The 71,764-nt window shown below is 42.4% G+C and overlaps 4 protein-coding genes across 9 annotated transcripts in view; 3 read left to right on the forward strand and 1 right to left on the reverse strand.

Moving 5' to 3' along the window:
- The window catches only part of trappc10 (trafficking protein particle complex subunit 10), a 55,020-nt gene extending 54,945 nt beyond the window's left edge, over positions 1-75 (forward strand). For all 3 annotated transcript variants that reach the window (XM_061691456.1, XM_061691458.1, XM_061691459.1), the window contains one exon: positions 1-75. This exon is cut by the window's left edge and continues 548 nt beyond it. The gene's annotated coding sequence lies outside the window, so the exon portion shown is untranslated.
- A 12,242-nt stretch (positions 76-12,317) lies between these two features.
- On the reverse strand, positions 12,318-19,443 carry ankrd50l (ankyrin repeat domain 50-like). Of its 4 annotated transcripts, none has more exons than XM_061692457.1 (6): positions 19,339-19,443; positions 18,317-18,425; positions 17,831-17,906; positions 17,252-17,719; positions 16,302-16,522; positions 12,318-16,179 (listed from the first exon to the last, which is right to left on the reverse strand). In XM_061692457.1, the coding sequence occupies exons 4-6, from the start codon at positions 17,650-17,652 to the stop codon at positions 12,842-12,844; spliced, it is 3,960 nt and encodes a 1,319-aa protein (XP_061548441.1). In that variant the 5' UTR covers positions 17,653-17,719; positions 17,831-17,906; positions 18,317-18,425; positions 19,339-19,443; the 3' UTR covers positions 12,318-12,841. The 4 variants fall into 4 exon arrangements, with proteins under 4 accessions (XP_061548441.1, XP_061548443.1, XP_061548444.1 ...); XM_061692459.1 differs by having other exon boundaries at positions 18,244-18,425; XM_061692460.1 differs by lacking the exon at positions 18,317-18,425.
- A 1,581-nt stretch (positions 19,444-21,024) lies between these two features.
- cwc22 (CWC22 spliceosome associated protein homolog) lies at positions 21,025-49,732 on the forward strand. Its single transcript, XM_061692277.1, has 20 exons — positions 21,025-21,444; positions 21,675-21,719; positions 21,975-22,186; positions 22,367-22,596; positions 24,115-24,345; positions 24,414-24,542; positions 26,102-26,270; positions 27,003-27,056; positions 27,144-27,279; positions 29,955-30,161; positions 35,381-35,443; positions 36,273-36,368; positions 36,453-36,534; positions 38,991-39,051; positions 39,135-39,212; positions 43,251-43,403; positions 45,887-46,014; positions 46,222-46,323; positions 46,660-46,838; positions 49,241-49,732. Exons 2-20 carry the CDS (start codon positions 21,677-21,679, stop codon positions 49,648-49,650), a joined length of 2,763 nt encoding a protein of 920 aa, XP_061548261.1. The 5' UTR covers positions 21,025-21,444; positions 21,675-21,676; the 3' UTR covers positions 49,651-49,732.
- Positions 49,733-55,867: 6,135 nt separating this feature from the next.
- LOC133411080 (zinc finger protein 385B-like) overlaps positions 55,868-71,764 on the forward strand; it is a 19,183-nt gene continuing 3,286 nt past the window's right edge. The window contains exons 1-3 of the mRNA XM_061692945.1: positions 55,868-56,057; positions 65,339-65,479; positions 66,236-66,319. Of these exons, the coding sequence (XP_061548929.1) occupies positions 65,341-65,479; positions 66,236-66,319 (223 nt within the window). The 5' untranslated portion in view covers positions 55,868-56,057; positions 65,339-65,340. The remainder of the gene's footprint in view (positions 56,058-65,338; positions 65,480-66,235; positions 66,320-71,764) is intronic.

Consider the following 71,764-nt stretch of genomic DNA (forward strand, 5'->3'; position numbering starts at 1 on the left):
ATTGTAAATGTTAAAAAAAAAAACCTATTTGATTAACACTCATTATTATTATTAATAAAATTCTCAATTACTTGACAGGTGTGATTCATCAATTGACCTGTGCGTGCATAATGAATAAGAATGAATTATACACATTTTGTTCACTTATTTTCCTTATTATTCCTTATTATCCATCCATCCATTTTCTGTACCGCTTCTCCTCACTAGGGTCGCGGGCGTGCTGGAGCCTATCCCAGCCATCTTCGGGCGAGAGGCGGGGTACACCCTGAACCGGTCGCCAGCCAATCGCATTAAATGAATTAAATAATCCAATTAAAATATAAAAAGATACAATTATTTTACTCTTCCATTTTATTTATTTTTTTGAAACCTCATCTCCTTGTCCCTGGCTGTGGTTTTAAAACTTAACTTCCAGCACAAAACTTGTCCCCCGAAGTAACAACAACTTGACTGGAGCTCTCAGTGAATTGATAACAGAAGAAAACAAACCAAACCACTTGGAGCCGCCCCCCTCCCTCACTATCCTCTCAATGGCACCGGGAGGTGGCGCCACTTGAATCAAGTGCCCCCACAAGCAGCCGAGTCAAGTTCTCACGAAGAACAACGTCTGTGGAGTATTATTCCTGATCCTCCCTGTCCGGTCCAGGTTGCCATGGATACGCTTCCCCAGGAGCAGCTCACGTTCCGGCCCTCTGGAGGATGTTCTAGAGGTCGGAGCGCATCCAGGCCGGCGAGGCCGGACCGTGCACGGTGTCGGCAACATCAGATACGTGCAAGACCAAGGTAGTCCTACTGGTCCCATCCATCAAGTACATGGAACCAGTGGTGGCTGTTTAATAGAGGGTGCTACGATGCCGCGTTCTAGAGATTTTAATTATGTTTTTGCACAATTTTGAAACCAAGGTTGAACTTTAATCATTCCAAAAGATATGTTTGGCCCAAACACAACACTCCTCATCACCAAAAGAACAAACACCAATCCTACGGTGAAGCATGGTGGTGGCAGCATTGTGAACAGCTGCTGGAACTCGGGCCTTAGACAACATGGAGGGAATTATGAGCATTTCCAAATCGCAGTCAGTGTGAACAAAAAAAAACATTCAAGCTTATGCAAGAAAGCAAAAAAAGAAAAAGTTAGGGAATGCATACCAGAACATCTGAAATTTATTAGGGGTTCTTCAGAGGCATTTTAAATGGTGGCGGGTGAGTGCTGACAGCCATTTAACATGAGGTTGAATGTGATTGGTTATTGCTGAACACAGCCACGTCCCAGTTACAAGAGGGTGTGCACACTTGCATCACGACTTTATCTCATATTTTTTACTTCCTGAAACTGGTACCCAAAAGGAAGCTCTTGGTATCAAAAAGGTTGCTGGCCCTTGTGGGGAAAAAAGGACTTCCATAAATCTCTTGGACATAAAACATCTCACTCAACAAATCTGTTTACATGTTGTGGTCAATAAAACATGAAACAAATAATGGTTTGTGTGCTTTTACTTTCGATAGGCGGTGTTTGTCTAAATCAGGGGTCACCTACATGGTAGCCCCCAAGGACAATATGAGTAGCCCGCACGCCTGTTCTAAAGAGTAGCTCATCAGTGATGGGACATTGTGATTTCCTAGGAATGTTATAGAAGTAGACATTTTCAAATGTAAACACTTGCATATTGATATTTATCTGGCGCCTATTTCAGCTGACTTTGGGCAAGCGGGTGGGTACCCCCTGAACTGGTTACCAACTAATCGCAGATTTAGCTTTCCTACATTGTTGAAATTCTTTGTGAGAAATAATTAACATGTTCAGTGTTCATACACAAAAGTCAAAGGTTTGGAAACACTTTCAAGTGATATAGAATGAGAAACTGTGGCCAAACCTTTGACTGGTAGTGGGGGGAATACAATTAGTTAAAGGTAATGGATGCAAATGTGTTATGTCACAGGTGTTTCTCAAAATGGTAGCCCTCACATTAATTAGCGCCCAAGAAGTAGTGCTCATTTTCAAAAATGTTTGTCGTAAATGTGAGTTGGATGAAGATCAGATGACATTTTATGAGCAATTAATGCAGAAATCCTGCTCATTCCAAGGGGTTTACATACTTTTTCTTGCAAGTGTTACATTAGGTTTTGGAGGTGCTGTGCCGTATGTTATTGCAGCAGCCGCTTGAGCGGCTCCTAGCAACCAGAGGAGGAGGAGCCAGGAGGAGTGAAGGGCAGCCGTGGAGGTACAGACAGCTGACTTCAGGTAAGAGTTTTAACCCCTTTTTTTTTTTTTTTTTTTTCTCCACGCCTTTATCGATTTTATTTTATTTTATTTATTTTTGATGTAGTTGCGACACACTTAAAATGGACAACTGGAGCCTCTTCATCCATAATGAAGCAATAATGTACCAGTCTCAATAATGCGCCATCAACACATAACATCTTGGATTCAAAGAGATCACGTTTGTTGCATCCATTTAGATGTTTTTTTTTTTTCTCCCAAGATTGGTTAATTAAAATGTATGTATTCATTTATCTCATTTATTGTTCAATTGATTTATTATAAATGAAAAATACATTACAACAATAAATCATTTTACGTATATGTTTAACATTGTATTTTGTATAAAATATTTGGTTCATTGATTTATTGTAAATAATAGAATACAAATATTACTGTGTAGTTTTACATATACATTACTCCCAAATCATTTTTTAATATTGGTTCATTGATTCATTAGAATTTTCTATTGTCGTTGCAGAGGTGTAAATGAAATAAATACAATAATTTTACATTTATACATTTGACATTTTATTAAATAGATGGTTAGTTGATTGTAACTAAAACAAAAGACATTACTACAATATAAATTTTTACGTACACAATATAGGTAACTTCATTTTTTGGTTCGTAAAAAAAAATAGTAAGATTAACAATTCTACATATACAGTACTGTATATTTAACGTATTTCAAAATTGGTTGATTTATTGTAAAAAATGAAAAGGTGTAAAATAAAAAAAATTTTATTGAATCTGTGATTCCAACCAGTGTGAAATTATCCAATTACACTTACTTGGTCCGAAAACTATTTATTGAAAAATAATACTATATAATCTTTGTACATATATCAATACAAGCGACATATAGTGACAGGCTGAACAATAAAATGCTATTATATTAAATAAGTGCTTGATTCATGATATGAATACAATTATAATTATAATACTATTTATTGAAAAATAATACTATGTAATCTTTGTACATATATCAATACAAGCGACATATAGTGACAGGCTGAACAATGAAATGCTATTATATTAAATAAGTGCTTGATTCATTATATTAATACAATTAAAATTAAAAGTGTTATTTTATTATTAAAACAAGATAACATTTTACGTACACTTGTTTTTTTTTTTTTTTTAATATAAACTTCCTCTATAAATGACCTTTCCCATCTGTCTCTTTTAAAAGAAAAAAAATAAATGTGGCCCTTGAGCTTGAGTGCAATAGTTTTCCCAGTCCTTGATTAGTTTTTGAAAAAAAAAAAAAAAAAAGCAGCCTCACTCGTGGGCATCTCTGAGGTTGTGAAAAAGTTTAATGGACAAATTGAGAAGGGTATTGATTATTATTATTATTATTATTATTATTATTATTTTCTAAGCTCCAGCGTAAAGCCCCCAGGGCCACTTGGATTGCCGCCCATTGAGAGGGGCCTTGAATTGGACACATTTACTGAGCTTGAACCCTTCAAAGTCTGTTTCTTTTTTTTCAAATTTAATTTTCTTTTTTATTATTATTTTGCATAATGCGCTCGCCTCCAATAACGTTGCGCTCAGAGTGGAGGAATGGGCTTTTCAAAGTCCATTTAGCCGCCCACACTCTGCCTGCAGCTTTTTGAAATGCAGATACGCAAACTGGATACGCGATGTTGGTATCACTTTGCAGTCTGGTCGCTCAGCAACCGCGCTGCTAACCAACAAGTCCATCGAGCAATGAATAATTGAAAATATTCCACATGATGACATCTGAAAATAAGGAGCAGACATGGAGAATTGTTCCGTTTCAGAAGTGGTTCAGATTGAGATACAGTTTTCTTCCAGACTGCAAGTCACTTTAACATTTCCCATATAATTTGCCATTTAATAAATGTTTTATATTCTGAATAGATGTTTTATGTTATCTTATTTTTATTGCACTGATTGATGACTTTGTACCAAAAAATAAAATGAATAATAATAAGTATTATTATTATTATTATTATTATTCTTCACATGGTTCCGATATGTATGATGAGAGCTATGTTTTTGACATTTCTGTATTCTAAAGGTGTGGATACAGGTGAAAAAATGGTACGCCCTGGTATCTTACGTCTGTGGCGTGTTAAGATTCAGACGGACAAACGAGTCAACCCAAATTTTATTTGTGTGTGTTCAACTTCCTGTCCGTCATCTTTGTCGTTTCTAGTTTCTGTTTCTCAACATGAGTTCAAGTCCCTTGCCGAACGACCCGGCCCACAGATCCGCCCACATCCCCCTGTCGACGGGCTGGGCGACACAGGCACATCGTGACCTGGTTCAGGCCGAGGCAGAGCTACGTCGTCTGCAGGAACGGCATGCCACCGAGACGGACTCGGTGCAGCAGGGGCTGGAGCGCGCCATGCTGGGAGTTCGCCGGGAAGAGCGCCGCTTGCTAGAGCGAGTAGAGCAGGACCATCGAGACACACAACAGCACCTAGAGCAGGTCCACAAGGAAAATGTGGCAGCGGCCCGAGTCAGCCAGGCCCTGCTGGACCAAAGGCTTGGGAATCTGGTCCTACTTCAGCATAGAATCCAGGAAGCGGCTAAGCAGACACTGGTGGACCAAAGTGTCTCGAACCAGACTCTGTTGCTCAAGGAGGTTGCAGAGTTCCTCCAACCCTGGGAAGTCTCAGTTTCCCTGAAGAAAGTCACATTCAAGCCTAGCTCCCAACCCAACGCTGTCACCTTCGGAGACATCCGAGCGCAGGGTCAGAGTTTTTCTCTGCATACTGGAGGTTGTGGCCCACGCGGGCAGGTGTGTGCTCTCCATTCTCAGGAAATTCCATGTAGAGAAACAAGTCACCAAGTTACTGAAGAAGACAGAAGCCCACTGGAACAAGGCTGGACGACCACGCCAGGCACGGTTGTTGAAAAAATGAGCCTCTCTTCTTCGCATGATCCCAAATCAGAAGAGGAATCAATGACTTCCCTGTCAAAGTCCAAAAAATCCACACTGAAGTCTCACCAGGACCAGAAGATAGATTCTGTATCGTGTCTGGAGAAGGTTCCAACGATCCTCAGCCCTGATTGGAGAGAAGATGAATGGTCAATGGGCAGCAGGAACCAGAGGAAACCACCCATGGCATCCTCGTCTTCCTCATTTGACTGTAGTCGAGAAATCCAGAGAGGAGCTGCAGGAAAAGGAACTCAAGGATGTAGTCTTCTGAGGCCTGGAAAAAGATCACTGTCGTCTCCTGGACGGAGCCGGAACGAGCTCTCGGCCAGTCACAGCTGCCTGGACCTCACCTCCCTGTCCTCTTCCCGAGGACATCCTAACTCGAGGCTGAGCCAGTCCTCCGATGAACACTCTCTCGGGACGGTCTGCGATTCAGGCCGAGCCCCGTCACCAGCGGACAGCTTGGACTCTAGCTACACATTCGTCTTGAGTCGTTCTCAGGATTACAGCGTCAACAGAAACTCTTTGAGCAACGACTGCCGCCTGTCCAAGTCTGCGGTGGACTTGCCTTACATGACACGCCCGCTGATCGGCCCTGGTACCAAAGAATACATAGGAGCATGGTCACAGAATTGCGGAAACTTTGTGAGACCAGCTTCGCCCCCTCCCAGCAGGGGTCTTGGGGTTTCTGTCAGGAGGCAGCTGGTGTCATATCAAGATCCAAATCAGCCGGCTCAGCCTCTCGTGGCCAGATCTGTGTCCATGTCCATCTTGGATGTCTCCTCGCACGAGCCCAAGAGAGGCCGAGGAGGGCGAGGAGGTCCACTGGGCCTGGTGGAGGTTCAAGAAGAAGGAGAGCCAAGAGAGAGTCGTCTGATCCGGCAGTTCGGGAAGCAGGGCTCGGGTCGGACGGACTTCACCTTGCCAAGTGGTCTACACTGTACGCCACAGGGTCAAGTCTTCATCGTAGACTGTGGGAACGCTCGTGTTCAGGTATGTGGGCTTGTACCAAGGTTATACATTGTTGGTGGGGGATAAGGACGATGAGTAGAAAGTAATTGACGGCCCCTTAAAAAGCTTTTCTGTACTGTAATTGTCTATAGATGCCACAGGTGGACTTTTATCTACTCGAAGTTCCTTAACTTGCTTCAAGGGTTCCTTGGTACCAAGATGTCACCAGTACAGTGGTACCTTGAGATACGAGTGACCCGAGAAACGAACCGTCATTTGGCTGTATATTTGCTTTGACTTGCAAGCACAAACTTGTGATACGAGCACTTTATGATGGCTGTCAACTCAAATGAACTCATTTCGCAGCACTTTAACAACTCGTGAACATGGCATAAAAATAAAGATCAGTTTCAAGCTGTTTAATGCCACTCCCAGTTGAAGTTCACGGTCAAATGAAACATAAAACAAGGAGAATTACACATTGTGTATGTACAACAACCGCATAACTTTGCTTGAAGGTCTGCGAACTTAAGGCTAACAAACAACGACCAAATGAATGAAAAACTGCCATTGACATTTAACGTTGACAGTCGCAGTTTTTAGAACTACTGTGGCCGAGACAGACAAATACTTATTTCAGCCGCTGTGTGTGTGTGTGTGTGTGTGTGTGTATGCATATACACGCACACACACACACACACTGTGGCTGAAACAAGTATTTAACACGTCACCATTTTCACCTCACTAAATATATTTCCAAAGTTGCTATTGAAATGAACATGTCAACAGATGTTGGGAACAACCCAAGTAATCCAGACATACAAAGAATGTCAAACAAATAAGCTCAGAAATTGTGTGTAATAATGTAAAATCACACAGGGAAAAGTATTGCACACATGAAGAATGGGAGGTGCAAAAAGGCATTATTGAAGGAAGGATGAATGGGCAAATGTACCGAGACATTCTTGACAAAAATCTGCTGCCATCTACGAGGATGATGAAAATGAAACGAGGGTGGACATTTCAGCAGGCTAATAATTCAAAACATACTGCCAAGGAAACTCTCAAGTGGTTTCAAAGAAAAAAAATATAGCTGCTTGAATGGCCTAGCCAATCACCTGACTAGAGTTCAATCGAAAATCTATGGAAAGAACTGAAACCCAAGGTCCATAAAAGAAGCCCATGGAACCTTCAAGATTTGAAGACTGCTTTTGTGGAGGAATGGGCCTAAATCACACCAGAGCAATGCATGCGACTAGTTTCTCCATACAGGAGGTGTCTTGAAGCTGTCATTGCAAAAAAAGGCAAAGTTTACAAAGTATTAAATAAATACCAGTTGGCGTGTTCAATACTTTTTCCCTGTGTCATTTCACATTCTTACACGGAAGTTCAAGTTTCATTTGTTCTACTTTTTTGGTATGGATGGATTACTTGGGTTGTTCCCAAGTACTTTGTTCTACTTTCTTTGTAGTGTGTGTGTGTACGTACATATATGGACACAGAAATAATTAAACTTGTATCTCAAGGGACCACTGTATTATATCAGTAAATAACGGAGGATAAGTTCCTAAAAAAAAAAAAAAAAACACGCTTAGGCTAATTTGCGAAAGCCAAAGTGTAAATACTGTATGTGGGGGTTTTACCGTAGTTTTAGTTATGTAAAAAGACAATGCTGTTTGAGTTGGTTATCGTTATTTAAACTCTCGTTTTTATTTTTATGTTGTTAACGAAAATCTTTTATAAATTTTAGTTTGCATTATTTTGTTGTTGTTGTTGTTTGTTAACTATAATAACCTTGACTTGTACCATTCAAGGCTGTTTGACTTTTGAGATTTTTTTTGTGATATCGTTTTAATCCAAACTAATGGTAAACTCTCGGCCCAGGTCACAGACCCTCAGGGCAACGTTCTCCAGCAGGTCACCTCACCAAATTCAGACGGTTTTGCCAGGCGATGTAGGAATTTCTTCGACATCGCGGTCAACACCAAAGGCCTGGTGGCACTTAGTTGCGCGGCAGAGCGCGCCCTACTGGTCTTCAACCGACACGGACGACTCCTCCAGACCTTCGGAGGGTCCACTTCAGGGCCGACGAAAGACGAACTGGAGGCTCCCAGGGGCGTGACAGTGACACGACTGGACGAGTTCTTGGTGGCAGATATCCGCAGGGGTACCCTCGCTGCTCTGAAACTGGATCATAAGACCGGGTCCCGCTTGGAGCGTACTGTGGTGACCGGATTCCACCGCCCTTACTTGGTGGCGGCTTGCGTGAGCTCGGGAATGGTCGCCGTATCAGAGCGAGGGACAGAAACCGGTCGGGTGCCCTGCATCAAAGTCTTGGAGCCCGGGTGGAACACAGTACGGGTTCTGGGGGTGTGCTCAGCCATGGGACCCATCCTGGTCTGCCCGTGGGGCCTCTGTATCGATGCAGAGGGCGACGTGTTGGTGGCCGACTGGGGGGACGCCCACAGGATCCTGATGTTCCCATCGCAAGGAGCAGGCCGGTCGTTGGTGAGTCGAGGTTTAAGGAGTCCGCGTGGGATCGGCCTATTGCCAAGGGGCCACCTGGTGGTGTCTGATAGCATGAACCACTGCGTTAAGATCTACCAGTACAAGTCCAAACATGTTTAACTGTGCAGCCGTTTACTCAAGACAATGATTCAACAGTAAAAAAAAAAAAAAAATTACAGTAAATTTCCCTGCAAACCTAAGATGGGGATTTTTGGGGAATAAATATAGACATTTTATTTATATTTATAAACATTTTGTTTATATTTATGCTTGAAACTACAACCCCAATTCCAATGAAGTTGGGACGTTGTGTTAAACATAAATAAAAACGGAACAGAATGATTTGCAAATAATGTTCAGCCTATATTTAATTGAATGCACTACAAAGACAAGATATTTATTGTTCAAACTGATAAACTTTGTTTTTAGCAAATAATCATTAACTTAGAATTTTATGACTGCAACACGTTCCAAAAAAGCTGGGACAGGTGGCAATAAAGACTGAGAAAGTTGAGGAATGCTCATCAAACACCTGTTTGGAACATCTCACAGGTGAACAGGCTAATTGGGAACAGGTGGGTGCCATGATTGGGTGTAAAAGGCGCTTACTTGAATTGCTCAGTCATTCACAAGCAAAGATGGGGCGAAGTTCACCTCTTTGTGAACAAGTGCCTGGGAAAAAAGTCGGAACAGTTTAAGAACAATGTTCCTCAATGTACAATTGCAAGAAACATATGCTGCCATCCAAGCAACATCTTTTTCATGGACGCCGCTGCTTATTTCAGCAAGACAATGCCAAACCACATTCTGCACGTGTTACAACAGCGTGGCTTCGTAGTAAAAGAGTGCGGGTACTAGACTGGCCTGCCTGCAGTCCAGACCTGTCTCCCATTGAAAATGTGTGGCGCATTATGAAGCGTAAAATACGACAACGGAGACCCTGGACTGTTGAACAGCTGAAGCTGTACATCAAGCAAGAATGGGAAAGAATTCCACCGACAAAGCTTCAACAATTAGTGTCCTCAGTTCCCAAACGTTTATTGAATGTTGTTAAAAAAAAAAAAAGGTGATGTAATCCAGTGGTAAACATGACCCTGTCCCAGCTTTTTGGAAACCTTCTAAGTAATGATTATTTGCTAAAAACAATCAAGTTTATCAGTTTGAACATTAAATATCTTGTCTTTGTAGTGTATTCAATTAAATATAGGTTGAACGTGATTTGCAAATCATTGTATTCTGTTTTTATTTATGTTTAACACAACGTCCCAACTTAATTGGAATTGGGGTTGAACAATCAATTCGTAGTTCATTCCCATAATTCCAATTAAAAGTTATCAATTTGGAATACAGTATATCAAAAATACCCCATGCATGGGCATTTACTGGAAGCAATACAGAAATTGACTGGAAATTTTCCACCCCTGTTCAATCCCAGTCTTGATGAAATACTTGTTACACTTGTGCTTGAATATGATTGCTTTCAATGAACTCCCCCTCAATTCCCAGTTTTTCCCCATGGGATGTTTCCAATTTGGAACAGCTCTAGAATTTACTTTCACATGGGGCGGCACGGTGGGCAACTGGTTAGCACATCTGCCTCAAAGTTCTGAGGACCGGGATTCAAATCCCGGTCCCGCCTGTGTGGAGTTTGCATGTTCTCCCCGTGCCTGCGTGGGTTTTCTCCGGGCACTCCGGTTTCCACCCTCATCCCAAAAACATGCATGGTAGGTTTAATGAAGATTCTAAATTGCCCGTAGGTGTGAATGGGTGTTTGTTTCCATGTGCCCTGCGATTGGCTGGCGTCCAGTTCAGGGTGTGCGCCGCCTCTCGCCCGAAGATTGCTGGGATAGCCTCCAGCGCGCCCGCGACCCTAGTGAGGATAAGCGGGATAGAAAGTGGATGGATGGACTTTCACATGGAAATTTCCCCGGGAACTTTCTGCAAATCTCCCACCCGTTTGCAGCCTAAATCAGACCACCAAAGACCATCTTGGAGCCAAAGTCTGGTATTCTGCTCCTTGTGTGTTTGTGCGCTATCAAAAATAGTGTCAACTAAATTTGCCTCGTGGGACCATTTACTGTATGTTTAATAGAATTATTAATATCAATTAGAATTTAAATGTTTTGCATTTAAACGGAACAAAAACCAAACGTGTTTGTCATGTTTTCTTCAAGTTCACGTGGTTTACTTTTGAAATTGGTTCATTTTCACAAATGGTTCAAGTGTGGTCCACGTTCCCGTATTGTCCTAGTTCAGATGTACTTTGGTTTCAGAATAGGTTCAAGTTCAGATGTTGTCCACGCAGTTGACATTCACATGCAGTTTAAATTCATTCGTAGCTGTAGTTTAGATGTGGTTTCGATTTTTTGTTTGAGAGCTGCAACTGATTTGATTTTCTTTCACAAACTCGTTGAACTTCATGAGCGTTCCCCATAATCGCGTTTGGTTTCTATGTGAGCAGACCATGGGTTGAATCCTACTTCCTGTTTCCTGTTTCCTGTGTATGGCGTGCAAGCGTCAACATTTCTTCTTGCTTGTTGTCCGGCACTGTTCAGGATTCATCTTCATCACAGGTTTCCTCTGCAGATGTTTCCTTTCTTCTTTTCATTCACCAGCTCACTGTGGTTAGAGATTTTTTCCCCCTTTTTACATTCAATAGCCTTCACCATCTTATGTCCATCTTTAGTTTGTACAATATACTATTCATCATCCTCTTCTTTTTTTATTTTTTTATTTATTTTTTTACTCGTCTGAGTTTCAGGTCTCTTTTCACTTACTGCATATGTAAAATAATTTATTTTTCTAATATTTTTTATTTGCAGTAAAGAAATTGTATTTACCATATTTAAATATTTCATTCTCATTTGTAATAGTATTGTTCATGTTATCATTATTTAAATAATTTTATAAAATAAATAGAACGTGTATGTGTAGTATTTACGATAACTCAATGAACCAACTATACACATATGTATACAATTTTTATCAATAATTAAGATAGATCCATTGTCCATTTTACAAATAATTTTAATAAATTACCACAATTTATATGCATCTATTATTGTTGTCAATCACTTTTGTATTTGTTTCTTAGTTTATTTTGATGATAACATTCATTATTCATAATAATGAAACATTTAATAAAATAAATGTTAAAATATAAAATAGTTACTGCTAAAATAATCAGTTCAATTATTTGAGATAAATTAGTTTAAAAACAGTAATAAATTCATAAAAAAGGGGAGCACGGTTAGCACATCTGCCTCCCAGCTCCCAAATCAAGGGTCCAAATCTCCGATCTGGCCTTCCTGTGTGAAGTTTGCATGTTTGCCGGAGTACCCGGACAAAACCCATGGAAGCACGGGCCCCCGTGCTTCCGTGTACTTTCCTCAGGTACTCCAGCATCCTGCTACAAACTACATTCGGTTCCAATCATTTTAGTAAAAAAATAAATGGCTAAATAAATGCAACAAATATGACAGGACTATGCCCCTGTTCTAGAATATTATTTTAGACTCAACCTACAAGCTTCGCTACAAATAAATCTTAAAATTGAAACACGTTTTGTCTTTTAGTGGTCCTTCAAAGTTGTGAGAAGAAACGACAAACGTTGAAATGAAATGTAAAAAAAAAAAAAAAAAAAAAAAAAGACATCAAGTCTTATGAATTTTTTTTTTTTTAATGAACACGTCCTTGGACCCAAATGTCATTATTATATTAATAAATAAGGCCCTATTTGTGTGCGTGTGTGTAAGCCCTGCTCACAAGCTACAAACTCCAACAAGTATCACAAAAGAATCTAAGTGTTCAAGTAATTGTTGTTTTCTTAAGGTAGATTAACTTTTCTGACACCAGTGTTCATTTGCAGACCAAAAGTGTTACTGTTAGCATGAGCACGGGACCCTCAAACTGCAGCTTGAAGGCCTTCAAGTTGAGCTGTGGGTCCAAGATTTGCATGGAGATGGCCTTCAAGGCACGAGAGGGCGCCACAGGGCTAAAGTGAGCAGCAGTGTCATGCTTGAACGCAGGGTCCCAAGTTTCCCTGTGTTTTGGGGGGGCTGTATCCTTGGCGGTGAGCTTTGGGGAGTCTTGGGACCTGTCGTCGGACCATCCCACCATGGCGTAGTCCAGAGTCCTCTGTCGAAGTTGTCTATTCATTTTGTCCCGATAGTCCAGTCCATGTGACGAGGCATTGGGGGAGGCGGTCACAGGGGGGTCTCTCTCTTGTAAAAAAAAGTGCTGGTGGGACCCTCAAACTGCAGCTTGATGGCCTGTTTCAGGTTGAGCTGGGGGTCTGAGGTTTTCATGGAGACTTCCAAGGCACCCGAGGGCGGTCCAGCATTGTGCTTGGGTGGAGGGTCCCAAGCTTCTCTGTAGTGGGGGCCCTGTATACTAGACGTGGGGCCTTGGGCGGTTTTAGTAGTCCTGAGTTCCACGTCTACTCTCTCCAAGTTCTTCAGGTTCATTTTGTCCTGATAGTCCATTCCACGAGACAAGGTTTTTGGAGGCAACTCACAGTTGTGGACAACAGCGGTGACAGTGCAAAGGGTCGGTGAGGGGCTGCCTTTTGGGGGATGGTGACAGTTGCTTCCCAATCCCCCGGGTGGTGGGGGCAGGGTTGAAGGGCGGCTCCGGCTTCGGGGTAACGAGTGCTGCTGGATCTGCTGGATGAAGCTGAGGTTGTCCGCCGGGACAGTCTGCAGGGTGGCCAGGGAGTGCCCGGTGGATGACGTCTGGGAGCTGTTGGTGGAGTGAAAAGGCTCCGAGGTGGATCCTGCAGAAGACGGTGAGGATGAGGAGATCACAGTTTCAGCTCCGTAAATATTCAAGGACATCTTGTTGGTGGGAGAAACCGTGCTCCCTCTGGGCACCAGACCCTGGTACGACTTGGCCCCATAGCTCTCCAGGAGCTGGACCACCCTGGCATGCCCGTGCCTCCCCGCCACTTTCATGGGATTCCGGCCATATTTGTCCACATGGTCAGGGTTGGCGCCAGCCTCCAGGAGCATGGAGACCACGTCAGCATGTCCCTGCTGGGAGGCAATGCTCAGAGCCGTCGCCCCCTGGTGGCAAGTGAGGTCTATATTGACGGCGCTCACTGACAGGAGACGGCGCCCCACAGTGCCGTTCCCCGTCCAGGCCACAGAATGCAAGGGCGGTCTTCCTTCTGTGTCCTTAGCATTGGGGTTGGCCCCGTGCTTCAAGAGCAAGTCCACCACGTCCACATCTCCCTGCCAGGAGGCCACATGCAAGGCAGTCCGGCCCTCGGAATCTTGCGATTCAAGAGGCGCCCCCCCTTTCTCTATGAGGAGCTTCGCCATGTGGATCCGCCCCTCCAACACCAGGAGATAGAGTAACGGTCGCCCCTCTGCATCATGGACGTCTGTGTCGGCCCCTCGTCGCATCAGGAGCTCAGCCAGCTCGCCGTGCCCTTCCAGAAGGGCAGCGCTCAAGGCCGAGTGTCCGTCATAGGCCCTGTGGTCAATGGGTGAGCGGCGGTCCAGCAATAATCGGGCGGCGCCAACGTGTCCTTCCTGGGCTGCCAGAATCAGTGCCGTACGACCTTCAACATCCATCTCGCCGACCCGCGCTGTACTACCTCTCTCTGTTAACGCAGCGCAGACCGCCCGGTGGCCTTCGCAGGCCGCGGCATGCAAAGGGGTCCAGCCCAGGTCATCCTTGTGGTTCTCATCCAGACCCCGTTCTAGGAGTGCGCGTACCACCTCGGCGCTCCCCCGCGCAGCTGCCAGGGTGAGCGCCGTCCTGCCTTCGTCGTCGATGGCGTCCACGGCAGCCCCCCAGAAGAGAAGCCGCGACACGGCCTTCATATGGCCCATGGCGGCGGCGGCCAGAAGGGGGGTCACCGCTGCCGCAGCGGGCTCGTCCCACACAGGGCCTGCAGTCTCGTCTACATCGGCGCCAGCATCCAGCAGAAGCTCAACCATGTCGTCATGGCCCTCATAGGCCGCAAGGAGCAGCGGGGTCATTCCGTCATGGTCTCTATGTCTTGGATCAGCACCTCGGTCTAGTAAAAGACAGACGACCTCGCCATAACCTTGCTGTCCAGCTGCTGTGGGGACACAGAGGGCCGCGACCGACAGAGCCGTGCGCCCATCCCCATCAGCCAAGTCCACTTGGGCCATGTGGTCCAGCAGCACTTCTACCACCTCGTGGTGTCCCATGTAGGCGGCAGCAATCAGGGGAGTGCGGCCTTTGCAGTCAGCCTTGTCCACTTGAGCCCTGTAGTCCAGCAGAATGAGGACCGTCTCCTCGTGACCCCCCCAGGCCGCGGCCCTGAGGGCAGTGCGGCCCTCCGCATCACACCCGTCCACGTTTGCCCCCGCGTCCAGCAGGAGCCTAACTGCCTCGCTGCGCCCCCCCCAGGCCGCAGACCGTAGCGCAGTCCATCCATCGTTGTCGACATGCTCCAGCATCCTGGCGGCAGTCCGCATGTCCTGGGTCCGTACCCAGTCCAGCAGAACCTTCAGCACATCTAAGTGACCCTGTCTGCAGGCTAAAGTGAGCGGGGTTTGACCCTGGTGGTCACTGAGGAGCGGCTCAGATCCACGAGTCAGGAGCAGCCGGACCAGGTTTACGGACCCCTCAAGGGCTGCGCTGACAAGCAAGGTCGGCGCGTCTGTGGAACTCAACCGGTTCACAGATGCACAGACTTTAAAGAGTTCATTGTTCGCCACTCCACCTGTACACTGCACTCCAAGACTTGGGTCAACAGAAACAAGTCCGCTCATCTTGAAGAGCTCAAATACTTTCTGGTGGGTCGAGACAGGCGCGTGGGTTACCATTGTGGCCAGGGAGCTGCTGCCGGTCCATGTCCCGGCGGGTACGTCAGCCCAGATCATCCACAGGGCCAGAATCCAAGGCTGGTCCTGATGGTGATCGGAGCAGACTAAATGCGTCCCCAGCTGGACGACCTCCTCCGAGTTCAGCAAGGGCCCCCTTAATGTCAGAGCCATGGCCAGCATGCTGTGCCCCTCCGCCTGGCTGCACAAGTACTTCTGAGTACAGTACTTCACGTCTGTTAGCCACTCGGCAAAGCTGCCGTGGAAAAGCTGTTTGCTACCCCCGGGACCGTCCACCAGGAGGGGCGCCAGGGTCCGCAGCTTGTTCTGGAACTCCTGGATGCTGAGTAGTTTGTCGTGGGTCCAGAGTGCCGTGAACAGATCCTGAGGCGTGAGGGGGGCCGGGGCCACCAAGATGACGTTAAGGAGAGGCTTGACGTAGCTGAAGAGTCTCCGAGGGAAGAGTCTTTGGCACAACCATAGGTAGAGACCGTTCAGGGTCCCCGGAATGTCCCGGATCTCGCGGAGACCCACGAGGGAGGTGGCCACGCCGTCCAGGACTCGCTCCAAGAACAGGAAGCAGCCACCGCTCTTGATGTGGAGCAGATTCAACATGTCTGCCGTGTCCGGGGTGATCTGACGCCGAAGCGCCACATCCCGGTCCAAACGCTTCAGGATGTACTGCTGCACGTCGTGGACCGGGTCCGGCCGACGCAGGTCGTCCAGGCAGAGTTTACGAAAACCTGACACACGAAAAATAAAGTGTAAGGGAACATCCTTTTCACTGTCGAGAGCAGGCGGTGGACAAAGTATGCCCTGGGGGCTACATACGGGGACGTGCTCTTGAGAACAACAGCAAAACTACCTGAGAACATCTTGGTCACGCTCTTGTTGTGGCGCCGGACCGAGCAGACTAGGAGGATCCAGGTGGGCAGCAGATTCTGGTGGGCCGCCAGTAGCTCTGCAATGGACTGGCTCTTTCTGGTAGCCCCTGGGGTCCCCTGGTAGCCCACATCTAGAGAGTCCACCAGCAATATCATGGTCTGAGGGGGTGCGGGCAGGTCCAGCAGGGGCTCCAGGACAAATCTGTCAGCACAACACCACGCCAAGTAGGTAAGCAAAAAAGTACACAAGAAATTTTTGGGGGTCGGTGAAAAGCACACCACAGATGCGTATTGGGATAAATTATTCATCTTATTCAGATAACATGACAATGCTTTTTCCCTTATTCATGATTTCGCATCGAGTAGTGGGACAGGTCTTCTTGATACTTTTATTCAATTGTCCCAATACTTTTGTCCATATTTATTTATTTCAAAGTGTGGCTGCACAAAGCATGCTAAGTACGCTAGGCTAAAGTTCCTTTGAAAGTGCACAATCAGCACACACACACACACACACACATATCGTTTCTGGTGGTGACTCAACCTGTTGGAACTTCTGTAATATCTTGCTTCGCCCACACACGCACACACCTTACGCGTGTCTTTAAGGTGTCCTTTTTTTTTTTTTTTTTTTTTTTTTTTTTTGCTCATATTAAAAGTGATTATGGACAAAGGGGACGTGTCCTCTTGATATGGTGATGAATTTATCCTAATACGTTTGTCCACATATCAAAGTGATGAGTTGAAGGTTCTGGGACCTTCCAAAAGTAAAACCCCCACAGAAGGGTCTTCATTTCACCCCAGAACTAAAATTAGACTATAGTTCCTCCAAAAGTTCCTAGTAGTCCCAGTTCCAAAAGTTGAGAACATAATTGACCTCCAGAACCTAAATGCTATTGACCACAGTTATAACATGAGAATGCATACAAACCTCTGAAAGGCGAGGTGCGGGTCTGTCTGGCAGCAGATCAGATCCGGGGGCGGGCGGCGGCATAGGTTGGTGGCGTACTCGGGAGGCAGCAGCGACGACGCCCTCAGCTGCTCTGCCAGGGCCAGGACGAAGCGCCATGCCAGGCCGCTAGCAGGCTCCTCCTGCCGGCAGAAGTGCCAGGCCAGGCACCGTAACGCCAACCCGCACGCCTGCCCGGCCTCGGAGTCGGGCCACACTACCTCGGTGCACAGGGCCGTCTTACCGGCGCCCGCGCCACCCGTCACCAGGACCCCTGCGGGATGCCCCGCCGTGCGGCGGGCATCCAGGCAGCGCCGGAGTTTGTCCAGCGCCCATTCCCGGCAGAAGAAGCGCCGACCGCGCAGAAGACTGGGGCTGCTCATAACGCCATCACACCTCTGAACACTTCCTGTTGGCTTCCTGCTCTCTTCCTGTCAGCTGATCCACAACCTGAGAGAGAGAGAGAGAGGGAGTAAAGTCATGACAGGAAGTGGCTACAGCTGTGTGACTCAGCGTCGAGCTGCACCTTTAAATGACACATACACAAACACAAACACACACCTCCCCGCACTGGTTTTTCAAGTTTCCTTTCGGCCGCCGGTTCCGCCTTCAACACGTGTCGCCGCATGTTTGAGTGCTGAACAAAGCAGAGACACACATGCCAAATACTGAGACAGGTGTGCCAAACGGTGAGATAGCTGGTGCCATGTCGTGAATCAGGTGTGTCGAAATATGATGAGTCCAACAAGGAAACGGCTCGTTCCAAATAGTGTGAAAGGCGGCGCCAAACAGTGAGACAGACTTGTCCAACACTGAAGCGGTCTGTGTTAACTCGTGAAGGTTATGTGTTAAATAATGACAGGCGCTGCCAAATTGTGAGACAGGTGTGTCCAATAGTGAGAAGGCTGGTGCCAAATAATGAGACAGTCCAAATAGTGTTATATTATTTATTGGCTAAAGTTTAAGTGGCGTACCCAAAACACAGAGTTGACATCCTAACGTTTGCATCTTATGTATGATTGAGTAACATGGAAACCGATTGGTTACAAGTGTCACGTGACGTCTCCTGAGTCATTCAGGTGTGCGTCCGTCCCAGCGGAGATGTGGCACCTCCTCACGGAAGGTCAGATGGCTCGGCCACTCGCGTGCTAGCATTCTAATGAAGACAAACACACGACAGACTTGTTGACATTCTGGTAATTTCTCATGTTGGCGACGACTCAAAGACATTCGCCACTTCCTGTTGGATCGTGTGCAATGCCAGCAAAACATTAAAGACAATATAGCTCACTATCTATTCGACATTGCCTTATCTCACTTTAGGGTGCTACAGTTGACGTTGACTGTCTCACCATTTGGTACCGCCGAGTTCACTATTGGACACACTTGTCTCACTATTTGGCACAACTATCACTGTCGAACATCACCTAGCAGACTACTGGACACACCCGTCTCACTTATTCGGCATGTTACTATTGGGCACCATTGATTTAACATTGCATGTCTCACTATTTGGCACTGCTGGACACACGTCTCACTATTTGGCACTGATAAAGTTTTCAACAACAATATAGGTCTGTTGTTATGGTTACACTCTGGGTGTAATTTATGCAACACAACATTTTTAGACAGATTTAATTGGGAGCTGACATCATATCGTATGATTCATACTGTATGTATCACGCTAGACTGTGAGGGCTTATACAAAAATATATGTTGATTTGACAAAGATTGTGTTTAATTTGGTGAGTTACAGCAATGGTGTCGGTCTCACTATCTGGCAGCAGCACTCTCACAATGTGCCAGCGTCAGTCTCACAATTTGGCACACGCGACACGGTTGCACAAAAGTCTCACGCTGTGGCAGCAGCTTTTCCAAAAAGTGTCACCGCCCGCCTGCCTTGTCTGTCTCACATTTGGCAAGCTCGACAGCGATCAATGAACGAACATACGCGCCTCACACCGCGCACGCGTGAAACGTCAAGGACATGAAAGACGACAAGAAGACCAAAACAAAACCAACAAACAAAAGTAGTTAGAAATGTCAACGTGGGTCTTAAGTTGTCTTACCTGGGAGAACCTTCTCTTCATCACTGCAGCGACAAAAGCTCACTGGACTGCTGTTCACACACACACACACACACACAGACACACACACACACACGCGCCTCCTCAAACAACAAGCACAAGTGTGGTCACGTGTCTGGGTCCACATAAATTACTAACACTATAAGGTCATTTCCGAGCACATGCTGTATTATAATGCATGCGTTCACAAACTTCACATATGCATACGAACGGCATATAAGAACATGTGGTAGCCATGTTATTTTTGTACTATTGTTGTTTAAAATTGCATTTTCATAAAAACGGATATGTATGTATATTCAGTATAATTCATTATTTTCAAAGAAATGTGTGGTATAGTTTTATATTTTGTCCTGTTGTATTTCCTTTTCAAATAATTGTAAGATGTTTTTTTTATTCATTTACTATTTGATTGAGTTTTATTTTTGTAAAAAGTGTATGATATTGTTTTGGGGAAATTATTTTTTACAAAAATCTACAAAATACTGTTTATTTACAGTATATTTTTTATTTGTACTATTTTTTTATTTTTTGATAATATATATTGTGTACCTTTTTATTTATTTGTTTGCTATTCTGCTATTCTATTTATTTATTTTTTACTATTGCTAATTCCTCATTTGAACAGATCATGCCATGCAGCAATTCCGCCCCTGCAATGAAATAATAATCGTAATATATTCAGTATTGAGTTATTTTTTTATGTTTTTGTGTTCTGAAGAAAATTAAAAGAAAAAAAAAACACTTCAGCCATCATCATCAATGTCATAATGTAATTGTTCTTTTCCCCCCATTTGTTAGCATAAAGCTAAAACCAGAATAAGAATAATCTTTGAAATGCTTAAATGTTACATTTAAATTCATAAATGTATTTATTTTTATAAAATTAAATATGCATATTGTTAATTAAAATTGTATCAAGTTGATTAAAAGTCAGCTTTAACAGAAATTTTATTGATCATGTTTTAATGTTTTATTTCCATAAATTGAATGGATAGAAATGAGACCAAAACTGTGAAAATATATTACCATTGGTGATTGTATTCAAATTTTAAAATAGGAAAATAATGCAAGTCTGGTGGATAAAGTAAACAAAAGTTTACTTTCACTTTTTAAAGTTTCGTTCACTTTCCCTCTCTCACACACACCACTGACACTGATGTGACAAATGACCTTTACCCTCGCTCACATTCTGACATCACACAGCTACAAATACCAAACTACAAGAATGTCTTGTTTTTACTTTGTTAGAAGTCTACTTCAGTGTTTGTTACCAAAGAACACACTGACATGGTTTAAAAGTATACTTGGTGTTTGCTGATGTCAGAAAAAAAATATATATAGATAGATAGATAGATGGGTAGGTGGGTAGATAGATAGGTGGGTAGTTAGGTGGGTAGGCGGGCGGATGGAAGGATTGATTGATTGATACGTACATTGACCATAACGATTTATTAACAATACTAATCCTATGTATACATGGTGACGAACTAATGAGGAAACGACAAGAAGCGGGATAAACAAAATATATTTTTTAAAGTTTGTATTTGGGTTTGCAAATGACGGAAACGAACACTAACCCGGAAGCAAATCTGATCCGGAAGCCACTAATGCGATTGTTGAAGAATGTCGTCTTTATTTATTTATACTAACGATTCTATATGGAAGCAACGACTCTTAAAATGAACCAAAAACACACAAAAAAAACCTAACTTTTTTTTCATTTGGACCTCTGACCTCGAATTTATTTGAGCGATTGTTGAAAATATTCCGATTAATTTATTATGAATACTGACTGTACTAAATGTAAACAGCGACTATTCAAATGAACAACAAAAAAACGAAAAATAGGTTTTTCGTTTTTATTCATAATTTTGTTTTTACCTGTTATCATGAATTTAGACAGCCAACTCTGACCCGGTAGTTAATCAAGCGATTGGCGATTATTATCCGCCATAAGTGTGTTTTCTCTGTAATTTAGCGGCGAAATAAAGGACAAACTGACTGTTTTGATGCGCGATTAAACATACAAAAGTCGAAGAAGGGGAAAGAAGACTAGGGAGTTTGTGCCTAAAGAGGACTGAAAAGGTAAGTCCCTACGAGACAGATTTGGCGGAGCTAGCATTAGCACGAGCGAACACAGCCTGAAAACGCAAAAAAAAAAAAAAAAGTGTCTTAAATGTAGATTAAATCACGACCATCTCTGACGTGGCTTGGAATTTACATGTTTTATATATATAAAACTACCCAATAATATCAAAAGAATTAATTAAATATGGGTTCGTTTTTATGCATTGATTAATGTCTGTGTGTTTCAGATATGGACTCACCAAGCACAAGTTCTGCTCAAAATCGACACAATGGTGAGTTAGAAGTAAATGTTAGATAATATACTGCAAGCGTGTCAAACCTATTTTAATTGCGGGCTACATCGTAGTTATGGTTATCCTCAGGAGGCCAGTTTTGTAACGTTGTGTTTTGTTACAGTATATAATTTTTATTATTTTTTTGATTGACAAAATATATATTTTTTTAGATCGGACAATGCATTTTTGTGCGCACGTATATGGACTTTTGGGCCAAATACTAAAGTGTGTTTTTTATTGGTGTGTCCTCAGGAGAGTCCAACGAGGACCCTGCGCCCCAGCAGGATTCCTCTGTTCCCAAGAGTCCAAACAAAGAAGAAGAAGAAGAAAGACGAGGAGGCGAACATGATGACGTTGGCGGCAGTCCGGCAGGAAGTGTCAGCTCCGACAGTGACAGCAGCAGCAGCGAGGACGAACACCGTGTGGCCATGAGGAAGATCAGGAGCAGTGTGGCTCAGATCACAGTAAGAACAGGCTAACCCTACCACATGTAAACTCGTCTATACACTATGTCCCATGAGTTTCCATAAAGAAGAAAAAAAAAATTTTTTCCATTGAAATACTCACTGACCTGAGGTCTCAGATCACACGTGATGATGTTTTCGCTGGCCGACATTTTGAAACATGACCATGCTTGTTTGCAGAGTTTCACAGAACAACAGCCGCCGGGTTTTGTAGAACCGGATGGTTCCAGATCCAGAAGCAGAGACAAGTCCAAATCAAAATCCAGGGAACAAGACGGATCCAGGTCCAGAAGCCGAGACCGGTCCAGAGGACGAAACAGGTCCAGGTCCAGAGAACGAGAGCGATCCAGGGGACGAGACCGGTCCAAGTCCAGAGAGCGTCATCGTTACGACAGAGGACGGCACCCTAGGTGAGAAGATTGTCACCAGCTTGAAGTGGCCATGTGATCAACACGGGGAGCTCTTGTAACTACATATCAAAATATTTGACAATGACATCTGTCCACTCTCTGCGCTCACATTTAGTGAAGGAGAGGTCTTAAATTTGATTAAAGTGACCTGAAAAAGTCACAAATTTGACCTATCTACATCAGGGCTGGGAGATGAATGGATGTCACGGGCATATATGGGCCAGTATGCCTGCTCATTTTATGATGTCAAATTGCTGAATATTTAGATGTTTATTTATTAAAGATCAGCTTTTCATACGTTTTGACATAAGGGAAATTTTTCAAAAAGAGCAAGTAGCATTTTCGTATCTGTAAAGAAGACATTTTTTATTTATATTATTTATAATTTGACTTAAGTTAATGCTGGGAAAAATCTGTTTCAAAGCATGTTTGTGACCAGGAGAGATAAAGCAAGTCCCAAAGGGGGAAAACAAAAAACTAAAAGCAAAACGTTTTGGGAATAATGTCATTGTCATTTGGTTTAACAACATGAGACAAAAAGGATTTTCTGAGGAGAAAATGAAGATTTTGTTTCAAGGCCATATCCCCCTGCCCTACAAATAATAATCTATTGTTTATGTTCACATTTAGTCAAGAAGTGTTAAATTTGACTTTTTCAAACATGCAAATGCTACTTTTGTTGACAGTTGGGCCTTTGTGGAGGTATCGCATTAGACAGCAAAACCTGCAAAGTGGATCACAATGCGTTCTTTCTACTTCTTACCATGACACATATTCTGTTTATACCATACATACTTTGTTGGAGTGTCAGGTGCCGAAACTTATCTGACTTCCGTGTTGCCATTTGTCTTCCTCACAATTGATGTGACAAGCTGTGATTCACTGCCTAATCTTTATCTTCTACTCCAAAACTGTGCTGATCTCAAACCCAAAGTGGTGTAACGCTGCCATCTACTGGTGTCTGTTATTCATAACAGTGGTGTATAAAACTGAATTCCACAGACAAGCTGGGCGAGACCCTCTTGCAAGCCTACCTGTTGAAAAACCTACTTGACAAATATATTCATCGGTGCCAGTAAACAGTTGGATCTAGTGGCTGACACGGGTGGATTTTGACTCCTGGTCCCCCTCACTCCCAGAGAGATTGATCCCATTCACTCCCAATCCCGAGCCAAATTTTTACAGAATCCTCTTCCCATCCTATTTTCCCCCCTTTTGACGCCCAGTCAATCCTGCTCTGTGTTTATTAGTATCTTGAAAGTTACTGAGCGTATGGTTTCCACTACCGGTGACTTTGTTGTCGTAGTTCTCATTCCCACCCGCTCCCGGTCCTGGCTAATCGGGTGATTAAGAGTGAAATTCACTCCATCTCACGGGACCCGGTCAGAATCCTGAAAAAATGTTGGCCTCTAGTTGGATCCCAATTGACGGATAGAAATGTCCACAGCAGCCAATTTGTTAATAAAGGTAAAAAAATATATTTGACCAATGTGGTCTTTGACTGTGGTGTCTACACAGGGATCGCTATATCGGTCGCCACGATGAAAGCAACCGGGGCCGTGAGCGAGACCATCGGGGCCGCGGCCGTAGCCCCTCCCCCTCATGGGATGGCCAGCCGGCATCATCCAATCAGCCACTGGCCAAGAAGAAGAAGGAGGAGCTGGACCCCATCCTGACCCGGACAGGTGGCGCCTACATCCCGCCCGCCAAGTTGCGCCTTATGCAGCAACAGATCACCGACAAGAGCAGGTAGGCTGCTTATTTCTTTTGCTTGAGATGTGTTCAAGAGGCCTGAAACTCCACCCCCTGCCGCACAGCTTGGCCTATCAGAGGATGAGCTGGGAGGCGCTGAAGAAGTCCATCAACGGTTTAATCAACAAAGTGAACGTGTCCAACATCGTCAACATCATCCAGGAGATCTTGCAGGAGAACATCGTCAGGGGAAGGTCAGGTCGTATGCGCACACACACGCGCACGCAAAATGTGAAAACCTGGCAAAACCATTCTAAAAACATTCAAATTAACTGAATTAAAAAAAAAATCTAAAGGAAAAAATAACTAACTAAAAATCCCAAACTGTTCTAACCTTGTCACTACAGGTTCAACAATTAATCTATTTATCAACAGCTAATACATTAATAAAAACTCTTTTGATAATTGGTTAATTGTTTAGAGACCTTGTTTTACTTAAAATTGTCCAAAATCTCTGATTTAAGCCTCGCACCAGTAAATCTCCGATTTCTGTAGTCCTCCACGAAAGCAGACTGATTATCTTCGTGAATCTAAATAAGACAATTGCAAACCTCTGCTTTTACTTTGGAAAACAATAATCAACATTTTTGCAGATTTTCTTTTGGCTGTTACGGACCAAACCAGTAACTGAATCATAATCAATTCATGTTTCTGCCGCCAATTTGAAATAGGGTCCTCTTTCTCAAATAAGGGGATGGAAATTGAAAAATGTTTTTATCCAATTCATTGATTAATTGAAAATTTTTTTTACAGATGGATTGATTGCATCATTATTTCCAGCCCTAAAATGCATAACATAAAAATTACAAAAAAAATAATAAGCCCTCTCTAAGAACTAATGATAACTGAATTTTAAGTAAAAAGGGGGAAAAACATGATTAAAAATCCAAAACTTTTATAACCTTGACATGGACATACCAGAATCATCCATCCATCCATCCATTTTCTACACCACTTATTCTCACTAGAGTCGCAGGTTTGCTGGAGCCTGTCCCACCTAACTGCGGGCAGGAGGCGGCGAACACCCTGAACTGGTTGCCAGCCAATCGCAGGGCACATATAAACAAACAACCATTTGCACTCGCATTCACGCCAGCGGGCAATTCAGAGTCTTCAATTACCCTGCCGTGCATGTTTTTGGGATGTGGGAGGAAACCGGAGTACCCGGAGAAAACCCACGCAGGCCCGGGAAGAACCTGCAAACTCCACACAGGCGAGGCTGGATTTGAACCCCAGTCCACAGAACTGTGAGGCGGATGTGCTAACCAGTCACCCACCGTGCCGCCCATATACTAGAATCAGAATCGGTTTATTTATAACCCACAGTTCTACATTACAACTGAAATACTCTTACCACGGATGCACAAAATGCAGACTTTTCTCTAAGTTGTTGGACGTAAGCAGCATTTGGAGAAGCAGCACACGAAATTGCAACAGGTGATGGCGTGACTGCATTTTCACCCGCCGCAACATAGATGGCCGTCGCTACGGCGGCTGCAATCTCAGCGGCAAAGCAGAGCAACTTGGCTGGGTCTAATGTAACGACGACACAAGTTCAGAAAGCTCAAGTTTTGTGTGTGCGTGTTAAGTTTTTGGTCTTGCAAATTAAATAAAAGGTTTAAGAGTTAGAAGGCTGAAAAAAGTCCTGAGTGGAAACGACACAAAAAGAGGGAAAATGAAATAAAATGAGTGGATTTGTGTGTGTGTGTGTGTGTGTGTGTGTGTGTGTGTGTGTGTATATATATGTGTTCAGGGGTCTGCTGGCACGCTCTGTGCTGCAGGCACAGTCAGCGTCCCCCATCTTCACGCACGTCTATGCTGCAGTGGTGGCCATCATCAACTCCAAGTTCCCGCAGATCGGAGAGCTCATCCTCAAGCGACTTATCCTCACATTCAGGCGCGGATACCGGCGCAACATCAAGGTGTGTTTTGGAAGACGGAGGACACAAAGTTACTCATGTCCATGCTACATGGGCTTACAGTATAAAATGGATGCTGGTATCTGTTGTTACCATCATGCACATGTAAAACTGTTTATTTTACCAGTATTACTTTGTATAGGTTTTTTTTTTTTCACCCCAAAAATGATTTAATGAGGTGTAAGAACTTAATAAGTGAATTCATACATGAGTACTAAACCCATTCATAAAATAAATGCAGTAAATTTAATATTTTTTCACAAGTCATTACTATTGGTCTGGTCCCGTCATCAGTTATTTTTACACATTATTGACCAATTTAAAGTGTTGAAAATAGCTCAAGAGTAATTCTATTAACGCTATTGTACTGTCTGAGGAAAGCTGCATAACTCCGCCTCTTCCCTCGCTTAAACATTAGAATAAATTGGATTTTGTTTTCCAATGAAGTCATCATTTGACCACAATGGGTTTGTTTTTCAAGATGAAGTAGAAGTCTTGCATGATTTAAAAATGAAAGTATTTTTCAGAGAAAAGTTCTCACGCAAAAATCATATTTTCATGACGTTTTAATTGTACAGATTTTTTTTTGTCATTTTGAGAATTTTGTTCTATTTTTGAGAAATTTAATTAAATTTAATTTTACAAAAATAGTCATATTTTTCAATGTATATGAAGTTTTATTTTCTAAATTAAAAAAAGCCCTTATGTTAACCTTTTGTGCGTTTTATTTTCCAGCAACAATGTCTGACATCGTCTAAATTCGTGGGTCACCTCATCAACCAGAACGTGGTACGTACTCCGTCGTCCGTCAGGTTGCTCGGCAGGCGGTGGCGCTGTTACTGTTTCTCACGCTTGGTTGTCCCTCGCCCTCATCAGGCCCACGAGGTTCTGTGTCTGGAGATGCTGACGCTGCTTCTGGAGCGGCCCACTGACGACAGCGTGGAGGTGGCCATTGCCTTCCTCAAGGAGTGCGGCCTCAAGCTCACCGACGTCTCCCCCCGCGGAATCAACGGTGAACTCGCTGACTATTTAATTTCAGTCAAATGACAATTTACTGGACACTTAGTATTGGGCTATGACTCGCTATCTAAATCCCCAATCGCTATTTGCACTGACCGTAATGAATGACTAGCGAATCACACTTGAATCATTACGGCTTGTACTATTCCGAAATAAAGAGAGTTTTTCCAACAAATGAAAAACTATCTATAACCCCCTAGTTCAGTCCTGGACACGGTGTTTTTTTTGAGTCGCAGGTTTTGGCACAACACCAGAGAAGACAGCTGATGTGTTTTGGCTCTCGTGTTTTAGCAACCCCTTTTCCCTTTGGAACAACCTGTTGCCAAAACGCTTCTTTTAGGTTTAGAATAGCTTACTTTAACCAGGACCCATTGCTCCAACGTGGCCGTGGTCTGTTGTACGCCGGTCTCGGCGCCGTAAAATGCGTAAATCCGCGCTGGCTGGCAACATCTGCTTCTACTAAGCCAGCTAGTTAGCTTAGGTGCTACTTAGCGGTAGCTGCCTAGCTCTTGTCAATCATCTGCCATGATGTGTTGAAGGAATCTTGCATAACTTTATCCAATTCATCTGCCGCGCTCGGAGTCTACCATAAACATCTGTGCAGCTCCTCATGGCCATCGGACACGAAGATGATTGTCTCGGGGGAGACTACGGCTCCGTGCTCCACGTGATTGGTTAAAACCTTGGCTGCAACTGTAGCGTATGGCAGCAAAAGTAAACAAACCATTGCAGCTCTTGTCAAAATAAAATGCGTACTTTAATTCATTTTCATTCAAATGGAAAAATTATGATTCAGGATTAATTTTTCCAAGCTGACTCACGAGTGAATCTGAATTTGCACCTATTCGTTTGTAGCTCTACTTATACATTTCCATGTTATGTTAGAATACAGTAAACCCCACATATTTGAATTTTGGGGGAATTTAATATATTTTTTTCATGGTAATTGTAAGGGACCATCAATTATTTGCGCATTTCCATTGTTTGTGATCGGGTCCTATCTCCCACAAATAGCAAGGGTCTTTAATATTGTAGTTTATTGTGGGGGGGGTTTGGGGAAGGAGTCATTATCTTAAGAAAATCGTGGCATTATCCTTTACAGAAAAGTTTTGACCTTGAGAGATCTGTTGTATTTTCATAATAATTATAATAATAATAATAACTTGGACTCATCCCGTTCCTTTATTGGAGATTTTTTTTTCCCAGTCAGATTTTCTCAAAAAATAAAAAAATAAAAATATCTTTTTCTATTTGTAATCGTAAGATTACTTTCTTGTTTATTCCCAAAAATCTTTTTTTTTTTCACAAGAAAAAAATTAATAAAAGTATTAAGTCTGATTTTTAAAAAAAACTAAAAGATGTAATCTTACGAGAATAGTTTTTATCAAGATGTTTTTTTTCTAAAGAAAGAAATCCAGAATTATTTTCAACAATAGTCAAGTCTTATGAGTAAAGCTCTATTTTTTCCAGAGGTAAAAAGTCTGATTTACTCAAGAAAAAAAAGAAATTGATTAGAAGTTTTTTTTTCTCAACAAAAAGTAAATAAAGGTTTTTTTTTTCTAAAAAGTAACTTGTAAACCTATAACTTTTAAGTAGTATTTTTCAAGATAACTGTACATTCTAGCGAAAAATTGTCTCATGAAAATGGTTCAATATATTAGAGGGGGAAAAAAAGTTTTGTTTTATGAATTAAAACAACTTTATTTTCTCAAGACAAAAAGTCTTGCACAGCAGTCAAATAAAAAAATCTTGAAGTTTTTATATATGTAATTTTTTCTCGGGGGAAAAAAAACGTTTTATGATTTTCGTCTTTTCTTACAAGAATCAGAATTTTCCCAGAGATAAAATCTGATTATCTCAGGAAAAAAAGTCAATTATAAAAATAATTTTTAAAAAATCAACAAAAGTCGTAATTTTAGTTTTTTTTTGTTTGTTGAGAAAGTCATTTATAAACACACAAATATTATTTTGTTTTAGATCCAAAGCCATATTTTCCAGAAAAAAATCAGTCTTACGAAAATAGTGGGATATTTTCTAGAAAAGTCATAATCTTTGGAGAATAAATACGGTTTTCTACAATATATATGAAAATAATTTTAATTTTTACATGTATTAAAAACTCTCACATTTTCTTGTTATCACCTTAAATTTTTTTATCAAAAGAAAAAAAGTCAGAAAATTTGAAGGAGAAAAAAAGCCTTTTTTTTATGGTCTTTTTATTTTTTCTTATTTCCACAAGAGTCACATTTTACAAGAATAAAGCTTTATTTTTCCAGAGACACAGGAAGAAATTTCAACAATAAAGACGTAATCATATTAAATTAAAGATGTTTTTTTTGGGGGGGGGTGGTGCAGGAGGAAAAAAGTAAAAAAAATTAATAAAGTGATCTCACGAATATTGTTGTATTTTCTTTTGATAAAAAGCCTTAATTTCTAGAGAAAAGGACAAACTTACAAAAATAGTTGGATATTTTCTAGAAAAGTCATATGAGGAGAATAGAATTGATTTTCTACAATATAAAAAATATTTTAGTGCGCCACCTTCAATGAATATTTTTTTCAAGAAAAAATTTGATATATTATATATATTTGATATATTATTTGATATATACTGGTATCTTTTCATAGAACAGTCAGGTAATTTAATGATTATTTTGTTGTTTTCAGCCATATTTGAGCGCCTGCGCAACATCCTGCACGAGTCGGCTATTGACAAGCGCGTGCAGTACATGATAGAGGTGATGTTCGCCATCCGGAAGGACGGCTTCAAGGACCACCCCGTCATCCCCGAGGGTCTCGACCTGGTGGATGAGGACGACCAGTTCACGCACATGTTGCCGCTTGAAGACGAATACAACACCGACGATGTCCTCAGTGAGTGTGACACATACGTATGTCATATACTTTTTGCAAAACTTATTGTTCAACAAGGGGCTGAACAGTAAAATTCCCAACAGGTAATACAGTGGACCCTCAATAGAACGAACTAATAGGGGGGGTTTCGTCCGATATAGCCGATTGTCCATTACATTTAAGCACTTCTTGTTTTGTTGTTGAGGCCATATGCACCCTTAATACTGTGCAGTACAAAATTGTTTTGTAGGTTTTTTACGTGGCCTAAATCGCCCAGTAAGTGTGTGTGTGTGTGTGTGTGTACATATACATATATATATATATATATATATATATATATAAATAAAAATAAAAAAAATCTTCCAAATGTTTGAAAGTTTCACATCTTTGTCCAAACCTACCATGCCGGTGTGCTTGGTAATGCTGAGTTAGGACGTTGTGTTAAACATAAAACAAAAAAACAATACAATGATTTGCAAATCATGTTCACCCATTATTTAATTGAATACACTACAAAGACAAGATATGTCATGTTTAAACTGATAAACTTGATAGTTTTTAGCAAATAATCATTAACCTAGAATTTTATGGCTGCAACACGTTAAAAAAAAGCTGGGACAGGTGGCAAAAAAAAACCTGAGAAAGTTGAGGAATGCTCATCAAACACCTGTTTGGAACATCCCACAGGTGAACAGGCTAATTGGGAACAGGTGGGTGCCATGATTGGGTATAAAAGGAGCTTACCTGAATTGCTCAGTTATTCACAAGCAAAGATGGGGCGAGGTTCACCTCTTTTTTTATTTAATTTTATTATTTTTTTATTTTTTTTTAAATCAGTTTATTTGAAAGGGGACAATGCTATTTTTGTGAACAAGTGTGTGAGAAAATAGTCAAACAGTTTAAGGAATTTAGGGATTTCATCATGTACGGCCCATAATATCATCAAAAGGTTCAGAGAATCTGGAGAAATCACTGCATGTAAGCGGCAAGGCCGAAAACCAACATTGAATGCCCGTGACCTTCGATCCCTCAGGCGGCACTGCATCAAAAAACCGACTTAAATGTGTAAAGGATATCACCACATGGGCTCAGGAACACTTCGGAAAACCAATGTCATCCGTAAGTGCAACTTGAAACTCTACTAGGCAAAGCAAAACCCATTTATCAACAACACCCAGAAACGCCGCCGGCTTCTCTGGACCCGAACTCATCTAAGATTGACTGATGCAAAGTGGAAAAGTGTTCTGTGGTCCAACAAGTCCACATTTAAAATTGTTTTTGGAGATTGTGGACGTCGTGTCAAGAGGAAAAGAACCATCCGGACTGTTACGGACGCAAAGTTCAAAAGCCAGCATCTGTGATGGTATGGGGCTGTGTTAGTGCCAATGGAATGGGTAACTTACACATCAGTGAAGGCACCATTAATGTTGAAAGGTACATACAGGTTTTGGAGAAACATATGCTGCCATCCAAGCAACGTCTTTTTCATGTAAGCCCCTGCTTATTTCAGCAAGACAACGCAAAACCACATTCTGCACGTGTTACAACAGCGTGGCTTCGTAGTAAAAGAGTGCAGGTACTAGACTGGCCTGCCTGCGGTCCAGACCTGTCTCCCATTGAATATGTGTGGCGCATTATGAAGCGTAAAATACGACAACGGAGACCCAGACTGTTGAACAGCTGAAGCTGTACGTCAAGCAAGAATGGGAAAGAATTCCAGCTACAAAGCTTCAACAATTAGTGTCCTCAGTTCCCAAACTTTTATTGAACGTTGTTAAAAGAAAAGGTGATGTAACACAGTGGTAAACATGACCCTGTCCCAGCTTTTTTGGAACATGTTGCAGCCATAAAATTCTAAGTTAATGATTATTTGCTAAAAACAATGAGGTTTTCTCAGTTTGAACATTAAATATATTGTCTTTGTAGTGTATTCAATAAAATATAGGTCGAACATGATTTGCAAATCATTGTTTTCTGTTTTTATTTATGTTTAACACAACGTTGCAACTAAATTGGAACTGGGGTTGTAAGTGACAAATCGAACTATTTTTGGACACATTGTTCACTCCCAACAGTCCGTTTTATCCAATATTTGTTATATCGGGGTCCGTTTTATTGAAGTTCCACTAATAAATTCCATGACATAAAAATAATTTTATAGTGACATTAAAATAATTTTATAGTGATTCGGGAGTAGGGAATGAGTGAATGATTCAGAACACAGCGAGCATTCACTCATTTCCCTACTTCCGAATCTCTGGGATTTAAAATGGGACTTTTTAGGTAACTTTACACAGTAGACCCTTGCTATTCGCAGGGGATTTGGACCGGGCGGGACGGCGAATAGCGAAAGTCTGCGGATAATTGACACCCATTTAAATTGCATTTGGTCCCGGTAAAAGTCCCTGTACAGTGGTGCTTTAAGAGTGAGCCTTATGGGTTTTTCCCAGATACAAGCTGTTGTTTTTTTCAAATTTTTTTATTTTTTATTATTTTATTTTTTGCTTTCGAGCGCAGACTAGAGACACGAGCGTATGGTGGCAGTGAACTCATCTCAACTCACTTCTCCACAAGCAGCAGTTTGGCTGATAGTAAAGTTCTTCTTTATAGTAAAGCTCCGGTTTATTGTTAAACTAAACAGAAAGCAAAGAGGATCCACTATATGCGGAACGTCCGGTGACCAAACCCAGAAAACGGTTTGATGACATGATTGTTTGAAGCCGAACTTGCTAAAATGTTGTTTTCCTTTTGGCTGGTGTCTATGGACACAAGTTAAATACATGTACATTGTTAATTTCTTGGCCTCGTTGCACTGGTTGCCAGTGCACTTCAGGATTTGTTTTAAAATTCTTTTGTTTACAAATCATTAAATGCCCTTCCCCCGCCCTACCTCACAAAGCTTCTTCACCCTTATGAGACCATTCGCGCTCAGTATTAAATATTTTCAATGAGGCAAGAAAACAAATAAATTTCATTTTAAACTTAACATTTTTTCTTATTGTTCTTAGCATTTCTTGTACGTATAAAAAAAAAAAAACACATAAGGCATTAATTAAAAAAAAGGTATAGCGAGCCTGTTGATCAACTTTACTTGAATAGCTAACATTTTGGGATGTGACATAATAATACAGTAGATTCGTGGCTGTGTGTTTATTAGCTTAGACCAGACTAATTAGACGAGCTGCTGTCGGCCACAACTCATGCAGCGTTTTCCCAGACTGACTTTTCCTTACGCTGACGTCACACTGCTCACCCCCGCCCACCCTCTTAAAGGTGTACACACACAACTACAGTATCAAACTCAATCAAACTAGGGGGGCTTGCAATGAATAAGTTAAATAAGCGGATCCCCGAGGCAGAGCAAATCCCTCAAGCATTTTTTGTTTTCAAAGTACTCGAAACATTTGAGTATTCGTTGCAGCCCTGGTTTGTAATAGCTTCAGTCGAAATAAACTACGCTCAACAGAGCACAGAAGTATACTGAGATATTTGTGTGTAGATATGTTTTAACATAATATCCATCCATTTTTCTACCGCTTATCCGAGTTAACACCCCGACGATGAAAGATGTTAACATTATATGCATTCGAATTTTTGCATTTGTGTGCTAGTTTAAAGTAAACAACACACACTGCTGTGTGCACCTTGTGCCTGGATCAGACTACAAGATTGTAGCCCCTTCATTGGCCCGATTTGCTACCGTGGCTGATTTCCCAGATCAGGAACGACAAAACTCCTTGTAGTGTAATCCACAACCCCACAATTTGTCCCTATGACACCAAAATAAAAAATGTCTCACGCTGGGGTATTGATCTCAAATTTAAAAAAGTCCAGATCGAGACAATTTCTTGACCCAAAGATCCAGTAGATCATCTCGTGTCTATTTATCGTGATATACTGTAGAAGTAAGTTGCCAGCCTAGTCGTATGCTTGTAATCACTATGTCAGTCAAATTCAAAAACCTTTTGGCATTTATCATAGTCAAGTAACACAGAACTAAGCAAAAATGTGACACTGTTGTACTCCTAAGATTACATACCACCCTGGCAGAATTTTGTAAAATATTATTATTATTATTATTATTTTATTTTAAACATGACTTACTGAACAAGGACCATCTCATTATATTATTTATGGTTGTGTTTTGTTTTTTATTTCTGAAATGCTTTGATCTAATTTAAAACCCATTTGAAAATTAAAAAAAATTGCCTGATCCTTCATGTTTTCTTTAAAGAATTGTACACGTTTTACAAATTCCGCCTGGGTCATCAAACGTATGAGCATAACTGTGCAATGTTCTCTCATTTACTAAATAAAAGTAGGGCTGCATTTCAGAATAAGAGCAAGTTAATGAAAACAAGAACGTTATAGGTGTTTAAATAAAGTGCTTAACTTCAGGAAAAAAAAAAAAAGTTTGGGTTGGGATCTTGACACAACAGTGAAGCGCATATACCGCATTATTTCAAACAAGCAAATGCAATGTAGTTTTCTTGTTTGTAGACCAGCCTGCTAGCTTAATTCTAACATGAATGGAACATGATATTGACATGCTAACGTTAGCATCGACAGGCGCGATTTTACAACCAATTATGTAACGGATATTTGAACGCATATGGTGGAACAACACAATTACACAGACAATCTAACAACAGGCAGACATATTCTTTATGCTCTGGGGAAACCAACCAATATTATTGCATCCTCTGAGAGAAGTGTTGGTGACTCTTCTACTTTTGTGTCTGTAGGACTGTATTATACTGCCCTCCGGGGGCCAAGGTGAGCACACTTGAAGGAGCAGCAAAATGAATACAATTCAAGCATTAAATCATGATGTACAAACTAATTATTCTTTAGATTGTATTTAATTATGTTATTACAATATCTTTTTATAAAGTACAATATTATAGAGTGCCATTTTCCTGATTTAAAAAAACAAAACATTTTGTTGGGTTTTTGGGGGAGGCGGGATCGGACTAATGGCACTGCATTCATTTCAATGGGGAAAGATGCTTTCAGACAGAAGTGTTTTTTCAGGTACATGTGTTTTCATGGCATTTTCATTATAATTGTACCTCAAGGCACCACTGTACAGTGATTATGGAGTCATGAATGAGTGAGTGATTCCGAACACAATCCAAAATGCACTACATCCTTTAAAAGTGAACTTCATTTGTCCAAATGATGGATGTTTCACTGTTGTGTGTGTGTGTGTGTGTGTGTGTGTGTGTGTGTGTCCATAGATGCGTTCAAGATGGACCCAAACTTCCAAGAAAATGAGGAGAAGTACAAAACGCTGAAGAGAGGTAAGTTCATGTGGGACTGTATATCCATATTGCTTTTGGGGTGTGCACTACTGCACAATAGATTAGAATAAGCTTGAAAGCAGTTTGTGGCATTTCTGTGGAGGTGAATGTGACCAGAGCAGTGAGAATAGTCAGTAGCATGTTGCTAAACAACTGTACTGTATGGGTAATTTTCATATAATTTGATAAATAACGGTAAAGACACACAAAAAAAAAAAAACTAGAGATTAGCAATTTTTAATGCCGCCTTGGATTTATATGGATGAATGTATCCACTGCTGAAATAGCCAGGCTTGAAGGCCTACTTTTTTTTCATAAATATGATTTTATTATTTAACATTTTAGGCATTCATATAGTAAAGGCTATCCTTTTTGAGCAAATGGTGGTGGCCCATTGAAATAGACTTTTTATAACAATAAAGACATAAACAGTTTCATAAAAATGGTCTGAGTTGCACAATTTACGTGTTGCTCTTCAAACTTGCGGATAAAAGTGCATAAATGATCCTAACTACTCATTAAACCCATTGCACTTGTTTTTACACAGGAAAAATCCTATATATTTTAAGAAAACGTGTTAGAAATCATGAAACTTCAAATCGGGCACCTAACAAAAAATACATTTTGGTCTTAAAGTTTGAAAAATATTACTTTAGAATCGTTTTTTTTTCTTGGAAACAATAATGACCTTTTTATGGATAATTGCCAATAATTGAAATACTTATATCAGTCAAACGTATTGATTTTCAAAAGGAAACTCAGTGGGCCGTGTTTTTACCGTTACTGATCAAATTATATGAATATGACCCATCATATGTCCTGTGGGCAGACATCTTGGACGAGGGCAGCAGCGACTCTGGTGAGGAAGGAGACAGCGAGGATGACGAGGATGACGAAGATGGCGATGACAAGCAGGAGGGGGAAGGTGGGACACTGGAGATTTTTCTTCTTCTTCTTCTTCTGTGGTTTTCACGTTACGTGGTAATTGTGGCACATTTTGTGTCTTCAGATGAGAAGGTGACCATCTTGGATCAGACAGAGGTCAACCTGGTTGCCTTCAGGAGGACCATCTACCTCGTCATCCAGTCCAGGTCACAAACACACACGCATGAAAACACACTAAACATGTTTGTGTGTGTGTGTTGTGTGTAGGATTGGACATCGTTTGAATATCAGTGATTTCGATTCCGGTTCCAAATGATTCTCGATTCCGATTCTTTTAGGGGGCTTGGTCAAAAAAGTTTGCATGGTTTAAATAAATTCAAATTAAAGTTCAAATTATGAACCTCCATTTCCTTAGCAGCCCGCAGCATAGACTAAAATTAACATTTGACTTGGGGCTCTTTATAACCAGTATCAATATCAAACCTATGAACTAAAAGGCAATGTGTGTGGAACTAACCCAATTAACTTAATATTCATTAATGAATGTTTCAGCTAAAAGTTAAATATAGCATTGTTAAAATAGTTACTTGGGACCGTTTCATCACATCAAATGGTTTATACGTGCAAGTTTTAACACCCTGTTTTAAGCTTGTAGCCTTTTATTTTGAAGGGTACGCACCGGAACTCAGCATTTTGGCATGAAAAGTAACTTCACACGACACCGGTGATTTTTTTTTTTTTTTTTTTTAAATGGACTGAGCCAAATGCTATAAAACGCTGATTCTTTTCTTTACCACCGATGAAGGACAAGGTTAGTGTTTGTGATACTGTGACACAACGTTTATGTGAATTTTGTCCCAATTCATTGTGATGTAAAGTTGCTACGGTGAAGTTTTAGCCGAATGTTAAGCTTTTTTATCATTTATTTATTTTTTGGGGTCATCGGTACTTACGTTGGTTTGAAGACTAAAATAAACGTTAAAAACCATCAGTGCAAAATTGGAACCAACCATTTACCTTGTTAGCTGTCTCAATGTTGACATCGACGCATTTTATTGTTTCACTCACCCAGTTGACTGAGAGTTGACTTGACTGAAGCTCCGCGCAGTGTAGGCTGAGGCTCGGAGCGCGTCTGACGCTACACATCGTGAAGGCCTCCTTTGCACAATATAATCTTATTCCAAGTGTTGTACTGAGGCGACTGGTCATTGATTTTAACAAAGTTAAGAGACACTTTTGTTCGCCACCGCGATTGAGCACAAGTACGTCTTCGTGCGTGTTCTTCTTCGCTGGTTTTCGCCGCTTCTTCGTTGGTTTTTAGCTGGAGTCATCGAAACTGGGAACTGAAATTTTTTTAATTTGAACGATTCCGGGAGAACCGGAACCTTAGTCCTGGTTCCAATCGATTCTCGATGCCCAACCCTAGTTGCGTGTGGGTTTATGTTCGTGTGTGTTCATGTCTGTTTGTGTATGTGTTCGTATCAGTGTGTGTGTGCGCGTGTGTTTGTGTCTTTGTGTGAGACTCTGCGTGTCCATCTGTGTCCTTGTATGTGACTGTGTATCCGTGTGTGTGCGCGCGTGTGTCCAAAAGTTTGTAACAGAGTGTGTGTTCTTGTATCTGTATGTGTGATTGTGTCCAAGTTAATGTGGTTCAATGAAAGAAAACATCAGAGTTCTGGACAGCAGCATCAAACACTGAGGCAGCTTGAGTGAAAGTAACACACACACACACACACGTTTACACACACACACACACACACACACTCTTACACTCACTTAAGGCTTCTTTATACTCGCGTGGACGGCGACCGCGCTGACGTCACTGCGGCTGTCCCGCACGTAGTTTGCCTTTATACTCGAGCGCAACCGACGCGCGCAGTTTTGAAAATGTCCTGCAGTTCTCCTCCAAGTCGGGGGTGTGGCTACGGCTGGTATTGGCTCGGACGCCACAGGGTGGAGTTTCCTCTGCATTTTTTGGCCATTTCCGGGAAGCCGTTTTTAACTTTCCTTTCAGTAACAAGGAACAAAGCAACAACAATGGCGACCGTGGAACAGTGTCTGCTTGAATAAATCGACCTAGATGACCAGATGATACGTTTAATTATGCTGCAAAATTGATCGAGAAGGCGGCGGCGTAGATGGTATGTAGAACCAAGGGGCACGCTGAGTATGCCAACACAGCTTGTGACTAACAAGGACCAATCACGAGAGATGATCTCCGCAGCGTTCAACGCGCAGCCACAATTTTTGCCGTGTGCGCGTCAAGCTACGCAGTGGGGCCGCGCGGGCCGATTCGTCGGTCAGGAGATGCAAAGCGGGCGTTGTCGGCCGTGCGACCGTAGGAGTTTAAAGAGGCCTTTAGTGTCCACTTCATTAGGCGTACACTCTAATAACATCCAAGAGCAAAACAATTTGTCTTGACAAAGATACAGTTCAGTTAGCTTTCCAATTAAAGAATATGTTTATTATTGTGTCGTTTCATACTTGTGAGAGTTTGACCACCTGATAAATAAAGTGACAAACATTTGTGAGTGACTCGAAACTCACTGGTGGCTACCAGTTAGTTAGCACGTAGCAGAGGAAGCTTCTCAGAATAAAGGGTGAGAAGGAGGATAAATTGGAAAAATGACTCATTCTTTTGCGTCTTGACTTCGTTGTGCAGTTTGGACTTTGAGGAATGTGCTCACAAGCTCATCAAGATGGACTTTCCCGATAGTCAGACGGTACCACACACACAAACGCACAGACCTTTGACATAGTGGTTGGTGAACAGACCCCTAATGTGTCCATTAATTTGTACGTGTAGAAGGAGCTTTGCAACATGATTCTTGACTGCTGCGCTCAACAGAGGACCTACGAGAAGTTCTTTGGCCTGCTAGCAGGGGTGAGAAACACAGAGATTATGCAGTGAGCCTCCGTTTATTTTTGGGGGATAAATTCCAGACCCACCCGTGACTGGTAAAAATCTGTGTTATACATAAACCATGTAAGAAAACATTGTTTTTATGTAGTTTTACCCCTCCTAGACCCTTGAAACACATTTACAGTAAACCCCCTGCTATTTGCGAGGGATGGGGACCGTGAATTGTGAAAAGCTTTTAAAATTAGTCATTATCAAATATTTTTAGAATCGCTTCTCCTATTGATTATTACTCGAATAAACGATTCATAATCCCCCCCCAAAAAAATTCTACAACTAACATGTCGTTGTATTCTCATTTATGAGGGATTGACTTCTAGCCTCAAACTGCATATATTGGTACTGAGTGTATGGTATAAATTTGGTGTACAGAATTTGAGATGACAAAATGCTAAATGGTAAGCAATCTCGATGAGCATTAGCGTGCGAGCGATTACCATTGTAGGTCTAAAAACGCTACTTACCATTTAGCTCACTCATACATCATATTATATGTACATTACACATCTAACAGTGTCTTAAAAAAGTTGACAAAGTTTAATAGTGGCCCAAGACTGCATCCGTCTGCAATAAATGTCCGTGTGAAACATTGGTTCCGGCGGTGCAAACATGGTTTTTTCTTTTTTTTTTGTCCCAGTGGAGCTACAAGGCAGAAATTTCACGCTGACCTATTTTTTAATTCGACTTAGCCAAACTGTTTTTTATTTTTTGTGTTTATTTATTCCCCCCCCCCCCCCCCCATTCCTACTCACAATTGACATGGAAGAAAAAAAATCATGAATATGTGGGGGATGGATAGGGTGTAGAAAAAAACATACACGAATAAGTGGGGGGTTTGTCCAAAAACAAATCCACAAATAGGGGAATTCATGAATGCTGAAGTGCAAATACGCAGGTGTCCGCTGTAAACTTAAGACACTTTTTAAAGTATTCTTTAGCGCCTTTTTTGCTGTGGGAGAAGTGTGAGATTATTGTATAAAATCACTCTAAGGAAATGAAAAGGCTCGCTCGCTATGTTCTCCAAATAAGATATCAAGCGTGCTTGCTTCAAGTGTTTAATTTGCCACTCACACTTGAAGTTTATTGCAGGCTTTACACGATCGGGATTTTTGGGACCGATCAGAGAGTTTAAAAAAAAAGCGATCACCGATCCGATCACAAGCTGGAACAATATGTCTATTTAAATGACTTCTTCATTTACTGTATATACTTGTGTACTTAATTGCTAAAAAAAAAAATATATTTACGGTACATAATGTATCTTTGTTCATCTATTTATGCCAGTGAGGCATACTGACAGACAGAACAAATTAATGGTCTTCTATTAGATTGCAGGAAGTACATACAGTAATTAATGTATCCACTTTTTGTGACATTTTTGTTTATTGGTGTGCTGTAAGATTTTTCAGTTGTAAAATATGTTCCTTGGCGCCATAAACGTTGGAAATAACTGCTCTTGTCAGATCATGTATTCTAATCAGTCAGGTTAAACCAACATTACAACATGACAGAAATAATGGGTATTAATTTACTGTAATTGAATTACTTTATTGGAATTAAAAAACTTGACACACACCAAAACTGTAGAGCATGATTCGACAGAAGGCATGTTCGCTTCCAACTGTTAGTGCTAGGTTGCTAGGCTACATAACCTTTTGTTGCCTGCTTGCGAGCGGTATCGTATTAAAAGTACATGAACATACCTCAAGCAAGCCTTAAACAAACGTCCTCTCCCGAGCACCGGTGACCACCAACACACGTTTTCACCCATTTTGTTCTTATAAACACACGGCACGATCCATTATTGTTGTCGTCGCCATGGTAATGAGTGTATCCGGTCGTGTTTGAGTTGACAAGATGAAGCCCAGTGATCGTAAAAAACGGGATGCGGTGATATCGGAATATCAATGACGTAATTGGTCGGATCGGCGAATTATGGCATTAAAGCCGATCAGCATAAAATGCTAATTATCGGCCGCTACCGATAAGGCCGATCAGATTGGTGTAAAGTCTAGTTTATTGTAAAACTGACATAACCAAATCTCCCAGAAGCATGTGGGAAAATGTTTTCGGGTCTGATGAAAGCAAGGTTGAACTTTTTGGCCATAATTCCTAAACAAACACCGCTAATCACCAAAAGAGCAGCATACCAACAGTGAATGGTGCTGGCAGTCATGCTTTGGAACTTTTTTTCTCCAGCTGGAACTGGGGGTTTAGTTAAGGTGGAGGAAATTGTGAACAGTTCCAGATAGCAGTCACTGTCAGCACAAAACCGTCAGGTTTCTGTTAAAAAACGTCAAGAAAAGCCTACAAGAACAGCTAAACTTTATTTGTCTCTAATCAGAGACACTTTAAATGGTGGCAGGTATGTGCAGACTCCCATTTAACATATGATGGATATGATTAGTTCATTCTGAACACAGCTACATCCCCAGTTAGGAGAGGGTGCATACTTGTGGAACCTTGATAGAAGGGACTAATAGGGGTGGGTGGGTTTCCCGATACAGCCAATTGTCCATTACTAAGGAGCACTTGTTTTTTTTTTTTCCAGGCCAAATGCACCCATCTTGCTGTACTGTACAAAATAGTTTTGTAGGTTGTTGGGTTTTTTTTCGTGGCCTAAAATACCCAGTACAGAACAAAGAACTTGTCAATTTAATTTTTCAAAAAGCTTGAAAAGTTTCACATTTTATCCAAACTTACCACGCCATTGCTCTTGTTCATGGTAACATTGTTGATGTATAGTACTCATCATAGGCAAGTGTCTTTCATGAGCAGCGAAGAATTAGTGTGCTTCCTAGTTCCAGATCCATTGGCAAAATGTTACAAAAAACTGTTGCCATACCAAAAATATCATGTTCTAGACTTCAGAAGCTTGTCTTTTGTATTCCTCCGAGTTAACACTGCAGCAATGCCATGCTCTCTCTCTGCGCTGCGCTCTATGCACAATAGACACTGGGGAACAATTTGAAAAAAAAAATTCGAGTTCGATTTTAATGCTGATTAAAACTAAAATTGGCATGCTGATTCCAAAATTCCAGTCAGTTTTTTTTCTAGCACGTCAAGTTTGTTCTCCACAGCTTACCCTCCAGATAAGCAACATTCCACTGATTAGCTAGTAAGATTTGCCAGCTCATTACGATTAGACTCATCTACAGCTACGGGGCAACTTGTTCGTGCAGTCACAGTGAGAGGTGTGTGCAACTCCCAATAGCTAATTACTAGCAATATCCGTAAACAGAAAGCTAGCATAGTAGGAATTAAGAGGATTTGTGCTGGCTTTTCTCTTAACCTTACAACCATGGGCATACCGTTGTAAGTTCTATTTCGTTTTATGCTGTTTTTTTAGTTTTCAAAGCTTGTAACTATTCCATCTCAGTGTTTCATTTATATATTTCCTTTGTTCCACTTTTTCTTCTCTCGTTGTTCAAAAACGTTACGTGATAGAGGAAAAACTGAGAGCAGTTTTGCATTGCCCACCCAAAAATTAGTTGAAAACTGCTGTCAGACCTAACTCAACAGAAATTGTGTTCCCCAGTGCAATAGACATAACCATTATGACATGGCTGCCACGTCAGTACACCGTGTTCAACATGGCCACCACATAGGCACGGGAGGCACGTCTTTTGGAATAGGATCAAATAATATTGTATATCTGTGATCCTGAAATACGTCAGTCCCATTCTCTGCCTGCATTGCGCCACAGCGCCAGTGAACAACAGCGGCCAATTCTGGAACTAACAGATGGCACATTAAGTGACAAATGGAAACTATTTTTGGACACATTGTTCACTCCCAACAATCCGTTTTATCCGACATCCGTTATATTGGGGTCTGTTTTATCGAGGTTCCGCTTTATTTTTAATTCCTCTCTTGAAAAGGTTTAATTTTTTTTTCCAATTGACTTGTACAGCTTATGGTTCACATGAAAAAAATTTTAATGACTTGGTCTCTGTTTAAACTGTAATTTATGAACAATAATGTGTGTGTGTGCGCGTGTAGAGGTTCTGCCTGCTGAAAAAGGAGTACATGGAGAGCTTTGAGGCCATCTTTTCCGAGCAGTACGAGACCATCCACCGACTAGAGACCAACAAGCTGAGGAACGTGGCCAGACTCTTCGCTCACCTCCTCTACACCGACTCTGTCCCCTGGAGTGTAAGCACACATACACACACACACACACAAACACGCACGTACGCACACACTAGACACACACACACGCGCATAGGATTTCAAAAGGGTGGATTGAAATTCCTTTGAAGTTTACGGCTGGGTAGTTGCACTTTGAAATTAGGGGAATAATCCAAATTGGAAACTTTCTTCGGGAATTGAGGGAAATTTAGGTCATTGACTGCTGTGGCCATTTATTTTTGTCAACTGGAGTCCAAGTGTTTACTGCCACTGTCGTATATATTCGTCAAGTACGGTCTTCAACGTGTCGGCTTGGATGAGGGAAAGAAATGCCAACACGTTGGAAGACACTCCAACAGAGTATGTATTTGTATGGTATAAACGGAGAATGTGTCGCGTAATTAGTAGAAAGCTTGTGTTGCGGTCGCGAGCAAAGATGACGAAGTTCATGGAGTAAATGGCGAATGCCAAGTCAAAAAGCCACTGACGTTCAAATGGAGCCATGCGGTGCGTCAGCGTCACTGTGCGTTTCTTAGTTGTATAACTCAAAGTAAATGATTATTTTGCCGTCTAAGGCCCTTTCTCAGACTTGTTTTTTTTGTTTTAGGGTTTGATGTGTCACAAAATCCCAAAGAAATTAGGCATCAAAGTCACTGCATGACATGTTTCTTTTCCCAAAAATCTAATTTTTTACGCTTGTTGGTCAGAAACCTATGTTTTGGGTGTAACCAACCCATGCTCTCGTGATTACTAAAGAATGGAGAAAGCTAGAAACAAACTTTTTTATGGTGAAAGAAGAGATTCTATTCTTTGTTTTGGTAGGTTCAGTACTTATGCTTAAAAACACCTGCTGGCAATATGGGGCACTGTTCACTGAAAATAAGTTAATGGAGAGATCATCATATTCAAACATAAATATAGACATTTTGTTTTGTCATCAGCACTTATCCATGCAAAATACAGTGGAGTAAATAATTATTACAGACATGAGCGGTCTAAAATTTTATTGGCAGGTTTATGTTAACAGGGAGAGACAGAATATCGAAAAAAAAATACAGAAAATCACATTTTAAAAAGATTTAAAAAATCTACTTGCATTTCATTTGAGTAAAGTATTCGATCCCGTACAAACAATAACGAATTCTGGGTCCCACGGACAAGTCCTCTCCCTTTTAAGAAAGTAAACCCGTTTGGTGTTTGAAAGACACAGGGTTCGCACGGTCATGAAAAACCTGGAAAGGTTATGGGAATTGAAAATGCGTGTGTTCATATTCATATATATATATATATATATATATATATACACACACACACACACACACACACATTTTTGGAAAAGTCATGGAAATATTGCATGGATAATTAAGATGTGTAAAACAAATAAAATGGTGTCACGTGCGATTAAAATAAAAATGATTACAATTCAAATTGACACAGAAGTGCATCGTTGCACTGCTAGCAGTGTACGCCGGCATACGGGAAATGCGAGACGTCACAATGTTGGCGAGGGTTCACTGCCGTACTCAAACATCTTCTGAAAGTGGATTTCAAAGATGGCAACGCAATGGCAAAAAAAAAATTAGTGGCTTTCAAAAGAGAGGTTGTATTTATTGGAAAATACAGAGTCAAACAATAAGGTTGGTGAAGGTTGAGCACTAGGTAGGCTCTCCCGCACGTGGCTCAGAACAGCGTCCGTACGAAAGAGACCGCAGAAGCTTTCGTCTGCTTGTTTTGTGGCCAAAATCGCTTCCTGTCGCGATGTCATGCAGTCTCTGACCAATCCTAGCTTCGTCTGGGTGCGTTCGGAAACTCAGTCCGACGCTCTCACGGCGCCCCGAGTTTGCGGTACTCGGAGACAGAGCGCGTTTCATTTTCTAATTTTACTCATGAAACGTGTTGGCTATTGGCAGGGCTATGTCAGTTATCCGCCAAATTGAATGTGTCAGTTCCGCTCGTATCGAACGACACTCCAACAACGCTCTGAGTTACCAAAGGTTCCGGCGTGCAGAGAGCGCGCCCGCAGTGAGTTTCCCGACGCACCCCGTGTTGATATTTTGTCCGTTTGTTGTGTCGGTGGGACTAAGTGTGATGCAACTATATGTTTATAAGGAGATCTGGGTGTGTATCTGTAATGGGAAGTATTATAAAAAGTGTGTCCACTGTTGTGTAAGCGTTCAACCAATCATTTCTATCAGTCTGATTGGTTGTTCTTCGTCAGGTGCAGTGGTTTCTCTAAAAAAACAAAAACGCAAACTCCCCTCGAATGGTGCAATTTTTTTTTTCCATCTGAAGCTCGCTTGTAACTCAAATTTTTGCAAAAAAAAATAAAATGGACGAAGCATAAAACTTCATTAGTCAAGGTACTACTGTACTTGCATGAAATGTTTTTTGTTTTTTTTGCTGTTGTATTTTTAGTCATTTATTCCCTTGCAAATTTTACGACTTTGAATTTCCAAGCCCTACCATCAAGTCATGTGAGTGGTGTTGTGGTTCTGGTTCTGCTCCAGGTTCTGGAGTGCATCAAGATCAGTGAAGAGACTACCACCTCATCCAGCAGAATCTTTGTCAAGATTCTCTTCCAGGAGCTCTGCGCTTACATGGGCCTGCCCCGACTCAACCAGCGCTTCAAAGATATGTACGTACGCAGACTTACACACGCAAGCAATAGTGAAAGCAAAACGGCAGGCCGGGCAGCAAAGCTCTTCCAGCAAAATGTGCTGCCTGGTTTGTCCCGCTCTCTCACAAACACGCACGCACGCACGCACACAAGCAAGCACGCACAAACGTCTCATGGTACAATTTGTCCCGTATTGTTCAAGTCTTGAATTTGTCTGTCTTTCAGGACCCTACAGAGTTTCTTCGAAGGTCTTTTTCCTCGCGACAATCCCCGAAACACTCGATTCGCCATCAATTTCTTCACATCCATCGGCCTGGGAGGTCTCACGTACGAAACACACACACACACACACACACATGCACACTTAACACAAACCATGTACGTATACACACACCCAAACTCATCAAGATCCATATATGTTTACAGACGCACAAAAACACAGCAACACGCTAACAAGCTCTGTGTATGTTTACACACACAAGCACATGCGCACGCAGAGAAACACACGAATAAGATCCATGTCCGTTTTCACACACACAAACATATTAACAAGACCCATGTACATTTACAAACACACATAAGATCCAAGTATGTTTCTACACCTGCGCACGCACGCATACGTCTGTGTGCGGTTCTACTAAAGTGTTGCATGTTGTCTTGCAGTGACGAATTGAGGGAACACCTGAAGAATGCCCCCAAGATGATCATGACTCAGAACCAGGAAGTGGAATCTTCCGACTCCTCTTCCTCTTCTGACTCCTCTTCTTCGTCCTCCTCTGACTCCTCCTCCTCTGACTCGTCCAGTGACTCGGATTCGTCGTCGTCCAGCAGCAGCAGCTCAGGTGCGTCTGCTACCTTCGAGCGCTGTCGGCCCGTGCATTTGCTACCTCATTCTTACCCCACTAAAACCACCTCCACATCGCACCACTATGACATCAACGCAATTATACAAACTGTCAGTACCATTTTAAAAAAAAAAAAAAAAAAAAAAAAAAAAAAAAGGCAATAGACCAAAATCTGGAGCAGTTCGCAATCAATATTTATACAATTGCATGACAAAAACATTGTCACATACGTCAGTGGTTGTCAAAATTTTTACACTAAATAGCACTTCAAACCTCTCCGAGTACCACCACAATAACCAACATTAGAATAGTACAGTAGGCCTAACAACAAAAGAAGCTTTTACTCCTAAAAAGTACATTACTGTAAGCCACTGTAACATAATGCACAGTTTAGGAAAGGTTAAAATATAATTGTACCGCAATAAAATTTTGAAAACAGATTCAATGCAAATGTACTTAACAGTTAAATACAACTGAACTGTACTTAAAATGTACTGTACATGAAAAGTAAAAACAAATGTTCCGTTTGTTTTTTTAAACAGGCTGTATGCATAGATACACACTTCATTGGAATGTGGAAGATTCTATTTCGTGTTTGAAAAGTTGTACATTTTATTTTCTCTTTAAGTCAGTGATAACTTTGAGTACCACTAGTGGTACTTGTACCACCCTTTGAGAATCATTGAAATACAAAATACTCAAAGCAGATAGTAATTAATAAATGTATTGTGTGCAGATGATGACAGGCATGTTTTGATAGTCCAACTTGGCTATCGGCAGTTTTTCTCTTATCAGCGGACAGAAAAATGTTGACGCCATCCATGAGAGCTACCGCATTATTCTCGACCATAAGGCGCACCGTATTAAAAGGCGTAAAGGCGTATTAAAGTCTGTTACGGGGTCTATTTCTGTATTTAACACATACATAAGGCGTACTGTATAATTGGGCGCAGGCATGGTAAAACATACGCCAGCTTAAAACATTTGGTAGCATGCATGCATGCTAAAACAATGTTTTTAAAAAGGCAGTGGGAGCAAAACTGAGTTCGGTTGTACTTTATTGAAGTATTTAACAATGTACTCAGCTTATTTTTTGATCAATCCTCATCCACAAATCCATCAAAGTCCTCATCTTCTGTATCCGAAATGAACAGCTGGGCAAGTTCTCAATCAAACACGCCAGGTTCCCTCTCGTACTCGTCGGAGTCAGTCTCGTTGCCGTGCGGCTCCTCAGAAATGATGCCGGCTTTTACGAAAGCTCGAACAACAGTGCAAGCAGACACGTTAGCCCAAGCATCCACAATCCATTCACAAACTCGCCCGGCGCAGCCTCCTAGTCTTCGTAAAGCTCTGTTCGCCATCTGTCATCTATCGCTCCCACGCTCCTCGCAACTTCACATTGAACGCCCTGTTCACACCGAGTTCATTAATCCATCGCTCGAGTTGGTTTTCCAACTCGGGCCACCTCACCTTGTTTCCGCGGAAACTCAGCTTCGTTTTCCTGCTTGCTCCACTTCTTGATCTTGAATTCTCTCGCGGCTGCCCGATTCCCGTGTTCCTCCGCGTAACTGATAGCTTGCAGTTTAAACTGTGCTTCGTAAGCGCGTCTCTTCGTAGGTGCCGTTTTCGACTGCGGTCAAGCCAGCCTCCACTTGTAAAGTAGCAGTCAAGCCAGCCGCCCCTAATTTTGTTCATACTAGGCACTACGGTAATAGGTCACTCACTCGCGGCAAAAGCCACCTTCAAAATAAAACCTTCCCAATAATACGGACGTCAATGCTCTTCGGTTAAGGAATGCAACCAGCAAAGTTAATTTGAATCTTGAGATACGTTAAAAAATGTAGTTTATTTGATATCTTAGGAAAAATAAATGGTAAATGGACTGCACTTATATAGCGCTTTATCTTTATCATCACCACAGTGCCTAAAGCGCTTTACAAAGTCTCACATTCACACACACATTCATAAACCAATGGGCGACTGCTGTCATGCGAGGCGCTGCCAGCCCCACTGGGAGCAAATTAGGGTTCAGTGTCTTGCCCAAGGACACTTCGACATGCGGACAGTCGTAGCAGGGATTCGAACCAGTACCACCTACTGAGCCAAAGCCACCCCAACATAATCCCATTGGTATCGCAAGACAAGTCCAGATCTGTGTGACAGACCACCAAGGACTCCACCAAAAGAGGTTTGATGAAGATCTGATATTGTATTTCAAAAGAAAAGTCTCCGAAAACTAATAAACTACATTTTTTAATGCATCTCAAGATTCAAATGAACCTTGCTGGTTGCATTCCTTAACCGAAGAGCATTGACGTCCGCTCGCCACTTGCCTCCACTTGTCGCCTGTCACTTTTACTGAATGATTGACAATGGTTTTGTTTTTGATCCCCATCCAGAGTCGGACACCAAACACAAGAAAAAGAGGAGGCAGAAAGGACAAAGTGACAAGAAAAAGAAAAAAGAGAAGACCAAGAAGAAGAAGAACCTTGACCACAGGGGGGACACAAAAGGACGGAGACGCCATGAAGAAGAGGGGAATGGGAGCCAGAAAAAAGAAGGCGTTCGAGGGAGGGAGGACAGGAGAGGGAGGGAAGAAGAGAAGCGAGGGAGGGAGGAGGAGAAAAAACGAGGCAGAGGAGAGGTCAGCAGCAGGAGGGACGAGGATGACAGAAGGGGAAGGAGGGAGGAGGACAGAAGAGGGAGAGAGGACAAACGAGGGAGAGATGAGAATCGAGGCAGGGGGAGAGAGGAGGAGAGGAACAAGGAGAACAGAGACGGCAACAGAGACGACAGGAGGCGGCGATGAACACTGCTCACTCTTTTGACCCTTTAGTTTTTCTTATAATGTGATTGAGAAAAAAACCCATTAAAGTTGTCATTTTTCAATGTTTGCTTTCTTGTTGGCTGTATTGGAAACTACTCCCACCTATCTCCTATATGGTGAGTCGGCCATTTTATAGTGAGTAAATCCTTTATCCATCCATCCATCAATTTTCTACCGCTTATCCGAGGTCGGGTCGCGGGGGCAGCTTTAGCAGGGACGCACAGACTTCCCTCTCCCGAGCCACTTCATCCAGCTCTTCCGGGGGGGTTCCCGAGGCGTTCCCAGGCCAGCCGAAGTACGTAGTCTTTCCGGGGTGTCTTGGGTCGTCCCCGGGGTCTCCTCCCGGTGGGGGGTGCCCGAAACACATCACTAAGGAGGCATCCGAATCAGATGCCCCAGCCACCTCATCTGGCTCTCTCAATGTAGAGGAGCAGCGGCTCTTGAAATCCTCCCGGATGATCGAGCTTCTCACCCCATCTCTAAGGGAGAGCCCTGCGGAGGAAACTCATTTCGGCCGCTTGTATCCGGGATCTCGTTCTTTCGGTCACGACCCACAGCTCGTGACCATAGGTGAGGGTAGGAACGAAGATCGACCGGTAAATCGAGAGCGTCGCCTTTCGGCTTAGCTCCTTCTTTACCACAACGGACCGATACAAAGTCCGCATCACTGCAGATGCTGCACCAATCCGCCTGTCGATCGCCCGTTCCATTCTTCCCTCACTTGTGAACAAGACCCCAAGATACTTGAACTCCAACACTTGGGGCAGGATCTCATCCCTGACCTGGAGAGGGCACCCCACCCTTATGTCCACGCGATGTTGCAGTAGCGTGTCAACCAGGACAGCCCCACAACATCCAGAGCCTTTAGGAACTCCGGGCGAATCTCATCCACCCCCGGGGCCTTGCCACCGAGGAGCTTTTTAACCACCTCGGTGACCTCAACCACAGAGATAGGAGAGCCCACCTCAGAGAACCCAGACTCTGCTCCCTCATGGGAAGGCTTGTCGGTGGAATTGAGGAGGTCTTCAAAGTATTCTGCCCACCGACTCACAATGTACCGAGTTGAGGTCAGCAGCGCACCGTCCCAGTGTTGATTGTGCACTGCTTTCCCCTCCTGAGATCCCAGATGGTGGACCAGAATTTCCTCGAAGCCGTCCGGAAGTCTTTCTCCATCCCCTCACCGAACTCCTCCCATACCAGAGTTTGTGCTTCAGCGACCACCAAAGCTGATTTTCCGCTTGGCCAGCCGGTATCCATCAGCTGCCTCAGGAGTCCCACAGGCCAAAAAAGCCCGATAGGACTCCTCCTTCAGCTTGACTGCATCGCTCACCGTTGGTGTCCACCAACGGGTTCGGGGATTGTCGCCACGAAAGCACAGACCACCTTACGGCCACAGTTCCGATCGGCCGCCTCAGCAATGGAGGCCTCTGACAAGGGATTCTCCAAGAAGTTCCCAGCAGACCCGCACAATATGTTTGGGCCTGCCACGTCGGACCGGCATCTTCCCCCACCATCGGAGCCAACTCACCACCAAGTGGTGATCAGTTGTTAGCTCCGCCCCTCTCGTCACCCGTGTGTCCAAGACATGCGGCCGCAAGTCCGATGACACGACCACAAAGTCGATCATCGAACTGCGACCTAGGGTGTCCTGGTGCCAAGTGCACGTGTGGACACCCTTATGCTTGAACATGGTGTTCGTTATGGACATTCCGTGATGAGCACAGAAGTCCAATAACAGAACACCGCTCAGGTTCTGATCAGGGGGGACGTTCCTCCCAATTATGCCCTTCCAGGTCTCACTGTCATTGCCCATGTGAGCATTGAAGTTCCCCAGCAGAACGATGGAGTCCCCAGCGGGAGCGCTCTCCAGCACCCCCTCGAAGAACTCCAAAAAGGGTGGGTACTCTGAACTGCTGTTTGGTGCATAGGCACAAAGAACAGTCAGGACACGTCCCCTCACCCGAAGGCGGAAGGAGGCTACCCTCTCGTCCACCGGGGTGAACCCCAACGTACAGGCGCCGAGTCGGGGGGCAATAAGTATACCCACACCTGCTCGGCGCCTCTCACCGTGGGCGACTCCAGAGTGGAAGAGAGTCCGACCCCTCTCAAGAGGACTTGTACCAGAGCCCAAGCTGTGCGTGGAGGCGAGTCCGACTATATCTAGTCGGAACTTCTCGACCTCACACACCACCTCGACCTCCTTCCCTGCCAGAGATGTGACATTCCACGTCCCTAGAGCCATCTTTCTCTAGCCGGGGATCGGCTCGCCGTGGCCCCTGCCTTCGGCCACCGCCCAGCTCGCACTGCACCCGACCCCTATGGCCCCTCCCACAGGTGGTGAGCGCATGGGAAGGGTGACCCACATTACCCTTTCGGGCTGTGCCCGGCCGGCCCTGCTCCCATGGGGCCCGGCCAGGTGCTCGCCTTCGAGCCCCACCTCCAGGCCTGGCTCCAGAAGGGGACCCCGGTGACCTGCGTCCAGGCAAGGGAAAATTGAGTCCATAGTTTGTCGTCGTCATAAGGGGCATAAAGCTCCAGACAAGTTAGCTCCTAGGATAACTGGGACACATAAGGTGACGGCTTCCAGGAGGGGTCCTTTATATATAAATATATATATATATATATATATATGTATATATAATTCCAATGAAGTTGGGCCGTTGTGTTAAAACATAAATAAATACAGAATACAATGATTTGCAAATCATGTTCCAACTTATATTTAATTGAATACACTACAAACGCAAGATATTTAATATTCAAACTGATAAACTTGATTGTTTTTAGCAAATAATCATTAACTGCAACACGTTCCAAAAAAGCTGGGACAGGTGGCAAAAAAGACTGAGAAAGTTGAGGAATGCTCATCAAACACCTGTTTGGAACATTCCACAGGTGAACAGGCTAATTGGGAACAGGTGGGTGCCATGATAGGGTAGAAAAGGAGCTTCCCTGAATTGCTCAGTCATTCACAAGCAAAGTTGGGGCGAAGTTCACCTCTTTGTGAACAAGTGCGTGAGAAAATAGTAGAACATCCATCCATTTTCTGAGCCGCTTCTCCTCACTCGGGTCGCGGGCGTGCTGGAGCCGATCCCAGCTATCATCGGGCAGGAGGCGGGGTACACCCTGAACTGGTTGCCAGCCAATCGCAGGGCACATACAAACAAACAACCATTCGCACTCACATTCTCACCTATAGAGTCTCCGATTCATGCATGTTTTTGGGATGTGGGAGGAAACCGGAGCGCCCGGAGAAAACCCACGCAGGCACGGGGAGAACATGCAAACTCCACACAGGCGGGGCCGGGGATTGAACCCCGCTCCTCAGAACTGTGAGGCTGAGGCTCTAACCAGTCGCCCACCGTGCTGCAAAATAGTCGAACAGTTTAAGGAAAATGTTCCTCAACGTACAATTGCAAGGAATTTCGGGATTTCATCATCTACGGTCCATAATATCATCAAAGGGTTCAGAGAATCTGGAGAAATAACTGCATGTAAGCAGCAAGGCCCAAAACCAACATTGAATGCCCGTGACCTTCTATCCCTCAGGCGGCACTGCATCAAAAACCGACATCAATGTGTAAAGGATATCACCACATGGGCTCAGGACCACTTCAGAAACCCAATGTCAGTAAATACAGTTGTTTAAGTGTTAAAACTTAAAACTCTACTATGCAAAGCAAAAGCCATTTATCAACAACACCCAAAAAAGCCAGCATCTGTGATGGTATGGGGCTGTGTTAGTGCCAATGGCATGGGTAACTTACACATCTGTGAAGGCACCATTAATGCTGACAGGTACATACAGGTTTTGGAGAACCATATGCTGCCATCCAAGCGACGTCTTTTTCATGGACGCCTTTATCCTCTGCAAAGAACAACTAATACAGTGGACCCCCTGTTATTCGCAGGGAATAGGGACCCAGCCCGTGCACGAATCGCAAAAATCTGAAGAATTGAATCCCATTATAATAACATTGAAAAACTTTATTTTAACCCCCCAAAAAAATGTGAATAAGCGGGGATATACCGCAGTATTTTTCATTTAAGTCATTTGTTCATTTCCCTTCTCCCTCATCACCACAAAGGAAGTTCTAGTGGACATTTTAGCAACTATCTAGGTCCACTACATAAAAATCCCTTTACAGTAATTGGGGAGTCATATACTGAGTGAATAATTTCCTAATCACTATCACAGTATTTTTAGTAGATTTTTGGAGGTACTATCTTGATTCACTATTTCAAAATCCCTATGTAGGGAGTAGATAATGTTTACTAACACAGTTTTTGTCTTTATTTTATTTTTTCCGCAGGAAGTCGCATCGGCTGCTACGAGGATGTACGCCCTACGCGGAGACAAAAGTGAAGAAGGTGAACAAGCTGTCGGCTGTATGTACTATCAACTGTCTCTATGGCGACCATCGCGCTCTGTTTTTGGTGTTGTGGTCCAAACAAAGCTGACCCCTTGATGCCGTACTGCACTCACCTGCAGCGAGTGCTTCGCAAAATTCGAAGCCGCTCTTAACATTGTGCACACTTTGAACATTAACACTGCGCTTGAATATCAGAAAATTAAAAAAATATATAATAATAATAAAAATACTTCAGTAATGCTTCAGTTCCAATATTGTGCACATAAAAGTAATACAAAAGTTGTTTTGTTTGTTTGAAATTGAGCCAAGATTAAAAGCAAATGTATGGAACTTCAGAGTTAAATACAACTGACTGGCAGTGCGGCACTATGGCTGACTGGTTCGAGCGTCTGCCTCACAGTTCTGAGGACCTGCGTTCAATCCCTGGCCCCGCCTGTGTGGAGTTTGCATGTTCAGGATGGATGGCTGCTTGGATGTACTTCGGCAGTGATTCTTTTGCAGGCCACTAGAGGGCACCCACTAGTAGCACACTTGGAGAGTCATGTACTGCAGCATCAAGGAGTCAAATCAATCCAAATGTCACGTAAAGCCAGAGGTGGTAAAAGTACTCATACTCTTGTACTTAAGTAGAAGTACTTCGATGCTTGTAGCAAAAAAAAAAAAAAAAAAAAAAAAAGGCTGATGAAATTAGAAGCACTAATTAACCTAAGTAAAACAAAAAAAAAAAAAGTTAAAAATAATAATAGACAGTCCCTCTGTCCTTCGTTCCTTCCTTTCATACATCAGTTTCCTTCCCTCCCTTTATCCTAGCTTCCATTTTTCTTTATGCTGGAGCCTATCCCAGCTAACTGCGGGCAGGAGGAAGGGTACACCCTGAACCGGTTGCCAGCCAATCGCAGGGCACAGAAACAAACCACCATTCACACCTATGGGCAATTTAGAGTCATCAATTCACCTACCATGCATGTTCTTGGATTGTGGGAGTACCCGGAGAAAACCCGCGCAGGCACAGGGGAGAACGTGCAAACGGGAGGCTGGATTTGAACTCGGGTCCTCAGAACTGTGAGGCGGATGTGCTAACCAGTCGGCAACCGTGCCGCCTATTCGGTATATATGAAACCTAAATGTTCCAACTTGGGGGCTCGGGGTATGCCGCCCACCCCGCCCACCCCAGAGTGCCGCCCTGTGCGGACACACACTTGCCAACTTCTGCCATTTTCAACAGTCAATGTTTCATTGCCTCATTACAGTATTACATATTGATAAGAAATTGACTAGTTTGGAAGTCACACGTCAAGGATAATAGTTTGTTCAACCATTCAATTGACTTTAAAAGGAGTTTGGTAACAAACAAACAAACAAACAAACAAAAAATGCTTGCAATATCTCAATGTTTTTTTTCCGTTATTACATATGATGAGTTGGAATTTTGGTGCAAATTGTAGCAATGATGCAGATGATTTACTTTCAAGAGCCACATAAAATAATGCGGTGGGCCGGATGTAAGTTCTATCCTTTCTATCCTATAAACGTTCTGTCCTTCCTTCCCTCTTTTTTTCTTCCTTTTCTTATGTCCTTGTTCCCTTCCATCCTATTTTCCTTCCTTTTGTTACCTCCTTGTTTCCTAACATCCTTCTATCCCGCCTTAATCCTTCATCCTTTCTTTTGTTGTCCTTGTCTCCTTCCTTGTTACCTTCCACACTTCTTTCTCTTCTACCTTCCTTCTTTCCTTCCGATCCTCGACTCCTTCCTTGCTCCCTTCTTACCTTCCATCCGTTCATCCTGCCAAGTTTCCTTCCTCCCGCCCTCCATGACGTCACCGCCAGCTAGTGCGCTGACTGTAAACAAACACGAGCGCACGTGTGCCAAATGCGCGAGCGCCTTGCACGCGCAAGCGCAGTGGTGCGCGCGCACGCAGTCCAGAACCCGCTCGGCGGTCTCGGGCGCAATCAGTGGATGATTCTCGATCGGGCGACGAGCGGAAATCCTCATCTTCATTGTCATCTTCTTCCTCTGGTAAGTCGTCAAATGCGTCATCACATCCCTTTTTTTTGTCACTGCTGTAAATGTGCAAATATTTCAAGTGCTACAAAACTAGAAACTAGAAACTATACGCACACTTGCAAAGAGTCGTGTGTTATCTGGTGACTTTTGGATTCGTTTCACCTCTTTGCATTTTTTTTTTTTGTTTTTTTTTTGAAATAATCCCAACTTATTTTTTTGGGGCCCAACATTATCCTCATAGAAAGAACCTTTTTAATATCAATTTCTTCGATATAGAATGATGACTAGTTTTGTCTGTTTCCATTCTGCGTTGGTGTGTGGCGCCCCCTGCCTGCAACAATTGCTCCACGACTTCAATGACTTGTTCAGTATTGAAGTCATTCAAACAGTTTTCATTGATAATCGGAGTTAGTAATATTAGTTAGCGATACAATACATCATTTATGGAAGTAGTTAGCAGTTCATTGACTTATTCAATTGCCAGGACTATAGTAGTAGTTAGTAATAGTTCAATTACTTGTTGGCTGATAGAGGTTAGTAGTAATGCAATCATTTTTCATTGATCGTAGTGTTTGGTAATAATAAGTCAATTAAGTGATATCGTACTAGTTAGTTGTAATTCATTTACTTTTAAGTCACCATAGTTAGTAGTGATTTTTGACTGATACTAGTAGTTAGTAATTTCATGATTTCTAATTGTAGTTAATAGTAATTCAATGCATTTGAGCTCATGGTAGTCATACTAGTTAATAGAAATTCAATCGCTGTACAGACATTACTGTAGAAGTTAGAAGTTTATAGGAATTCAGTTAAATTTCATTGATGGTAGTTAGTAATAGTACCGTGGTGCCTTGAGATACAAGTGACCTGACATGAGTTTTTCAAGATACTCTTTGGCCAATTTGTTTGCTCTGACTTGCGAGCAAAAAAAAAAAAGTATATTCAAGCGCTGTATGATGGCAGCAAACTCAACACGCCCGACAATAAGCAGCCAGAGAGTGAAAAAGTCTTCAAAAAAGAGGCTTACTGCCACTCCTAGCGGAAGTTTAATGACGTGTATTTCAGACAACCAAATAGCTTTGCGTTAATAAAGTCCATGTAGCTCAATGCTAACAAACCATGCAAAACGCCATAGACTGGCTAGCAAATGGCATCGGTGTTGCTGTGATAGAACCCTTGAAGCAACAGATATTTGAACACAAGTGGTGGATGGAGCAATGTAAAAAGACAATATAACAATACTCCAGACACGTTCTTTATCCTCTGCAAAGAACTAATATTACTGCCACTTAATGGGGAGCTGTGACCGTCTCCATGTAATTGTTCATTTATTTATTTTTTTACATTTTATTTAATTATGTCATTAAATATGTTGTAAATTAGTACAATAGTATAGAGTGCCATTTTTTCTCTCTTAAATTTGGAGGCAGGCTGGAACAGATTAATGGCATTTACATTCATTTCAGTGGGGAAAGATGATTTCAGAAATGAGTGTTTACAGTTACAAGCATGGTCCCGTAAAAAAACTGTAACTCAAGGCGCCCTTCTAGTAATCGAAAGGCTTGTTTGAATTGTAAGGCCCACAGACGAAGTCGGTCCCAGAGTGGTTTTTTTTTTTTGTGTATTCGTTGTAGTGGCTAAGTTTCAAGTTTGACTAAATATTCATCTGTTATTTTTCTGGATCATTTTAAGTTTAATTTGTATTTGTGCTGCACGAAGTCGTCCTCTTCGTCTCCTCCACAGAAATCAATGGGACCTATTTATGGACCATGACAGCATTACACCCCCTTGTATGTATTTGTGCCTGTGCCAGGACTCCAGCAGTGTGCAGCTTGAGAAGCAGCATGTTGTTACGTCACATCACTTTGCAACCTACATGCACGCACAAAGCAAAGACGTGTGTGTTTTGTTCATTTGAATTTGATGTCAGCCATGTTGTTCAACACAGATGTTCATATGCCTTAAAGGACTCAATTAATTGTTCTAATTAAGACTCTGCATCCATCCATTTTCTGTGCCGCTTATCCTCACTCGGGTCACGGGCGTGCTGGAGCCTATCCCAGCTGACGAGTGGCGGGGTACACCCTGAACTGGTCGCGAGCCAATCGCAGGGCACATAGAAACAAACAACCATTTGCATTCACATTCACACCTACGGGCAATTTAGATTCTTCAATTAACCTACCATGCATGTTTTTGGGATGCGGGACGAAAACGGAGTGCCCGGAGAAAACCCACGCAGGCACGGGAAGAACATGCAGGCGAGGCCGGGATTCGAACCCCGGTCGTCAGAACTGTGAGGCAGATGTGCTAACCAGTCGTCCACCGTGCCGGCTAATTAAGAATATGAAAGCACTTAATTACAAAGACACTGTGTTTGTATGTGTGTGTGAGAGTGTGTGTTTGCACCTGCTTGCCGTGTTATGGAAGTACATTTTAATTAGCGTAAAGGAGATGATGCTAATCTAATGTGATTGGGATTTTTTTAGTCCAAACACAACGAGCATTCAGCTGCTGTGTGTGTTTGCGTGCGTGTGTCTAAGTCGGCCATCGGTGTTGTAGTGCGTCGTCACACTAATGTCTCCAAGGTATTCCCAATGAAGGTCATAAATTAGCCATATATTTCCTTATTCAGTGACATCACTATATATGAATTTTTATACTGCATGTAACGGACTTAGATAGTTCCACCACTCAAAATCCCCAAACTCCCTGACAACTATTTAGTGCACTAAATAAAAATATGTATATAGTGATTAGGGAGTATTCGATTCATCATTTCAGCCCGAGAGTCAACCGTCAAATCACGAGATAGGGATTTATATTTAGTGGACTATATAGTTGACTCTCGGGCTAACATGAGTCATCAAAGTATTCCGTAATCACTCATTTTTACTTCGTCCTAGTTAACTCTAGGACTGAAACGATTAATCGAATACTCCCTAATTACGATATATGGATTTTGAGTCCACTTTCTTAGTGAACTACATATAAATATAAAAAACTCCCTACAGCGCCGTGAAACAGTATTGGCCCCGTTCTCAATTTTGTATTTTGTATTTTTTTGCATAGGTTCCCCAATTTAAAGTTTAAGACCATCAAACAAGTGAAAATATCAGACAACGATAACCCAAGTAAACATAAAATGCAATTTTAAATGGTGATTTTATTCATTAGCGGGGGAAAAAAATACTATTCGAAGCTACCTAGGCCTGTGTGAAAAAGTAATGGCCCCCTAAACCTAATGACTGGTTGGGCCACCCTCAGCAGCAACAACTGAAATGAAGCGTTTTCTATAACAGGCAATGGGTCTTTCACATCTCTGACGAGATATTTTGGCCCATTCTTCTTTGCATAATTGTTTTAATTCAGCAACAAAGGAGGCTTTTGTAGCATGGATGACTTTTTAAGGTCATGCCACTGCATTTCAATCAGAATCAAATACAAACTTTCACTAGGCCCCTCCAACTTTTATTTATTTATTTATTTTTTAAGCCATTCAGAAGTTGATTTGCTGGTGTGTTTTCGATTGTTGTCCTGCTGTAGAACCCAAGTGCGCTTCAGTTTGAGGTCATAAAACTGATGGCCGAACATTCTCCTTCAGGATTATCTGGTAAAGAGCAGAATTCATGGTTCCATCAATCACAGCAAGTTGTCCAAGTCCTGAAGGAACAAAGCAGCCCCAGATCATCAAACTACCACCACCATGTTTGATTGTTGGTATGGTGTTCTGTTTTTGAAATGCTGTATTACATTTACGCCAAATGTAACAAGGTACAGATCTTCCAAAAAGTTAACTTTGTTGCTTTGTGACCTCCTGGACGAGTCGTCGAGGTGCTCTTGGGGTAATTATTGTTGGCCAGCCGTTCCTGGCACGGTTCAGCACAGTTCCATGTTTTCTCCATTCGTGGATAATGGCTCTCACCGTGGTTCGCTGGAATTCTAAAGCGTCAAAAATAGCTTTGTAACCCTTTCCAGATAGATGTCAATTACTGTATTTCTCATCGGTTGTTGATTTTTTTTGGGATTGTGGCATTTTGTTGCAGGTTTTTGAGATCTTTTGATCTCGTTACAAAGTAGGAAAACTGCAAAAATCTAAGAATTAGAGAAGGGGGCCATTACGGTTTCATGGCAATATATGTAGTGGCAAAAACATGGAGCTTGCTGCTTTGACATCTTACCTTTGTTTGTCTCTCTCTTTCTTTCTTCTTGTTTATCAGCCGAGTGCTGATCAATCTTTCATGACCCAGCATTTCGTCGAGAAGCAAGTGAAGTCACCGACCCGCCTCTCCGCTTTCCTCACCAGTGATCAACACTCAATTACCTGATCCCCTCTCTTACCCGTTCATCCGGGGATGGAGTGTTTTTCGTCGGCAGCCATCTTGGCCTTATATGGGGTGGGTTAGTTTGGTTAGTGTCACTGCTGCTTTAGATGCTGCTTTAATCTCTTGACACGCACACACGCACTTTTATGCACGGATTATAATCTCAATCCCACAATCCTCTTCTGCCTCCACCAATCGTGTGTGTTTGTGGTGTAATCTGTGATGTTTGTCAGAACATGCCACCTGGTCATTTAGAATGTAATAACACATAGACACACCATATTGCCAAAAGTATTTGCTCACCTGCCTTGACTCACATATGACTTTAAGTGATATCCCATTCCAAATCTATATGGTTTAATCTGAAGTTCAACTCTTGTGGGAAGACGATTAACAAGGTTTAGGAGTGAGTTTATGGGAATTTTTGCCCATTCTTTCAGGAGCACACAGTATTTGTGAGGTCACACACTGTTGGACAAGAAGGCCCTGGCCCACTGTCCACTCGAAAATCAACCCAAAGGTGTGCTATCGGATTGAGGGCAGGACTCTGCGCGGGCCAGTCAAGTTCATCGATATCAAATTCCAGCTTTGTGGGACCAGTTTGGAGATGGCCCCTTCCTGTTCCAACATTGCTGTACATCAGTGCACAAATCAAGGTTCATAAAGACGTGGCTGAGAGAGTTTGATGTGGATGAGCTTGACTGGCCTGCGCAATCCTGATCTCAAACCTATGGACCGCTTTTTGGATAAATTAGAGTGGAGACTGAGAGCCAGGACTTCTCGTCCAACACCAGTGTGTAACCTCACAAATGTGCTTCTGGAAAAATGGTCATCAATTCCCATAAACACACTCTTGAACCTTGTGGAAAGCCTTTCCAGAAGAGTTTAAGATGTTATAATTGCAGAGGGTGGACCGATGGATTAAGAAGGGGATGTCACTTAAATGAATATCATAGTCAAGGCAGGTGAGCAAATACATTTGATAATATAGTGTATGTAGTAGTGCTTGACCGATACAGATCTTTTTTCAGGCTGACACCGATTCCGATATTTGCCAGGGTAGTTGGCCGGTGGCTGCGTGTACTTTAAAGGAATAACGTAAAAATGCTACAGTGGTGTGAAATGTAACACCTGACATTTACTTCTCGCGCCCAATTGTCAGACGTCAGACGACGACAATATTTTAAACATGTACAGTGGGTACAGAACGTTTTCAGACCCCCTTAAATTTTTCTCTCTTTATTATATTGCAGCAATTTGCTAAAATCATTTAAGTTCATTTTTTCCACATTAATGTACACACAGCAGCCCATTTTTTTTTAAATTTTTGCAGATTTATTAAAAATAAAAAACTGACATATCACACAGCCATAAGGATTCGGACCCTTTGCTCAGTATTTAGTAGAAGCCCCCTTTTGAGCTAATACAGCCATGAGTCTTTTGGGGAATGATGCAACAAGTTTTTCACACCTGGATTTGGGGATCATCCGCCATTCCTCCTTGCAGATCCTCTCTAGTTCTGTCAGGTTGGATGGTGAATGTTGGTGGGCAGCCATTTTCAGGTCTTTCCAGAGATGCTCAATTGGGTTTAAATCAGGGCTCTGGATGGGCCATTCAAATACAGTCACCGAGTTGTTCTGAAGTGATTCCTTCGGTATTTTAGCTGTGTGCTTAGGGTCATTGTCTTTTTTGAAGGTGAACCTTCGGCCCAGTCTGAGGTCCTGAGCGCTCTGAAGAAGGTTTTCGTCCAGGATATCCCTGTACTTGGCCGCATTCATCTTTTCTTCGATTGCAACCAGTCTCCCTGTCCCTGCAGCTGAAAAACACCCGCACGGCATGATGCTCTCACCACCATGCTTCGCTGTTGGGACTGTATTGGACAGGTGATGAGCAGTGCCTGGTTTTCTCCACACATGCCACCGAGAATTAAGGTAAACAATTTCTATCTTGGTCTCATCAGACCAGAGAATCTCCACGCAGGCTTTCATGTGTCTTGCACTGAGGAGAGGCTTCCGTCTGGCCACTCTGCCATAAAGCCCCGACTGGTGGAGGGCTGCAGTGATGGTTGACTTTCTAGAACTTTCTACAATCTCCCGACTGCGTCTCTGCGTCTTTTGGTTCTTCTTTCCCTCTCTCACAAAGGCTCTTCTCCCCCAAATGCTCAGTTTGGCCGGACGGCCAGCTCTAGGAAGGGTTCTGATCGTCCCAAACGTCTTCCATTTCAGGATTATGGAGGCCACTGTGCTCTTCGAAACCTTAAGTGCAGTAGAATTTTTTTTGGTAATCTTGGCCAGATCTGTGCCTTACCACAATTCTGTCTCTGAGCTCTTCAGGCAGTTCCTTTGACCTCATGATTCTCATTTGGTCTGACATGCACTGTGAGCTGTAAGGTCTTACATAGACAGGGGTGTGGCTTTCCTAATCAAGTCCAATCAGTATAATCAAACACAGGTAGAGTCCAATGAAGGTGTCGAACCATTGTAAGGATGATCAGAAGAAATGGTCAGCACCCGAGTTAAATGAGTGTCACAGGTGTGTGATATTTCAGTTTTTCTTTTTTAATAAAGCAGCAAAAATTTAAACAATTATTGTTTTATTTCTGTAAATATGGGGTGCTGTGCGTACATTCATTAGGGAAAAATTAACTTAAATAATTTTAACAAATGGCTGCAATTTAACAAAGAGTGAATATTTTAAGGGGATCTGAAAACTTTCCGTACCCACTGTACATACACAACGTCACACCGTGAAGACTGTACACAGTATTTCTGCATATGTACAAATACTACCTCCTTTGTGGAGGTAGTACTAGTAGTCCGAGTCCAGTCGGGACAAGCGTGTGTCTTTGTGAAACCATTAGCATCTTGTGGCCTTAAGGTAAATCTCTGTCGGTCGGATTTTTTTTTTGTCTCTTTTGTATCTCTTGTGTGTGAGCGTGTGACTACCATTAAGGCCCCTCCCCCTCCAGATGTGGCCGAGCATTACAACCCTTAGGCCTGGCACACACAGAAGGATTTTTCAAATCTTTAAAGATTGTTTATCTGTTATACATGAAGAAAAACAGTCTGGTATTTACCAGTTTTGGTCCTACTGCGCGTGGTATGCTCTGACAATGTCAACACACAACAGAACTGTGAGGCAGATGTGCTAACCAGTCGTCCACCGTGCCGGCTAATTAAGAATATGAAAGCACTTAATTACAAAGACACTATTTTTTATGTGCGTGTGAGAGTGCGTGTTTGCACCTGCTTGCCGTGTTATGGAAGTACATTTTAATTAGCGTAAAGGAGATGATGCATCAAACACCTGTTTGGAACATCCCAGAGGTGAACAGGCCAATTGGGAACAGGTGGGTGCCATGGTTGGGTATAAAAGGAGCTTCCCTGAATTGCTCAGTCATTCACAAGCAAAGATGGGGCGAGGTTCACCTCTTTGTGAACAAGTGCGTGAGAAAATAGTCAAACAGTTTAAGGACAATGTTCCTCAATGTACGGTTGCAAGGAATTTAGGGCTTTCATCATATCCGGTCCATAATATCATCAAAAGCTTCAGATAATCTGGAGAAATCACTGCATGTAAGAGGCAAGGCCGTAAACCAACATTGGATGCCCGTGACCTTCGATCCCTCAGGCGGCACTGCACCAAAAACCGACAATGTGTAAAGGGTATCACAACATGGGCTCAGGAACACTTCAGAAAACCAATGTCAGTAAATACAGTTCGGTGCTACATCCGTAAGTGCAACTTGAAACTCTACTATGCAAACCAAAAGCCATTTATCAACAACACCCAGAAACGCCGTCGGCTTCTCTGGATCCGAGCTCATCTAAGATGGACTGATGCAACGTGGAAAAGTGTTCTGTGGTCCGACGCTTCCACATTTCAAATTGTTTTTGGAAATTGTGGACGGCGTGTCCTCTGGGCCAAAGAGGAAAAGAACCATCCGGACTGTTATGGACACAAAGTTCAAAAGCCAGCATCTGTGATGGTATGGGGCTGTGTTAGTGCCAATGGCATGGGTAACTTACACATCTGTGAAGGCACCATTAATGCTGAAAGGTACATACAGGTTTTGGAGAAACATATGCTGCCATCCAAGCAACGTCTTTTTCATGGACGCCCCTGCTTACTTCAGCAAGACAATGTCAAACCACATTCTGCACGTGATACAGCAGTGTGCCTTCGTAGTAAATGAGTGCGGGTACTAGACTGGCCTGCCTGTCTCCTATTGAAAATGTGTGGCGCATTATGAAGCGTAAAATACAACAAGGGAGACCCCGGACTGTTGAATAGCTGAAGCTGTACATCAAGGAAGAATGGGAAAGAATTCCACCTACAAAGTGTCAACAATTAGTGTCCTCAGTTCCCAAATGTTTATTGAATGTTGTTAAAAGAAAAGCTGATGTGACACAGTGGTAAACATGACCCTGTCCCAGCGTTTTGGGAACATGTTGCAGCCATAAAATTCTAAGTTGGTGGTTATTTGCTAAAAATAATCAAGTTTATCAGTTGGAACATTAAATATCTTGTCTTTGTAGTGTATTCAATTAAATATAGGTTGAACATGATTTGAAAATCATTGTATTCTGTTTTTATTTGTTTAACACACTGTCCCAACTTCATTGTAATTTTTGGTTGTACATAACTGTATAAAAAAATTAAAGAGTAACAACTGTGATACAAACCTGCAATATAGTGGGACTGTGATGCAAGAACCGCAATCTCGTGGAGGATTGCTGTATCTGTATTCAGTGATGATAAATTGCTGGGACTCATTGTTCCAGGACTGTGACTCATTGTTTCTGTGACGTGCTTCCCGGGACTCACATCGTCTCAAGTGTAAAATGATCTCTGTGTCGCTAGCATTATTTTTAAATTGCCTAATTACTATTGGCTGGTGCTGTCGTCAGCCAATCAGAGAGACAATAAGCAAGTGCATGTCATCATCCTCATCTTCCTCTTCCTCAGCCATGAAGACTGCATTCAGCTCATCGTACTCTGTGTGCGTCATCTGCAACCTGCAGATGACGTCGGCTGCGCAGGCGCAGCTACATCTTACCGCTCGCTCGCACCTGCGCAGGCTGAGGAACATCAAGGCGCAAGCACCAGGTACCGCGACATTCGTAGCATTAGCAATCCATGTAGCATTAATATTGTTGGAAACAATGACGCCGTCAGTAGTGTTAACAGTGTGATGCCATGTTAGCAAGTGGAATAGCAATTTGACAATCATAAGAAAGTAGAATTTTAGATGCTATTCTGCATTAGCACCCTTAGAAATTGTACCCTCATTAGCACTGTTAATAGTCTTTGTAACGCTAGTAGGATAAACAGTGTGAGCACTGTTAGCAGGATTATCAGTCTTTGTAATGTTAGCAACTTTAGCAACATTACTGCTGTTTGCAGTATTATCAGCTTTAGTAATGTTAGCAACATTAGCAGCATTTGTGCTGTTACCAGCATTAGAAGCTGTGTCAGCCTCAGTAATGTTAGCAGCATTAGCACTGTCAGCAACATTATCCGCCTTAGTTATGTTATCAGCATAAACGGCATTAGCAGCATTCGCGCTGTAAGCAGCATTATCAGCCTTTGTAATGTTAGCGGCGGTATCAGCCTTAGCAATGTTAGCCGAGTTAGCAGCATTAGGAGCTTCAGCAGAATTAGTGCTGTTAACAGCATTATCAGCCTTTATAATGTTAGCAGTGTTGTCAAAATTAGCATCTTTATAAATATTAACAGCATTGGTGGTGTTAGCAGAATTCGACTGTTAGCAGAATTATAATTCTTCGCAATGTTAGCAGCATGAGCGATGTTAGCATTGTTAGCATAAAATGCCCCTGGCGTGGTGCTGCTGTTGTCTTGCAGGGAGCGGGCCACCTACGCTCTTCCCCCAAGCGTTAAGACTGCCGACAGCCAATCACAACAGCGCCCCCCTCAGCTCTAACTCTGGTAGGACCTCTTACTTCCTTATCCCCCCCCATTACCAATGGGAATAAAAATGAAATAATTCACTGGGAATAACAGCAGGACTCCCGATTGTAAAGTCAGAGGTTAATTAGATTACACAAACGGAATAAAAGTGTGAATATTAGTAGCAATATCAGTGAAAATGTGGGATATAAAACAGAATGCTAATACAATAGAGTAGGAATATTAGGGAGATGATCAATGAGAATTAAAGCGGGAATGTCATTGGGAATTTGATTACGCAAACAGAATACAAGTGGATTAGGAGGCTATAAATCGTAATATTAGTGTTGGAATGATAACGTCACTTGGAATGTCAAATTGAATACCACTTTGATGACAAAGGGGAATAAGAGTTGAAATGTTGCATATGAAAATGGTATCAATCAATAAGAATGCTACAAAGAGAGGGAATATGTTTTGGAATATAAATGGGAATATCAAGTGAGGGACTAAAAGAGAGGATGTTTGAGGTAATGCACAAAATAAATAACTGTGGGAATCCTAATAGGAATAACAGGGATTATGACTACGATTAAAATGTGGGATTAACAGTGGGAATAAACGGGAATGTCAGGGAATGTCATTTACAGCAACAGAGAGGACTTGGTCTCAAAAAAGGGAATAAAAATAGGGTTTTCAATGTGATACGAGTTAATAAAAGACAAAGTGTAATCAAGACGATACAAATGGAATAAAAATGGGGATTAGAGGTGAGGTTATCAATGGGAATAAAATTTGCCAGATGAATTGGTTACATAAAAAGAAGGAAAATGAGAATATACAAAGTGAATAACAGCGGGCATATGGGCAAGACTGTCAATTCTAAACTTAAAAAAAAAAAAAAGGGAAATCTCTAAAAGATTATCAACAGGAATAAAAGAGGGAAAACTCTCAAAAACAAAAGGAATGACAGCAGCAAATCCATTTGTAGCATCAGAATCAGGAATTGAATCACACAAAGGGAATCAAAGTGGCAACATTAAGAAGACAACTGGAATAGTGTGAATGGAGTGTGAATAACAGAGGGGATATCACATGGAATAACTGTGCAGCGGGAATAAGCGACAACATGAAGAAATCATCCAGGAAAACCAGGAAGGAATAAGAGCAGCAAGAAGATCACTTATTCCGAGTGTTTTGCTCTCTGTTGGTGGAGAGTAGACAATCCTTCTGGAATGTTAGCTCGCAATCTGGAATGTGGAAACTGGATTAAAGAAAAACAAAGTGGGTCATCTTCATCACTTCTGTCATCATCCTCAATGCTCAGTGACTGGGCCACACCCCTTAAAGGCACACTTCCAACACACGAATACCAAAGTACGTACATACTTACAGTAATTACGCATCATAAAACTGGTTTAGTTCTTGACATTCTCAATTTTTTTAAATACAATGCTTAATATACTTTATGTACTGTACATACATAAGGTCATCACGGTGACCTATTGGTGAGCATGTGATCAGGGTTTAAATCCGTCCTCAGCCGTGAATGTGAACGCTTGTTTGTCGATGTGTGTCCTACAACTGGCTGGCGACCAGTCTGTCTGAATGAATGACTTTCCTAATCCTCTTCAACCACACACACACACACACACAACAGCTGTTATTACATCCTATGCGTGGGTATCACTGTACACACATTAAACATTCAATCACACACACTCATCCAAGTCTGTCCACTCTGTGACGCTCTCTCAACCTTGTCAATGTCTCCAGGACAACCCTGTTTGTGTGTGTGTGTGTGTGTGTGTGTGTGTGTGTTGGCAGAGCAGCCTATCAAGAGTCGGGTCAGATGATGTCATCATGGCCAATACAAACAATTTTGTGTGTGAGTCTGTATCTGGATGTATGTACGGGCGTGCGTTTGTGTGCGTGTGCTCGTGCATGTGTTTTTGTGTGTGCGCATGTTGGTAGAGCAGCCTATCAAGAGTCAGGTCAGATGATGTCATCGTCACTAATAAACAGTTGTGTGCATGTATGCATTTACAACTATTGTGGCTGTGTGTATGTATGTGCATGTGTGTTTGGGGGTGCGTGAATGTGTGCGCATGGGTGCTTGTGTGTGCATATGCGTGTGTGTGTTTATGCGTATGTAAATCAGTGTGTGCAAGTGCGTGTGTGTGCATGTAAGTGTTTGCATGTGTGCATATGTTTGCAAGTGTGTAAATACACGTGTTCTTTTCATACTTCTTCATCTTATACATTCTCTGTATTTTTCATGTTCTTTATGAACTTTGATGTTATCTATGCATTCTTTACATGTTCTTTACACTTCTTTAAACACTTTTCTCGTTACGTTCTTTTTGCTGTTGTATATGCACTTTTGACGTGTTCTTGACATGGTCCTTATTTTCTTCCTGTTCTTTTCATTCTTTTTTTACACAATCCTTCCTTATTTAGCGTGTTCGTCACGTGACCGATATATGACTCTTTACCCACTGTTTGTGATTTGCATGTCCTTTACATGTGCACTTTCACATGCTCTTTAATGTGCTTTCCGTGTACTCTCTGCATTTTTATGTTTTTTAATCATGCTTTTTAAATCTATTTTCACACTATGCATTCTGTACGTGTTCTTTAAATGCCTTTTGTGTTGTTCCTCTAATCTTCATGTATGTATGCATGTTATTTGCGCATTATTTACACATTTTGCAGGCTATTTTCATGTCCTTCACATATTTTTTATTGTCATTTACATCTTCTTTTCATACTCCATGCATTCTTGACGTTCTTTACATGCCTTTTGTTTTTTCTGCCTTTTTCACAGGTGTTCTTTACACACTTTGATTTTACATTTTCTTTATGCAATCTTTGCATATTTTACAGGCTTTTCATGTCCTTTGTTTTTCTATGCGAGCTCAGTACATTTTGAACTTTTCTTTACATGCACTGTGTTATTGTTTTTTTGTACGTTCTGTACGCATTTTGTCTTTTGTACATGTTCTTTGCATGTTTTCTCCATTCTTTGTAATTTGTACTAAGTAAGTAGTCTACAGTAATATACTATGCACAACCCCAATTCCAATGAAGTTGGGACATTGTGTTAAACAAATAAAAACAGAATACAATGATTTGCAAATCATGTTCAACCTATATTTAATTGAATACACTACAAAGACAAAATATTTAATGTTCAAACAGATAAACTTGGTTTTTAGCACATAATCATTAACTTGGAATTTTATGGCTGCAACACGTTCCAAAAAAGCTGGGACAGGTGGCAAAAAAGACTGAGAAAGTTGAGGAATGCTCAACAAACACCTGTTTGGAACATCCCACAGGTGAACAGGCTAATTGGGAACAGGTGGGTGCCGTGTTTGGGTATAAAAGGAGGTTCCCTGAATTGCTCAGTCATTCACAAGCAAAGATGGGGCGAGGTTCACCTATTTGCGAACAAGTGCATGCGAAAATAGTCGAACAGTGTAAGGACAATGTTCCTCAACATACAATTATAAGGAATTTAAGGATTTCATCATCTACGGTCCATATCATCATTATAAGGTTCAGAGAATCTGGAGAAATTACTGCATGTAAGCGGCAAGGCCGAAAACCAACATTGAATGCCCGTGACCTTCGATCCTTCAGGCGGCAGTGCATCAAAAACTGACAATGTGTAATGGATATCACCACATGGGCTCAAGAACACATCAGAAAACCAATGTCAGTAAATACAGTTCGGCGCTACATCCGCAAGTGTAACTTGAAACTCTACTATGCAAAGCAAAACCCATTTATCAACAACACCCAGAAATGCCGCCGGCTTCTCTGGGCCCGAGCTCATCTAAGATGGACTGATGCAAAGTGGAAAAGTGTTCTGTGGTCCGACGAGTTCACATTTCAAATTGTTTTTGGAAATTGTGGACGTCGTGTCCTCCGGGCCAAAGAGGAAAAGAACCATCCGAACTGTTATGGACGCAAACTTCAAAAGCCAGCATCTGTGATGGTATGGGGCTGTGTTAGTGCCAATGGCATGGGTAACTTACACATCTGTGAAGGCACCATTAATGCGGAAAGGTACATACAGGTTTTGGAGAAACATATGCTGCCATCCAAGCAACGTCTTTTTCATGGACGCCCCTGCATATTTCAGCAAGACAATGCCAAACCACATTCTGCACGTTTTACAACAGCGTGGCTTCATAGTAAAAGAGTGCAGGTACTAGACTGGCCTGCCTGCAGTCCAGACCTGTGTCCCATTGAAAACGTGTGTCGCATTATGAGGCGTAAAATACGACAACTGAGACCCTGGACTGTTGAACAGCTGAAGCTGTACATCAAGCAAGAATTCCACCTACAAAGCTTCAACAATTAGTGTCCTTAGTTCCCAAACGTTTATTGAATGTTGTTAAAAGAAAAGGTGATGCAACACAGTGGTAAACATGACCATGTCCCTGCTTTTTTGGAACGTGTTGCAGCTATAAAATTCTAAGTTAATGATTATTTGCTAAAAACAATAAAGTTGATCAGTTTGAACATTAAATATCTTGTCTTTGTAGTGTATTCAATTAAATATAGGTTGAACATCCATCCATTTTCTGAGCCGCTTCTACTCACTAGGGTCGCGGGCGTGCTGGAGCCAATCCCAGCTGTCATCGGGCAGGAGGCGGGGTAGACCCTGAACTGGTTGCCAGCCAATCGCAGGGCACGTACAAACAAACAACCATCCGCACTCACATTCACACCTACGATCAATTTAGAGTCTCCAATTAATGCATGTTTTTTGGGATGTGGGAAGAAACCGGAGTGCCCGGAGAAAACCCACGCAGGCACGGGGAGAACATGCAAACTCCACGCAGGCAGGACCGGGGATTGAACCCCGCTCCTCAGAACTGTGAGGCTGAGGCTCTAACCAGTCGGCCACCGTGCCGCCTAGGTTGAACATGATTTGCAAATCATTGTATTCTGTTTTTATTGATGTTTAACAACGTCCCAACTTCATTGGAATTAGGGTTGCAGTATAGTTAATCAGTGAACAGGTCTTCGGGTTGTGGACCATGTTCGTCGGCAATCCTGTTTGGGGATCAGAGGGATTACGAAATGAGGGTCTGAGTGACATCCGGTGTTGAGGGTCCGCGGGCTGCGAGGCATAGCGATGATAACACGTGTCATTCGCCGTTCGTTATCTGATACCGGAACACTGCCAGCTTCTTTCCAGTCGGGAAGAGAAACGGTTTCCTTAGTGACGTTTTTGCAATGGAGGAAACGGCATCTTTTACTTCCTGTACATACGCCATGCACTGCTTGGTTTGTGAAGTGATTGATGCTTCGTGGAAGGTTGTAAAAATGCTAAAGCGTAAAAACAACAGGTGGCGCTACAACCCTGACATGTAAACATGTTTTAGCCAATCAGAAGTCAGAAGAAAACCACTGGTGGAAAAAACACGTGACAACAATTACAAGACCTCGGCCACAGCCCAACAAATG

This window comes from Phycodurus eques, chromosome 12 (assembly GCF_024500275.1).
Source record: "Phycodurus eques isolate BA_2022a chromosome 12, UOR_Pequ_1.1, whole genome shotgun sequence".
NCBI classification, from domain to species: Eukaryota; Metazoa; Chordata; class Actinopteri; order Syngnathiformes; family Syngnathidae; genus Phycodurus; species Phycodurus eques.

What these genes read in the sequence shown, in the direction of transcription:
- ankrd50l (XM_061692461.1), bottom strand. Translation starts at nt 17,652, where the DNA reads ATGAGCAGCCCCAGTCTTCTGCGCGGTCGGCGCTTCTTCTGCCGGGAA. An exon ending in CCGCACCTCGCCTTTCAGAG is followed by an intron (nt 16,523 to 17,251) that starts GTTTGTATGCAT and finishes TTGTGCTGACAG; the next exon opens with ATTTGTCCTGGAGCCCCTGC. An exon ending in CGTGACCAAGATGTTCTCAG is followed by an intron (nt 16,180 to 16,301) that starts GTAGTTTTGCTG and finishes TTCGTGTGTCAG; the next exon opens with GTTTTCGTAAACTCTGCCTG.
- cwc22 (XM_061692277.1), top strand. Translation starts at nt 21,677, where the DNA reads ATGGACTCACCAAGCACAAGTTCTGCTCAAAATCGACACAATG. An exon ending in CAACACCGACGATGTCCTCA is followed by an intron (nt 30,162 to 35,380) that starts GTGAGTGTGACA and finishes GTGTGTCCATAG; the next exon opens with ATGCGTTCAAGATGGACCCA. An exon ending in GTCCAGCAGCAGCAGCTCAG is followed by an intron (nt 46,839 to 49,240) that starts GTGCGTCTGCTA and finishes ATCCCCATCCAG; the next exon opens with AGTCGGACACCAAACACAAG.